Raw genomic sequence first — 72,089 nt, 5'->3', positions numbered from 1 at the left:
TACCGCTTTGCTCAGCCCCTCTTATAGCGTTGTTAGTTGCAGGTGAAGATTGGAGTTTGTTCCATGTTGGAACATGGATTTGTTGGGATATCACAATATCACTTATTTAATTAATGCATCTATATACTTGGTAATGGGTGGAAGGCTCAGCCTTATGCCTGGAGTTTTGTTCCACTCTTGTCGCCCTAGTTTCCGTCATGCCGATGTTATGTTCCTTGATTTAGCGTTCCTTACGCGGTTGGGTTGTAATGGGAACCCCTTGACAGTTCGCCTTGAATAAAACTCCTCCAGCAAGGCCCAACATTGGTTTTACCATTTGCCACCTAACCTTTTCTTTCCCTTGGGTCGGCCGGCTCAAGGGTCATCTTTATTTTAACCCCCCCCCCCAGGCCAGTGCTTCTCTAAGTGTTGGTCCAACTGAGAGATGTCCGGGGCTACCAGGGGCAACTCTAGGCTGGCCTACCCGACGTCTGGCTCATCCGGTGTGCCCTGAGAACGAGATATGTGCAGCTCCTATCGGGATTTGTCGGCACTTCTGGGTGGCTTTGCTAGTTTAGTTTTACCATTGTCGAGATGTCTTGTAACCGGGATTCCGAGTCTGATCGGGTTGTCTTGGGAGAAGGAATATCCTCCGTTGACCGTGAGAGCTTGTGATGGGCTAAGTTGGGACACCCTTGCAGGGTTTTGAACTTTCGAAAGTCGTGCCCGCGGTTATGGGTAGATGGGAATTTGTTAATGTCCGGTTGTAGAAAACTTGAAACTTAACTTAACAAAAATGCATCAACAGCGTTTGTAGCCGTGATGGTCTCTTTCTGGCGGAGTTCGGGAAGTGAACACGGTGTTGGAGTTATGCTCAAACGTAGGTTGTTCTAGGATCACTTCTTGATCATAGTTTCTCGACCGTGCCTTGCCTTCTCTCCTCGCTCTCATTTGCGTATGTTAGCCACCATATATGCTAGTGCTTGCTGCCACTCCACCTCATACCTTTTACCTACCCATAAGCATAAATAATCTTGATCGCGAGGGTGTGAGATTGCTGAGTCCCCGTGACTCACAGATTACTTCCAAAACCAGTTTGCAGGTGCCGATGAAACCGTGCAGGTGACGTAACCGAGCTCAAGGAGGAGCTCGACGAAGATCTCGTTCATTGTGTTGTTTCGTTTCCAGTTGATCAGTAGTGGAGCCCAGTTGGGGCGATTGGGGATCTGAAGCATTAGGTGTAGTCTTCTTTTATTTTGGTTTCGTAGTCGGACCTTGATTGTATCTGGATGATGTAATGTTATATTCAGGTATTGTGTGAAGTGGCAATTGTAAGCCAATTATGTATCCTTTTCCTTATTCATTACATGGGTTGTGTGAAGGTTACCTCTCTTGCGACATTTCTTACAATGTGGTTATGCCGCTAAGTCGTGCTTCGACACGTGGGAGATATAGCCGCATCATGGGCGTTAGAAGTTGGTATCAGAGCCTTCCCCGACCTTAGGAACCCCCTGCTTGATCGAATCGTTGGCGTTGTTGAGTCTAGAAAAATGTTTTGAGTCTTATAGGTTTATATATATATATCGGAGAGTAGAATTCTTTTTACTCCTTAGTCCCTTCGTCGCTCTGGTGAGGCATCCTGACGTAGAGTTTTGACTCTTCTCTTCTCAAATTTCACTAAAAAAATTTAGGATCATGCCGGTATCTTGGAATCGTTCCGATAGTTTTGTGACGAGAACATTATTCTTGGTGCCTCCTGACATTTAGGGGTTGTGGCAGTGTCCCGGGGAGTTGAGCTCCGAGGTGTTGTCGTCACAATTTTATCGTTGCAGTTCTGGAATACCTGATTTTCGCCGACATCAAAAATCTCTTTTATGCAATTGTTGGTGAGATAACCTCGACGCCACCCAGTACTGGGGCGGGAGTTCGGGAGTATTGCCATAACTCGTATAACGGATGCTTTTTGAAGGTTGAGGTAAATGATTTCCGAAGGTTTCTTGGTTATGTGTTGAAGGATGGATACAGGTGGATGTAGGATTTGCTAGTTTTGGGTGAGATATTATGCTTCCCTTGTATCCCCAACACCTAATTGCATAACCAGAAAGTTTCGGGAGTTTATAAGTGGGAATTCAAGTAGCTCCTAGGATATCTTTCCGACAGATGCATGATATGAGATTGGGGTTCGACGTCTAGTGGTCCGCCTATCCACGGCTGGTTTTACAGTGGCCTCATTGTGTCTTAAAGAGTCCTTGGCTATGCTGACTCGGGGACACTTCGTATGTCATGTGCACTGCCTTGTACATGATGGTGCTGTACGATCGAGCCCGTGTAGGCCCCGGCACGAAAACTTTAGACGAAACCTCTATCATATGTTTGTTCCGGCTTTTTCTGCAAGCCAATCCTTTGTTTTGTTTTGAGTTGTGGTATTCGAGTTGCTTCAAAGTCAAATGTTGATTCCATACCTTTCCGAACCGGTGTTCTCATATTCCTATGTGAGTACTAATCCTTCTTGATAATCGAGATTGTCATGTCAATCCTTTTCAACCAGCGCGCTTCTCGTCAAGTGGATCCGATCATTTCAACATTTGCAAGATCCAATCTCAGTTTTCGTCAACGGTGTTTGTTTCATCCATCCTAAATTGCTTTGTTTTCCCACCCTCCCACCCTTAGTCTTCAAGGATTCGGATTTCTTAATCAAGTATCCATTTTATTCATGGGAAGTCACTTCATTCTTTTCTTTCAATGTTTTTATCCGGTGATTCTCAGGAAGATTCTAATGGAGCTTCAAGTTCGGCACTCTTCACTCATTTTCTTCTCCGGTGGATCCAATTCAAGATTTTGGTGTTGATCATATCCCTTTTCCTCGTTTCAAATGCTTTCTCATGCCGGTGCAATTCTTAATCATCCTTTTCTCGCTACTCAATTGTTCCGGAGTGCTGAAGTTGTCTCGAAGATTTGTGTTTCCACTCTGCTTTCATTCAAGACCCGTCCAACGTATTTCAAGGTTGTTATCTCATTCAAGCCTTTTAATTCAACCGGTGCAATCTCTCTCTCTCTTTAAATCTTTTCAACAGTGTATCTTTTGAGTGGGCCCTAACCCACAGGTCTTTTCCCAGGATCTTACCTGACTCCTCTATTTTCCCAGAGCTACCCTGAAATTCATTTCAAAGTTTGACGTAAGAATGAGTTATCATCAGTCAAATGACTTCTCCAAGATCTTTCAAATTCTTTCATCGTTGGCTCAACCACTTCGCTTTTGATTCTCCCGGAGTGTCTAAACAATTCTCAGTGGTGGTTTTCATCATCTTTCTCAACATTTGAAGACCGAAGAAGAGTTCTCCTCCATATCTTGCTCCATTCCCTTCAAGATTAATGATTCTAGCTTGTTGCCATCCTCTCATAATTGTTTTGATTATGAGAATTATTTTCACCCATCCGAAGTAATTCAGGAGTCTTTTCAGTTTGATTCTCTGAAGGCAACCATTTCAGGTTTATTCATCCTTAGCTTTCAGCTATTGCTCTCCAAATCTTACCGGTGCATTGTCTAGATATCCTCTAATCAACTCGGGATCTCTTCGTTCATTTGTATCTAAATCCTAGCAAGCATCTTCGTTTATTTGCTAATCCTCTCCGGTGTTTCTACATCTTTTATTCGTTCATTTTTCAATTCTTACGGTGGTTCTTCCAAGATTCTTCTTCCTTCGTTTATTATATCAATTTATTCGATGTTCCAATCCTACTGGTGGCTCGCGGAAGACTTTCTCAAGTTGGCGCTATATCTATCTTAATTCTTTTTATGAGAATAAGAAGTATGCCAAATCCATTGCTTGTCATCAATTAAATTGGTGAAGGATACGCATAACATAATTCTTATTCTTGTTTCATCGAGTGAATTCAATTCCTTATTCCGGAGGTTCTTCAAATTCTCAGTTTCTATTGTTTCGTTTTTTCTTTCCCGGAGTTCCAAGTTTTCTCGGTTATATCATCGTAAAATCCATCTAATCATTGCAAGGATTCACCTTGTGTTTTCAACTTCTCTTTTCTTTCATGTGATCATCCTTTTGTTTACCAGAGTTCTTCATGGAGGCTCTACATGATTTTTCATAAAGGATTTAATTCCTTCTCCAAGTTTCCATCGAGATTATTTTTAGAGGAGCTCATGGAGGTGGTATTATGTCATTCTTGATAATTTGAGTTCATGTTTCATGATTCACATGTTGTTAAGAATGAGGTATTTTAAATCTGTCAACCTCTTCGTTGGAGTTATCTTGTGTCATGTTTCACCTAAAGCCTTCCCTAATGAGTGTTGCTATTTATGGTGCTCATAAATGACCCAAGTTCTTCATCTATCCTCCCGATGAAATAAGTTTCTCGTCTTCTTGTTTATATCAATCCAATCTATTGTTTTCGTTAGTGGCAGAATTTCACCTCATAGTTTTGAGATGTTTTCCATAAGCCCACAACAAGCTTACTCTTTTCATTGTTGGTTTTCCAACAACTACGTTCGACCCTTCTCCTAAAGATGCTTTTCAAGCTCATTAGAGGTAGAAGATGTTGTTTTCTTCTTTGTTACTTTCAAACCGTTCTATCTTTTTCTCCGGAGGCATTGTGATGTTGCTCTCTTCAACCCATCTTCTTGTTTTATCAGGATCGTGTTCTTTTCATGCTTATTCACTTAACTGGAGTGTTGTGTCTATTATTACTCTTCTAACCGGAGTCGCATCCAAGTGCTTTCATTTTTCCAAGTTCATATTCTATGCCTTCCATTTCCAACCGGAGTGTTATTGTAATTGATCCTTATCATCCCTTGTACATCTCGTTTCAACCGGAGAACTTGCATGTACTTCTTGTCCATTGCAACCTTTTTCTTATGCTTTTCAACCTACAAGGTTCTCGTGATGTTCCTTGTTACTTTTTCTAAGGAAGTGTTTTCAACTTCGTTCATCTTCGTTGTATTTTTTTCTTTCAATTTGTTCAACCTCGCAAGGTTCTTTGGTTTCAAGAGTTTGTCAAAGAAGCAACTTAGTTTTACCTCTCGTCTTCCTCTTCCTTTTTCCCTCCGGTGCCATCCTAGATCTCGGGACGAGATCCTCTCGTAGTGGTGGAGTGTTGTAACGCCCCAACGCCGGAGCTTCATGTGCCTTCCATGTTTTCCGGGTTTCGTCGTATGATTTGTTTGGTCCGTTGCATTTCATCTTTGCATCATGTGCATTGCATCATGTCATCATGCCATCATGTCATTTCTTTTCTTACCTCAACTAAATAAATGGCATGGATCTTTGATCCATTTAAATCGAGGGAAGGGTGACTTCTCTTTATAACATATCCTCCTGATAGTAGGGAGCTATATTAAAATATTTCTTTATTTTGAAATTCACCATAACACACTTGCAATGTAAACTCTCATGTCTTTTCTGCTTCAAGTTTGGCCCCAAACTTTGCCCATATTTTTCTTTCATCGCTTTCCCGATCTCCACAAAATTCCGAACATTTTTGGACTCTCCAAAAATGTTTTTTCTAATTCAAACCTATTTCAATCTCATTCAAATGTGTTTGAATGCAATCCTTACAAACGGTGCCAAATGCTTTTTCTCGGAACGAACTCATTTTTATGAGTCCGGGAAATTTAACCTCATGCCCAAATTCTTCCTCTAACCTTCTCTTCTATCTTTTCCTTTCTCTAAATTTCTTTGTTTAAAAAGAAAGGTAATAGGGGAGAGGGAGAAGAGAGTCCAGCCCAGCTGGGCCTCTCACCGGCCTAACCTGCCTTCAACCAGCTAGGCCTCCTGGATGCACCTAGGCCCATTTGACCCTTGGCCCAGCCGTCCTAGCTAACCCTAGCCCTCCTCTCGATCTCCTTTTTCCCTCCCGCAGCGCCGCCAGGGAGCCCGACTTCCCCGTCTCCCTCGATCCCATCTTCCTCTCGCTCCCGTGTCCAAACCACCTGCGCCTCCCTCTCTCTTGCTCTCAGCGCCCTCTCCCTCGATCCCCTCCTTCCCTGCTTCGCTAGAGAGAGAAGCGAGGCACCACGCCCTGCCGTCCCCGTGCCGCTCCTTCCATCCCCGCATGCGTCAGGGAGACGCCGCCAAGCTCCACCCCTGCAGCTTCTCCTCCTCCGCTAGGAGCTTGCGGAGCCGGGCGGCCATTCCATCCACACGCCGTCGCCCCTCTGCTCTACCCCGCCTCACCACCGCCGTCATCCATGGCCGCTGCCGCTGCTGCACCTCATCGCCGGAGACCCATTCCTCTGCCGTGGCCTCCCTTCGCCAGTGCCGCGCCTCCGTCGCCCGGCAAGATCCGCCACCAGCCGTGCCAGCGAGCTTGCCGCTGTCGTCCGCCTCGTCGTGTTCCCCTCCACCTCCAGCCGCCAACCTCCGTCGTCTCCTTGGTCAAGTTGGCGCCAGGACCGACCCCAAAGTCTCTTCTACCGTCGTCATCAACCGTAGTTGCAGGTCCAGTAGACCCGTGCCAACCATGGCCCTCCTCGCGCCCCTGGTCCCTCTCCGACGGCCTTCCGTGGCTGCAACCACCTTTGCGGTCAATACCATCGAACCACGACTTCGCCTCCTGCTCGGCAAGTACCGCGTCGAACGCCAAGTACCAGGACGTCGAGGACCCGCCAAGTTCATCTACGTGCGTGTACGACTACACATCCGAGACATGTCTAGTACCTCCACGGGAGACCTGAACGTCTACGAACGATGCACGATGCCCAGAGCCCTCGGATCCATCAAGTTTGACTACCTTCGTGTGTACCACTACCGTCGCCCCGAAGACGTTGGAGTCATCAAGTAACTCTCCGAACGACCGTGAACGACTATCGTCGCAAGAACGGGACCGGAAAGTCCGAAGACCCCAAGTACCACGACACCGATGACATGAACATCTACGGAAAATTGTGCAACTAAGAACGTGATCGACTACCGCCGCCCAGATCACGAGTACCTCTACCGTCGTCATGTACCCCTACTTCCACTACGAACATCCCGAGAACGTCTACTTCCCCTACACCGCATCGAACTCGAACCCCTCCGATAACGCACGCTTCGAAGGTATAACCCCGAGACGACCGCCTGTGTAGGAATGCATATGTGATGTATGAGATGCTCATGCTTGCTCCGTGCTCGAATTGCTTGTTCACGTTGCCTCTCTTTTGCCTTGTCACCGTCGTCGACCCGTGGGAACCCAATAACCGGGATCACCCTACCATCTTTTGCACGCTCCCGCCACACTTTCTTTTGCACTGACGTCTCAATGAGTTGTCGGAACCGGAACATTGCCATGGCTCCATTTTGTTATTGTCGCCGTGGCACCCCTTTTGTTTTCCGCCACGATGACAAATGCCTCATATCTTATCGTGCCAACTTTTTCATAAATATTACATAAAACTTGCACATGTCATCCGCATCATGATAACAACTCCAAGAATGTGTAAATTTGTTGTTTGCATTAAATTGCTAATGCATATGGGGATTTACCGGAATTGTTGTTTGATGTTTCCGGCCCCATTTAAATTGCTTAGATTGTGTAGTTCACTTTTGCTTCATCTCTTGCCATGTTTAACAACATTTAATATTGTTGGGTACATAAACGAGAGAGAACTAATTAATTGATGTGGTGTTCCGTTAATATGCAACTCGTTGCATATTGAGCTCCACTTAATTTGTAGGTTTGTTTGTGCATTTTTGCCATGCCATGTATCATTAAACCGGACATGCATCATACTTGGTTGTGCATCATGCCATGCTTATGTGGTGGTTGTTTACTATGTTGTTTGCTTCTTTCCGCTGTTACTTCTTCGGGTTAGTTCCGATAATGTCACATTTGTGAGGATTCGTTCGACTACGTCCGTTTGTCTTCTTCATGGACTCGTTCTTCTTCCTTGCGGGATCTGAGATAAGATGACCATACCCTCGAAATCACTTCTATCTTTGGTTGCTAGTTGCTCGCTCTATTGCTATGCCTATGCCGCGATACCTACCGCATGCTTTCTCATGCCTCCCATATTGCTAAGCCAAGCCTCTAACCCACCCTGTCCTAGCAAACCGTTGTTTGGCTATGTTACCGCTTTGCTCAGCCCCTCTTATAGCGTTGTTAGTTGCAGGATAAGATTGGAGTTTGTTCCATGTTGGAACATGGATTTGTTGGGATATCACAATATCTCTTATTTAATTAATGCATCTATATACTTGGTAAAGGATGGAAGCCTCGGCCTTATGCCTGGTGTTTTGTTCCACTCTTGCCGCCCTAGTTTCCATCATACCGGTGTTATGTTCCTTGATTTAGCATTCCTTACGCTCTTGGGTTATAATGGGAACCCCTTGACAGTTCGCCTTGAATAAAACTCCTCCAGCAAGGCCCAACATTGGTTTTACCATTTGCCACCTTGCCTTTTCTTTCCCTTGGGTCGTCCGGCTCAAGGGTCATCTTTATTTTAACCCCCCTAGGCCAGTGCTTCTCTAAGTGTTGGTCCTACTGAGCGATGTCCGGGGCTACCAGGGGCAACTCTGGGCTGGCCTACCCGACGTCTGGCTCATCCGGTGTGCCCTGAGAACGAGATATGTGCAGCTCCTATCGGGATTTGTTGGCACTTCTGGGTGGCTTTGCTGGTTTAGTTTTACCATTGTCGAGATGTCTTGTAACCGGGATTCCGAGTCTGATCGGGTTGTCTTGGGAGAAGGAATATCCTTTGTTGACCATGAGATCTTGTGATGGGCTAAGTTGGGACACCCCTGCAGGGTTTTGAACTTTCAGAAGCCGTGCCCGCGGTTATGGGCACATGGGAATTTGTTAATGTCCGGTTGTAGAAAACCTGAAACTTAACTTAATTAAAATGCATCAACGGCGTTTGTAGCCGTGATGGTCTCTTTCCGACGGAGTTCGGGAAGTGAACACGGTGTTGGAGTTATGCTTGAACGTAGATTGTTCTAGGATCACTTCTTGATCATAGTTTCTCGACCGTGCCTTGCCTTCTCTCCTCGCTCTCATTTGCATATGTTAGCCACCATATATGCTAGTGCTTGCTGCCGCTCCACCTCATACCTTTTACCTACCCATAAGCTTAAATAGTCTTGATCGCGAGGGTGTGAGATTGCTGAGTCCCCGTGACTCACGGATTACTTCCAAAACCAGTTTGCAGGTGCCGATGAAACTGTGCACGTGACGCAACCGAGCTCAAGGAGGAGCTCGACGAAGATCTCGTTCATTGTGTTGTTTCGTTTCCAGTTGATCAGTAGTGGAGCCCAGTTGGGGCAATCGGGGATCTGTAGCATTAGGGATAGTCTTCTTTTATTTTGGTTCCATAGCCGGACCTTGATTGTATCTGGATGATGTAATGTTATATTCAGGTATTGTGTGAAGTGGCGATTGTAAGCCAACTATGTATCCTTTTCCTTATTCATTACATGGGTTGTGTGAAGATTACCTATCTTGTGACATTGCTTACAATGCGGTTATGCCTCTAAGTTGTGCTTTGACACATGGGAGATATAGCCGCATCGTGGGCGTTACAGATATGGGTAGCATGAGTTATTATTGTTGACATCACCCTTGAGGTGAATATGTTGGGAGGCAAAACAATTATCCCCTATCTTTCTATGTGTCTGGTTGAAACGTTTTGCTCATGTGTATGTGGCGAGTGTTAGCAATGATAGAAGACTATATGATGGTTGAGTATGTGGAGCTCTTACTTACACTCTATTGAATAAGTTGAATTACAATTGCTTGGTGACTGAGAACATAGGTTGTTGAGTTTCAAGAGAATTCATTGTTTGAACCTTAACATGTGAATTGGTTGCTACTATAACATGAGAAGTTTTATAACAAATAATTGATGTTATGATGCTAGGAAAAGTGATTGAAATTATCATTCATCAAACTTATGCACTTTGCTAGCATTCTCACTTCATAAATTATTTTTTCTATCATTTACCTACTCGAGGACGAGTAGGAATTAAGCTTGGGGATGCTGATAGGTCTCCAACATATCTATAATTTATGAAGTATTCATGCTGATATATTATCATTCTTGGATGTTTTACAATCATTTTATAGCAACTTTGCATCATTTTTTCGGACTAACCTATTGGCCCAATGCCCAGTGCCAGTTGTTGGTTTTTGCTTGTTTTTTACATTGCAGGAAATCAATATCAAACGGAGTCCAAACACCGCGAAACTTATCGTGGATTTTTTATGGACCAGAAGACCACCAATGGGCCAGAGCAGCACCTGGGGGTGCCCCGAGGGGGTACAACCCACCAGGGTGCACCCAGGTGGGTTGTGCCCACCTCGGTGGCCTCTCGCACCCCCTCTTTGCCCTATAAATTCCCAAATATTCTAAAAACCCTTGGGGTTAACCTAGACTAGAAGTTTTGCCACCGCACGCCTCTGTAGACACCGAAAACCAATCTAGACCCCCATTCCGGCACCCTGCCGGAGGGGGGAATCATCTCCGGTGGCCATCTTCATCATCCCGGCGGCCTCCATGATGAGGAGGGAGTAGTGCACCCTCGGGGCCGAGGGTTTGTACCAATAGCTATGTGTTTAATCTCTCTCTCTCTATCTCTCTCTCTCTCGTGTTCTTGAGATGTCATGATCTTGATGTATCGCAGGCTTTGTTAATATAGTCGGATCATATGGCATTTTCCCCTCTCTATCTTGTGATGAATTGATTTTTCCCTTTGAGATTTCGTTTTATCGGATTGAATACTTTTATGGATTTGAGAGCACTTGATATATGTCTTGCAAATGAATACTCGTGGTGAAAATGGGGTATTATTCTGATTCACTTGATATATATTTTGGCACTCAACTCGTGGATTCCCGAGGTGACATTGGGGTAATCTACGCATAGGGATTGATGCACGTTCTTGTCTTTGTTTCTCCAGTAGAAATCTTGGGGCACTCTTTGAAGCTCTTCGTGTTGGATTGAGTATTATGAATCTGAAATTATTTGGTGTTATTTTAGTACGAACTCTTGGATAGATCGATCGGAAAGAATAGCTTCGAGGTGGTTTCGTACCCTACAAACAATTTCTTCTTATGTTCTCCACTAGATAGGAACTTTGGAGTGATTCTTCATCGCACTTTGATGGGTGGTTATATGATCCAATTATATTAGCACTGTTGAGAGATTGCACTAGCGAAAGTACGAACGTTAGGCCTCATCTTCAAGCATTGCAATACCGTTTTGTGCCCGTTTACTATTTGCTACCTTGCTGTTTTTATTTATTCAGATTATAAAAATATATTTCTACCATCAATATTACACTTTTATCACCATCTCTTCGCCGAACTAGTGCACCTATACAATTTTCCATTGTATTGGCCATCTTGGGGACACAAGAGATTTCTTGTATTTGATTGAAGGGTTGTTTGAGAGAGACCATCTTCATCCTACGCCTCCCACGGATTGATAAACCTTAGGTCATTCACTTGAGGGAAAATTGCTACTGTCCTACAAAACTCTGGGCTTGGAGGCCCAACACGAGTCTACAAGAATAAAGTTGTGTAGTAGACATCAGGTCACTAAGGAACTGACACGTGTCCAACGGTCGGATTTCAAACTTTTCGAATGTTTCAGACTTGTGTTTCATCAAGTAGATATACTCATATCTTCTCAAATCATCTGTGAAGATCAGAAAATAATGATACCTGCCGCGAGCCTCAATATTCATCGGACCACATACATCAGTATGTATGATTTCCAACAAATCTTTTGCTCGCTCCATTGTTCCGGAGAACGGAGTCTTAGTCATCTTGCCCATGAGGCATGGTTCACAAGCATCAACTGATTCATAATCAAGTGATTCCAAAAGCCCATCATCATGGATTTTCTTCATGCGCTTTACACCAATATGACCTAAACGACATTGCCACAAATAAGTTGCACTATCATTATTAACTTTGCATCTTTTGGCTTCAATATTATGAAAATGTGTATCACCATGATCGAGATCCAACAAACCATTTTCATAGGGTGTATGACCATAGAAGGTTTTATTCATGTAAATAGAGCAACAATTTTTCTCTAACTTACATGAATAACCGTATTGCAATAAACATGATCCAATCATATTCATGCTCAACGCAAACACTCAATAACATTTATTTTAGGTTTAACACTAATCCCAAAAGTATAGGGAGTGTGCGATGATGATCATATCAATCTTGGAACCATTTCCAATACACATCGTCACTTCACCCTTAACTAGTCTTTGTTCATTCTGCAACTCCCGTTTCGAGTTACTATTCTTAGCAACTGAACTAGTATCAAATACTGAGGGGTTGCTATAAACACTAGTAAAGTACACATCAATAACATGTATATCAAATATACCTATGTTCACTTTGCCATCCTTCTTATCCGCCAATTACTTGGGGTAGTTCCGCTTCCAGTGACCAGTCCCTTTGTAGTAGAAGCACTCAGTTTCAGGCTTAGGTCCAGACTTAGGTTTTTCACTTGAGCAGCAACTTGCTTGCCGTTCTTCTTGAAGTTCCCCTTTCTTCCCTTTGTCCCTTTACTTGAAACTAGTGGTTTTGTTTACCATCAACACTTGATGCTTTTCTTGATTTCTACCTTCGTCGATTTCATCATCACGAAGAGCTTGGGAATCGTTTCCGTTATCCCTTGCATATTATAGTTCATCACGAAGTTCTACTAACTTGGTGATGGTGACTAGAGAATTCTGTCAATCACTATTTTATCTGGAAGATTAACTCCCACTTGATTCAAGCGATTGTAGTACCCAGACAATCTGAGCACATGCTCACTGCTTGATCTATTCTCCTCCATCTTTTAGCTATAGAACTTGTTGGAGACTTCATATCTCTCAACTCAGGTATTTGCTTGAAATATTAACTTCAACTCCTGGAACATATCATATGTTCCATGACGTTCAAAACGTCTTTGAAGTCCCGATTCTAAGCCGTTAAGCATGGTGCACTAAACTATCAAGTAGTCATCATATTGAGCTAGCCAAACGTTCATAACGTCTGCATCTGCTCCTGCAATAGGTCAGTTACCTAGCGGTGCATCAAGGACATATTTCTTCTGTGCAGCAATGAGGATAAACCTCAGATCACGGACCCAGTCCGCATCATTGCTACTATCATCTTTCAACTTAGTTTTCTCTAGGAACACATATAAAACATAGGGAAGCAATAACGCGAGCTATTGATCTACAACATAGATACAAATACTATCAGGACTAAGTTTATGATAAATTAAAGTTCAGTTAATCATATTACTTAAGAACTCCCACTTAGAAAGACATCCCTCTAATCTTCTAAGTGATCACGTGATCCAAATCAACTAAACCATAACCGATCATCACGTGAAATGGAGTAGTTTTCAATGGTGAACATCACTATGTTGATCATATCTACTATATGATTCACGCTCGACCTTTCGGTCTCAGTGTTCCGAGGCCATATCTGCATATGCTAGGCTCGTCAAGTTTAACCTGAGTATTCTGCGTGTGCAAAACTGGCTTGCACCCGTTGTAGATGGACGTAGAGCTTATCACACCCGATCATCACGTGGTGTCTGGGCACGACGAACTCTGGCAACAGTGTATACTCAGGGAGACCACTTTTATCTTGAAATTTAGTGAGAGATCATCTTATAATGCTACCGTCATAACTAAGGAAAGTAAGATGTATAAAAGATAAACATCACATGCAATCAAAATATGTGACATGATATAGCCATCATCATCATCTTGTGCCTTTGATCTCCATCTCCAAAGCATCGTCATAATTTCCATCGTCACCGGCATGACACCATGATCTCCATCATCTTGATATATATCAATGTGTCGTCACATGGTCGTCTCACCAACTATTGCTCTTGCAACTATTGCTATCGCATAGCGATAAAGTAAAGCAATTATTTGGCACTTGCATCTTATGCAATAAAGAGACAACCATAAGGCTTCTTCCAGTTGCCGATAACTTCAACAAAACATGATCATCTTATACAACAACTTATATCTCATCATGTCTTGACCATATCACATCACAACATGCCCTCAAAAATAAGTTAGACGTCCTCTACTTTGTTGTTGCAAGTTTTACGTGGCTGCTATGGGCTGAGCAAGAACCGTTCTTACCTACGCATCAAAACCACAACGATAGTTTGTTAAGTTGGTGTTGTTTTAACCTTCGCAAGGACCGGGCATAGCCACACTCGGTTCAACTAAAGTTGGAGAAACTGACACCCGCCAGCCACCTATGTGCAAAACACGTCGGTAGAACCAGTCTCGCGTAAGCGTACGCGTAATGTCGGTCCGGGCCGCTTCATCCAACAATACCACCGAACCAAAGTATGACATGCTGGTAAGCAGTATGACTTATATCACCCACAACTCACTTGTGTTCTACTCGTGCATATTACATCAACGCATAAAACCTGGCTCGGATGCCACTGTTGGGGAACGTAGTAATTTCAAAAAATTTCCTATGGACCCGCAAGATCATGGTGATGCATAGCAACGAGAGGGGAGAGTGTTGTCTACGTACCCTCGTAGACCGAAAGCGGAAGCGTTAGCACAACACGGTTGATGTAGTCATACGTCTTCACGATCCGACCGATCAAGTACCGAACATACGGCACCTACGAGTTCAGCACACGTTCAGCCCGATGACGTCCCTCGAACTCCGATCCAGCCGAGTGTTGAGGGAGAGTTTCATCAGCACGACGGAGTGGTGACGATGTTGGTGTTCTACCGACACAGGGCTTCGCCTAAGCACCGCTATAGTATTACCAAGGTGGACTATGGTGGAGAGGGGCACCGCACACGGCTAAGAGATCAATGATCAATTGTTGTGTCTATGGGGTACCCCCTTGCCCCCGTATATAAAGGAGCAAGGGGGGGGGGGTGCGGCCGGCCATAGGAGGAGGCACGCCGGAGGAGTCCTACTCCCACCGGGAGTAGGACTCCCCTCCTTTTTCCTAGTTGGATTAGGACTTGGGGGGAAGGAGGAGAGAGGGGAAAGGAAAGGGGGGGGGCACCGCCCCCCTCCTTGTCCAATTAGGACTTGGGGGGGAGGGGCGCACGGCTGCCCCTTGGCCGACTCTCTTCTTCCTCCACTTGGGCCCATAAGGCCCAATAGCCTCCGGGGGGTTCCGGTAACCCCTCCGGTACTCCGGTAAAATCACTATTTCAGCCGGAACACTTCCGATATCCAAACATAGGCTTCCAATATATCAATCTTCATGTCTCGACCATTTCGAGACTCCTCGTCATGTCTGTGATCACATCCAGGACTCCGAACAACCTTCGGTACATCAAAACACATAAACTCATAATAAAACTGTCATCGTAACGTTAAGCGTGCGGACCCTACGGGTTCGAGAACTATGTAGACATGACCGAGACACGTCTCCGGTCAATAACCAATAGCGGAACCTGGATGCTCATATTGGCTCCTACATATTCTACGAAGATCTTTATCGGTCAGACCGCATAACAACATACGTTGTTCCCTTTGTCATCGTTATGTTTACTTGCCCGAGATTCGATCGTCGGTATCTCAATACCTAGTTCAATCTCGTTACCGGCAAGTCTCTTTACTCGTTACATAATACATCATCCCACAACTAACTCATTAGTTGCAATGCTTGCAAGGCTTATAGTGATGTGCATTACCGAGTGGGCCCAGAGATACCTCTCCGACAATCGGAGTGACAAATCCTAATCTCGAAATACGCCAACCCAACAAGTACCTTCAGAGACACCTGTAGAGCACCTTTATAATCACCCAGTTACGTTGTGACATTTGGTGGCACACAAAGTGTTCCTCCGGTAAATGGGAGTTGCATAATCTCATAGTCATAGGAACATGTATAAGTCATGAAGAAAGCAATAGCAACATACTAAACGATCGTGTGCTAAGCTAATGGAATGGGTCAAGTCAATCACATGATTCTCCTAATGATGTGATCTCATTAATCAAATGACAACTCTTTGTCTATGGTTAGGAAACTTAACCATCTCTGATCAATGAGCTAGTCAAGTAGAGGCATACTAGTGACATACTGTTTCTCTATGTATTCACACATGTATTATGTTTCCGGTTAATACAATTCTAGCATGAATAACAAACATTTATCATGATATAAGGAAATAAATAATAACTTTATTATTGCCTCTAGGGCATATTTCCTTCAGTGGCCACATCGTGGCTCTTCTGACTTGCACTCCGAGTCTCCTGGGTGTCTTCTGGTCCAAGAAAAATCATCGCGAAAGTTTTATTCCATTTGGATTCTGTTTGGTATTCCTTTTCTGCGAAACTCTAAAACAAGGAAAAACAGGAACTGGCACTGAGCTCTAGGTTAATTGGTTAGTCCCCAAAATCATATAAAATAGCATATTAATGCATATAAAACATCCTAAACAGATAATATAATAGCATGGAACAATCAAAAATTATAGAGATGTTGGAGACGTATCATTTATCCCTAGTATCCACTATGTTCTGAGATTGATGTTGCTATGACTTTGCTATGTAAATGCTTGTCACTAAGGCCCGACTGCCATGATTTTAGATCTGAACCCTTTATGATTTCGCAAATATATTTGCGTTCTTGATCCTATCTTGCAAGTTGTATGCACCTATTTGAAAGTGCTAGTTATCGATTAGAGGGGGGGGGGGGTGAATAGGTGATTTTTATGGAAGTCTTCAAAAACATGAAGTCTTTGAAGACAAACAATAGAAATGAACCTATTGATATGCAGCGAAAGGTAGACTACACTAGACAAGCCATAGTCAAGATTGCAATGAAGTGAAAGCATGAAGATTATGAGCAACTAGGTAGTAAGGATCTGGATGGAAGACAATATGAAGCCAAACAGTAAACAGTCTTCACACAGTGAAGTCAATCAAATCATACATGCAAACAATGACTTCATGAAGACAAACTGTAAAGTAAAGGAAAGTCAAGGATAGAACCAGTTGCTCGATGAACACAAGGATTTGGTAGACCAGTTCTAGTTCCTGTGATAACTGTACGTCTGGTTAGGGAGGCTGAGATTCAACTTAGAAGACCGCGTCTTCACCTTATTCCCCTTGAGCTAAGGACACCCAGTCCTCGCCCAATCACTCTGGTAAGTCTTCAAGGTAGACTTCCAAACCTTCACAGACTTTGTTCACCGGAAATCCACAATGACTCTTGGATGCTCAGAACACGACACCTAACCGGCTGGAGGATTCACAGTCCTCAAGTGTAACAAGTCTTCATGTCACACAGACATAAAGACTTCAGTGAGGCCTAACACTCTTTGGCTTTGGGTGTTTATGGCTTTTTTCTTGCAAGGATCTCTCTCTCAAATGCTTCGGAGGTGGGTTGCTCTCAAACGACAAAAGCTGTGCACTAACTCTGAGCAGCCACCAATTTATGGTGTAGGGGGTGGGCTATTTATAGCCAGGAGGCAATCCAATCTGATTTGTTTGAAATGACCTTGGGTCACTAAGGAACTAACACATGTCCAACGGTCAGATTTCAAATACGCGGGACAGCTTGACTTGGGCTACAAGTAAAGCTGACTCATCCAACTCTGGATAAGATTTGCTCTCATTGTCTTTGCTCGAAGACATAGGATTTGGTTGAGCATCACATCAGTCACTCTGACTTTGTTCACTTGGACCACACTTAACAGTACGGTGGTTTCTATCACTCAACATAGAAGAAACAAAAACTATGAAACAACTATGTCTTCGCACTCCATAGTCTTCACGTGAATGTCTTCTCATGTCATAATCTTCACCGTGAATATGTTCACAGACCACCATTGTCTTCAATGTCTTCACACATTTTTAGCGGTCATCTCTGGTAGGTAAACCGAATCAATATGGGACTACTACCTGTGTTATCCTGCAATTCTCACAAACACATTAGTCCCTCAACCAAGTTTGTCGTCAATACTCCAAAACCAACTAGGCTGGGCACTAGATGCACTTACAATCTCCCCCTTTTTGGTGATTGATGACAAACTGATTGAAGTTTTCAACGGGGATAAAAGTATGTGAAAATTAAGGATTAAGGGATTGTCTTCATAAGCAGTAAAAGGCTCCCCCTGAAGATGTGCATATAAGTAATTTGCTTTTGAATGCAAATGCACGTGGCAGGTTTTACTTTGTGGAGATCCTCTTCAACTTATGAAGACAATTCATCATGCATATAAAGAGATAACGAAGATAATGACATGCATAATGAAAAATGGACGTCTGCGGAATGACTTCATGCGGAATTTATCATCGCATCACAAGGTAGTAGAAAAAGTAGCAGACGACCATCAAGTTTAAGTGTTACAACTCAAAGAACCAAATCTTTCAAAATACGAGAGTTGTAAAGACTTAGCAAAAATAATGCAACCACCCATAAGGACCTGCTTGAAGACTATCAACTCATAAGATTCTCCCCCTTTTGTAAGTAATGACCAAAAAGGTTTGAAGACATAGAGTATATACTCGTTCCCATCAGGAGTAGACGATGGAGCAGGGTCGACGTTGGAGTTTGGAGGTGCAGACGGGCCTGATGCAGTGCTGAGATGCAGTGCAACCATGGTTGGTGAAGTGGCGTCGTCTTCTTCATCGACGACTCTCGCAACAACAGTTGCAGCCGAAGATGAATAGTCAGATTCTTCAATAGACGGAGTGCGACGCCAACTTGCATTCGGTGGAGGCCTGCAGTCAAACTTGAAACTCTCGGTGAAGCCGTCTTTGCGAAGATCATCTTCAGAGCAGAGCATTGTGAGGCTCTTCCAGGACCGCCTATAGGCTTCATGGGCAACAAACGAGTTCTTGGTGGCAAAGTTTCGAATGCGATTGACATGCACCAAGATACTCTGCATCTGACGCTTTAGCCATTCATGATGCTTATCCTGCTTCTCATGCAAGGCCACAAGAAGCTCTCGGTCATTGAGTACATGAGAATGCTTCCGAGGCCTTTGGGAAACCGTACTTGTAGTGGCTTCGGTGTTGGCATGATGTAGCACTCTCATATTTCCAGCCAGAGGATAAGTAGGGGTTACAGCATTGGGGACATGAATTCCTTCAATGGGCTGCGAGAAACTTTGATGTTCAACATTGCGAAGATGGAGTGGCTCCTTGGCAGGCTCAGGGTAGATGGCTTCAACTGACATATTGTAACGCCCTCGATGCGGCTATAGCTCCTACGTGTCGAGGCACGACTTAGAGACATAACCGCATTGAAAGCAATGTCGCAAGTTAGGCAATCTTCACAACATCCCATGTAATATAGATAATAAAGGGGAGATACATAGTTAGCTTACACTCGCCACGTCAATCAAAGTACATAAATAGCATTACAACATTCAAACACTCATGGCCCGACTACGGCGCCAAAATAAAAGAACAACCCAACATGCGACACGGTCCCGATCACCCCAACTGGGCACCACTACTGATCATCAGGGAAAGACACGTAGTATCGTTGAGAGTCCTCGTCGAACTCCCACTTGAGCTCAAGCGCGTCATCTGGAGCGGAATCATCAGGCCCTGCATCTGGTTTGGAAGTAATCTGTGAGCCATAGGGACTCAGCAATCTCGCACCCTCGCGATCAAGACTATTTAAGCTTAATAGGTAAGGCAAGGAAAATATGTGGAGCTACAGCAAGCGACTAGCATATATGGTGGCTATCCTATTCGCAAAAGAGAGCGAGAAGAGGAGGCAAAGCGCGAGCGAGTAACTAGAGGGCATCCTGCGGCAAGCATTACTCCAACACCGTGTTCACTTCCCGGACTCCGCCGAGAAGAGACCATCACGGTAACTCACACAGTTGATTCATTTTAATTAAGTTAAGGTTCAAGTTATCTACAACCGGACATTAACAAATTCCCATCTACCCATAACCGCGGGCACGTCTTTCGAAAGTTCAAATCCCTGCAGGGGAGTCCCAACTTAGCCCATGACAAGCTCTCACGGTCAACGAAGGAATAGACCTCCTCCCGAGACGTCCCGACCAGACTCGGTATCCCAGTTCTTCAAGACACTTCGACCAGTTAAAACAAATCCAGAAACACCGCCCGAATGTGCCGACAAATCCCGATAGGAGCTGCACATATCTCGTTCTCAGGGCACAATCAGATAAGCAATCCGTACAACTAAAACCAGCCCTCGAGTTTCCCCGAGGTGGAGCTGCAAGGGGCTCTAGGTTGGACCAACACTCAGAGGAGCACTGACCCGGGGGGGTTTAAAATAAGATGACCCTCGGGCTCCGGAAACCCAAGGGAAAAAGAGGCTAGGTGGAAAATGGTAAAACCAAGGTTGGGCATTGCTGGAAAAGCTTTAATCAAGGCGAACTATCAAGGGGTTCCCATTATAACCCAACCGCGTAAGGAACGCAACAATTCGGGAACATAACATCGATATGACGGAAACTAGGGCGGCAAGAGTGGAACAAAACACTAGGCGAGAGGCCGAGCCTTCCACCCTTTACCAATTATATAGATGCATTAAGATAACATGGCAATATAATGATATCCCAACAAGTAAATAGTGTTCCAACAAGGAACGGTCTCCAATCTTCACCTGCAACTAGCAACGCTATAAGAGGGGCTGAGCAAAGCGGTAACATAGCCAATCAACGGTTTGCTAGGACATGGTGGGTTAGAGGTTTGACATGGAAATTTGGGAGGCATGATAAGCAAGTGGTAGGCATCGTAGCATAGGCATAGCAAAAGAGCGAGCATCTAGCATAGCAAAGATAGTAGTGATTTCGAGGGTATGATCATCTTGCCTGCAAAGTTGTCAGAGTTGACTGGATCCTCGAAAGCAAACTCAACAGGCTCCTCGTTAGCGAACTCATCTCCCAGCTCTACCCAAACAAGAAAAACAAACAACAAGGACACAATCAACCATGGGCAAACTCAAACAACATGATGCAAAGATGGTATGCTATGCGGGATGCGATATGTGATGCATATGCAAGATTTGACAAGAAATGAAAGAACCTGGCCTCAACATGGAAATCCAACTGTGCCACTGCAAAGGTGAGATGAAATCGCTTGAAAACGATATAAAGATCACCGGAATCGGAGTTACGGTTTGGAAATAACAAGCAATTCAAATATGGCCACGTTCTGCGATTTACAGCAAGTAGCCACCTAAATGCAACAAGATGAACATGCTACAGCACCCAATCATGGCAACAAAATACATGGCAGAGATCCATTCATGATGCTTAACAAAAGACTAGCACTGAGCTACGCCCAAATCATCCATTAATAGGTTCAAACAAGCATGGCAAAAATGCATTTGGAAAACAGATCTCAGACTTAGTGAAATTAACACTAGTCTGGAATTACAGATCAGATAGCACTCTTTGGAGCATGAAAACAAATGCTACAGGACCTGAACATGGCAAAGTAAAGCATGGCATGGAGCTACTCAAAGAGCTTAACAAAAGTCCCTTAGTGACCTTGAGACAAAAGGGATCATAAAATACATTTGCAAGCATGTGAACATGGCAAAAACATAATCAGTTCTCAGACTTAGTGAAAACTGGAGCATGCTGAAACAGATATCAAGTAGGCATGTTTGCGAGCTCGATGCACTCACTACAGAGCATGTCATGACAATCTAAGCATACACACATCAAGAATACACAAAATACAAGCTAGACATGGCAAGAACAATAACATAGCATGCACGGATCAACTACAACATCCTCGGCAAAATCGCTAACAAGTAGATAATCTGCCCAGATTCACGAAATGGCAAAAGTAGAGCTCGATTGACTCAAGCTAGGGTGCTCCATAAGTGAAAACAAAGACATGGATGGATACAGCACTACAAGATTAACAAAACATCCTTACTGATCATCCTCAAAAGAGGCACGGATCACTAGGAAACAACATGAACATATGGCAAAATGAGATAAACAGTCCAAGGACTTAGTGGAAATGCTAAGTCCCTGAAATCAGCATTAACGAATGCTCCACTTTGCAAGCTTGCGCTAGTCACCACACACATCACAAAAATACATGGGTTGCACCTCTGGAAATATGGCAAAACATATAACAAAACTCATGAAGAGCTCAGGGGCATAACATGCACACATTAATCATGGCAAAAAAATGACAAATATCTAAATGGAGCAGCAGATCTGACAATTATCTCAAATAGCATTCTTCCAACATCATTTCGGGCATCAAGATGAACTCAAATGAAAATGATGCAATGAGATGAAATGATGTGCTCTCTGAGACGAACATTTTGATATGCTATATGCCCAAAACGGAGCTACGGATGCGGAGATACAACATGATGAACATAGCCAAAATAACTAGGGACTTAGGGAAAAAGAGAGAGGTCAACCCCTAGGGTTTACTGTAGCGGTTCAGATCTGGATCGCGGCGCGGAAGCCTAGGTTTGCCAGAAACAGAGGTCGTCGGAGCGGGGATGACGGCGGCAAGGCGCTCCCGGGCCGGATCTCGCCGGATCCGGCCGGCGGGGAGCCGGAGTGGCGGCGGGGAAGGTGCGGCCGGCCGGTGGGGAGCACGGCGAGGCACCGGCGAAGAAGAGGCGGCGAGGCTCGCCGAGGTGGCAAGGAGTCGACGGGTGGCAGCGCGCGGCGGCCGGTGGCGTCCGGCGCCGGAGACGGCGAAGGAGGCGGCGGGCGCTCGGGTGCGCGGGCGCGGGCGGCGGCTCGGTGCACCGGGCCGCGGGGGCCTTGCCTGGGCTTCCCGGGCCGGCGTGGTGAGAGAAGGCGGCGACGAGTGGCGGCTTGCCACGTGGCGGCGGCGGCGCGGGTCGGACAATGTCCGGCCCGGCGATTTTCTGTCCGGCGGCGGCGGATGGAATGGATCTAGGGTTAGGGGAGAGTGGAACCGCGAATTTCGGAGGGGGGGTGTATATATAGGCATAAAGGGAGCTAGGAGAGTCCAAATGAGGTGCAGTTTTCGGCCACGCGATCGTGATCGAACGCTCTAGATGATGGGGAGGGTTTTGGTGGGTTTTGGGGCCAACTTGGAGGGGTGTTGGGCTGCAACACACATGAGGCCTTTTCGGTCCCTCGGTTAACCGTTGGAGCATCAAACGAAGTCCAAATGGTACGAAACTTGACAGGCGGTCTACCGGTAGTAAACCAAGGCCGCTTGGCAAGTCTCGGTCCAATCCGGAAATGTTTAATCCCCACACACGAAAGAAAGGTAGAAATGACCACCGGAGGAGAACGAAGCGCCGAAATGCAAAACGGACAACGGGGAAAATGCTCGAATGCATGAGACGAACACGTATGCAAATGCAATGCACATGATGACATGATATGAGATTCATGACAACGATAACAACACACGGAGACAAAAACCCAAACCCAAGAAAATAAAATAACTTAACGCCGGAAACAGCAAGAGTTGGATTACAAATTGGGAAAATCATATCCGGGGTGTTACACATATCAACCTCAGACAGAAAACCGACATGGTTATACGCTGAGGGCTAATAGTCAATGGTAGAGTGGAGCTTAATCAAGCGCATCACCCATGGAGCATAGAACTTCAGGCCAAACAGATCAATCCCAGAAGCAGCAAGTTGTCTAATGAAGAAATCCTGGGTGTTGAATCTGATGCCATTGATGATATAGAATACCAAAGTCTTCATGGCTCCTTCAAGTTTGGCTTCAGAAGAGTTTCCCTTGATCGGCCATAGAGTGCGCCTTAGAATGTGGTATACTGTGCGTGGCAAGTACTCGAGGTCCTTCACAAAGAATTCCTTTGGGTATTCAACATCTTGAGGCAATGGCTTCATCATACCGAGCATCTGACTCATATTTGGTTCGGGCCTCTAAAAGATACTCTATAGTTCCTCTCTATGATGCTGATAACCAGGCTCGTATAACTCACCTAGAGTGGTCAGGGAAGTAAGCTCGATAATGTCTTGAGCTTTGGCTTCATGATGTACATCACCTGACATCCACTCAAGGACCCATGTCTTCGGATCCCAATTGTAGCCGCGAATATGAAGTGTGGCATAGAACTGCAGCAGAAGCTCTTCATTCCAGTGCTCTTTGTCTGTCACAAACGGCAGAAGACCAACATCCTTAAAGTAGTCAAGTGCTTCTATAAGACAGGTCAGCAAAGCAATAGCTTCACAATCCATACGCATGTGTGGAAAGATTTGCTCTTGATTGTATAGAATGCAGGAGTATTAGCTTCGCTGCTGATGGCTCCAAAATCGATCGAATGAGATCTTTGGCTGCGTGTAGGGATTCTTGGCACTATCAAAGAAGGTGTTATGTGCTCTAAAGCTATGCACACTGAAAGAAACCAGTGTAGTTACAGCACCTGGAAGCCTTGGCAGCCGTGGCTTGGGCTTCTGAACTTGAGGCCTCTGCTCCACATGATAGTCATATTGTGTTCCAGGAGCAGTGGGAGGAACCATAATGGGCCATTTTACTGTGACAAGATGTCCACAATCAAAGGCCTGTGCCATGATGTGAGGCCTTGGAGGTGGAACAATGACTTCAACATCCACATGAGCTTCAGGCTCCACATTGTCTTCAGCCATGACTATGTCATTGGCTTCAGTGGCGTTGTTTGTGGAAGCCTCAGTGTTTTCAACCTCCGTTTGTTCAATAACAGGAGGGTCGGTCACAATCACATTCTCCTCATTAGCAGGGGGTGTGTCAACTCTTTCTTCTTCATTATTTTCATCGGCTGATGCAGCCGGAATATCTTCAGCGACTTTAGCTTCAGTCTCAGAGACATTCATAGTAGGGGTGGCTTCAGGAAACACTTGTTGTGCAACTTAGCTTTGTTGCACTTCCCCTTTTGGAATGCTCGTCATGGTGACCTGTGGCCTAGGGCCTTTGCGAAGCCTACGATATGCAGGCGACGCCTTTGGTGAGGGGGTGGTCTGAACCATGTAGTTGTCATCGTCAAGTACCGGAGTGGTGACTTGAGGAGTTGGTGTTCTTGGTGTCTCATCATGTACTGGGGTGTCTTGCTGAGGGTGCTTGGCCCATGAGTCATCCTGAGCAATTGGCGTCAAAGGACAACCAATGCTGATAAGTTCACTGTTTGTAAGAACAGGCGATGATATCGACTGGGGCTGGAGCTGAGGAAGGACTACATCATCATCATCAACATTGTCTTTATGACCAATGTCTTCAGCTGCGTTGGGGTCAGCAGCTGGAACTTCTTCACTTGCATGAGCCTCTGTGGAAGCAGGCTCATGGATCACAAGACGACGCTCTTGGTTGGTCGAGGCAGGAGGAGCAATAGAGATGGGTTCAATATTGAGGGGTTCTTGGGCTGCAGCACGCTCTTTCTTTGAGGACTTTAAAGCCTTTGTCTTCAACTTCTTCTTGGAGGTAGCATCATTAGATGCATCTTTGTGCTTCCACTTCCTGGCTTTGGCTTCAGTTTCCCTTGTTTTCTTCAGCTCAGAAGCTGTTGAGGTGACCTTAGGCTTCGAGCCTATCATACTGGCAGAGAAGACAATGCGAGGTTCTTCCTGCCTAGGTGCTTCAGTTTGGGCTTTAGTGGACTTCTTCTTTGGTTTGGCAGTATGGGTCGATGCTAGGACGCCCAAGAGCCTTTCGCTTCTCAGATTCATTGTGGGCTTGAACACGCTTCTGCGCATAATACTTCATGCGCTCACGAGAGCCTTTGGCTTCTTCCCTCTTCTTGTGAAACTCGGCCTTGAGGTCATGCAACATCTTCTTGAAGATCTGCACATCAGCCACACTAAGCTTGGCCATATTCTTCTTGAAATGAGCCTTCTCATAATCAATCTTGTTCTTGAGTTCAACAATTTTCTGAGCCAGGGCCAACTCATTAGCAATGGCTCCGTGAAATGTGATGCTTATGTCCATAGGCAGTTGAAGATCGTCAATATTGATGCTTTGGTCATCGAACCACTCATCGATGAAGTTGTTTAGAATGTCAACATCAAAGAGGGGCAGATCGTTGAAGATCTCCACCTCTTGCTTGCTCTTGATAAGCATCTCTAGAGCATCATCACCAAGATCTTCATCACTTGACAGATTAATGGTGTATTCCTCATTGCGCAGAACAGCAACAGGAGTCAGTTCATGCCCATAAATTTTCTCGGGCTTCATGGTTTTCTTGGACTTCTCGGCCTTCTTGGAGACACGAGACAAATCTTCAGACTACACACTGGTTTCAGGAGGTGCAGTGGTCAACAGCTTCACAGTCGAAGCTTTTGGTGTGGCAGAGGGCTTCGAAGCTTTTGACCTCTTTTTCTTTTGCTTCGGTGGAGCAGACGTATCTTCGGAGTCTGCATCATCAGCTGATTGCTCCACAGTGGCCCTCTGAGCAGCAATGTGGGAGAGAAGCCCATCCAAGCCAGTGAATGTGCCGATGACATTCGGATTGGCATCACGAGTGCCATCCTGTCTTGGAGCAGATGGACCAGGATTGAATTTGAGTCCAAGATCTTTCTTATTCTTCACAGGTGACTCCTTTGCAAATTGGTAGTTGCGTTTAAACAGATTGTCATCATGACACCATAATAATGATGATGGGTTGGCATTCTCAGGCTTTGGTCCACGGACCATGCATGGGGTAGAAGCCTTGAGCAATGGCTTCAGGCTTCGACTTTGGCTGCAGATTCCTGTACAGAATATCTCCCCATGGGTGCTTGATAGTATTCTTCTCTGCATATTCAGGGGTTACGAAGTTATACTTGAACCATTGCTCATCACAATATCTTCCAATCCATTGGATTCGGGTCTTGCGCTGACTGTAACTTTCCTCAGGATCTAACTTGTACAATTCATACAAATCCGGAGGCAGATCTAGAGCTGTGTTGCCTCTGCGCTACCTGCCACCTTTCCTAGCAGACTTTTCTGTGGCCATGATATTCATGCAGACAGGCTTCAGTACAGTGAAAGTCTTTCGTATACTGGTCAGACAAGAACTGGCTTCAGGGGAGTGAATATGATGCTTTGAACTCTGCAAATGAATGCAGACTATGAGAACCAAGGGATTCTCTCACGGACATGTACCTGTGACAGCATTAGAGGTGCGAGGGAAGGGGAAGAGGTCATATGCATTCTTAGAAGATTTTGAAGATAAATCAGTCTGAAGACATTGACCTCATAGAGCGAAGGTATTCACTTATTTGAAGAGAGTTGGTTCCAGATTGTACAAATCCATGAATAAGTACAAGTGAGGAATCTAACTAGTTATGAAGCATAAGTGAATACCCTTAGCATAATATGAGATGCAGATAAAGATAGATCCAGATTTGGAAGTGTAGAAACCATTTTTAGGTCGAAGAGGATAGATTCGACGGATCAAAGAGACAGAAAAAAAGTGAGATTTAATTACCCCTGACGAACTGCTAGACGAGGCAGAATTGGAAGCTGAGCAGTTCAATCTACTGCGCCCTAACTTGGCGGTGGAAGACACCTACGGCGGCGACGGAGAGGACGAGGTTTGGGGCTGGCGTGACGACGGCGTCGAAGAAGTTGCGGCAGCTAAGCACTTCGTCTCCGGCGTCGACGCGAGCTAGCAGAGGCGCTAGGGTTTGAGCGAGGTGGCGAGGTGGAAGAAGAGATAATGACTGCGCGGGGTGTGTATTTATAAGGAAAGGGACTACACAACATAATTACGCAGGTGCCCCTGGCGGTTCACATTTGAAGGACACGTGGCTTGCATGCAACTTATTGGAAGTTGTTCCATGTTCCCACGCATGCCTGGATTGTTGGGTGGTCGTTCCGGCTTCTCCGGTATTCAGGCAAAAGGGATATGGCATTAAAACAGATTTAAATGTTTGTCTCTGTGTCTTCTGCTGAGGACTCAGAGAAGACATTTGACAGGTTTCAACAGAGTGCATATGACTTAGATAGATAGAGTTTGAGGTAGAAGCATAGAAGGGGGGTTAGGGTCCGATCACACTCACTTAGATCAGAGAAATTCAAGTGTGAAGACATAGCTATAAGTGAATGCTGTAGAGGACAGAACATGCATATATATATACACACACATCTGGGCTATTCTGTTACCCTTCTTGAATTAACGTGGTTTGCCGGTTGGACTGACGTAGTTTTCCTCTTGAACTGATCTTCCTGCGTGTACGACGGGCGAAAACAGGGGATGCAACGTGGAGCTTTCGGGCGTTCTCCAGCGCGATGCCGCGGGCTATTCGTTGCTAGAGGAGACATGTAATGGGTTCCGCACGTGCGCGCGCTCACCTGATCGTGTTTTGTGATCTGTAGTCACCGGAGGTGACGGCATGGGTATTTGGCGGCGGACGTGTTCTGGGTGTTGGTGTTTACGGTGGTGTTTGTAGGCCTCAATTTACGTGCTGTTTGTTGTTTTGGATGTGAGAATTATCGGTATGTTAAAGTTTTTGGATATTAATTTCATTTGTAATTTCTGATTACATGTTTTGGTGTTCTTGGTCGTTTTCCATGTCCGCCATGTAAATGTGTTCTTCTTTTTCTGTTGTTTTACTTTTGATTTGGTGTTGCAGGGAGAGATATGAGAATTGTATGAAAAGATTTGCGTTGTCAATTTTGCTTCTTTTGAGTTGTTTCTACCCTGGATTCCCATGTTATTTAGTCATTGGCGGAGGTGGTGTATGGCGACTGACTGTAGGTTCTGATTTTTCTTGTAATCTGGTCAAACTGTGTAATTAAGTTGCGTGTTTTTCAGTATTTGTTTGAATTGCTGCCGTATGTGTAGTTGGACTGCTGCGTGTCAAAGTTGTCTTACTGTGCGTTGACATCGGAACTGGCTGCCTACCGATACTTCTGCACCTTGATTATAAAGCCCGTGCCCTCTGTCACTTTCATTTCTACCAGCTGCAAGCAAAGAATAGCGAGATGGATCTTGAGTTGGGAGAGGTCACAGAGGAGGAGGGGGATGCCGTCGATGTGAGGGCTGCAGTAGCGGAGCAGAGGAGGAGGAGGAGGCGCAGGCACAGGCAGATGGCACGACGTGCTGCCGAGGAGGAACTGGAGGTAGAGTTCAACAGAAGCCTTGCGCGCGAGGTGATGGATACTTGCAACTCCAATGAATTGGAGCTTCTTTTCCAAGAGGGCAGGGGAAGGAACCATATTTAGATCATCAGTTGGGCTAGGGTGAGAGCAGCCACGGCTCCACATCCATCCACCAGGGCCAAATGGCGTCGTTTCTTTGATCGTTATGACTGAAGTATATGTTTTTAAGATTTTTGTTGTGAGGGAGCAGATGTTTGAATGACTAAATGAATTGAACTATTTTATCTCTGAATGTGTTGTTTTATCTGCATATGTTTTGACATGTGCACTTTTGAACTGCTTGTTTGTCAAAAGTTGAACTGATTTGCGGTCAAATGTTGCATGGCTTGTATAATAACTATTTCCTACCAGCTGGCTACCCACCTGCCTATTTATTATTTTTATAATCTGCGAGTCTCCCTGGCTATAAATTCTATCCATCTATGTGTGGTGTGTGGCTCAGTCTCCCCGTCCTTTTCTTCCTTCTTCCAGAAGTAGATCTAGGTTCCTCCCTCTTCTCTTCATTGTTTTCTTCCCTGTTCCTATGTGTTCCATGGAGGATTGTTCATGCGAATGCCTGGCAAAGATGGCGCGCATAGCTGACGGCTGTGTGTACGAATCTAGTTTGGAGCTCACTCAGACTCAGCGTCGTGGGAAACTTTCTTGTCTGTTGTACTGCAACCATGGGTTTCGTGCGTCATATGTTTGTTTCCTGACGGTTGGTGACTTGAAGGAATCATGGGTATGTGTTTCTATTCGTTTTGTTTTCTACTTTTTTGTAGGTCTCTTTTTGAATCCCATGGACTGGATCTATAGTTTAGTGTTATGAATAGTTTGTCTATATTTTTTATTTGGTTTTGTCAGGATTTAACAATAGGGATTTCTGTTTGTATTTGTTCATTACTAAACAGTTTTTTTATCCATTTTTGTATAATCCTTGATCTGTTTTTTGTCAGATGTTTTTACTGTAGGTGTGTTGTATGTATATTTCTTCAGTTTAGTCAGTTCACATGACTAGTCAGTTATGTGTTATTGTTTTGGTTCAGATTTTTTCTTTTGAGTTTGTTATGCAAACCGTTCATATATATATGTGTAAAAATCCAGTTATGTCAGATGTTCACTTTTGTTTTGTACTCCCATGCCCATTTGCAAAAAATGTCACCCAGGATCAGGATTGTTGCTCCTAGTTCCGGTGTTCTGAAGATGGAGACTTCAGACAAAAATGGGTATCATTTGATGGAAGTTGCCTACCACATCGATTTTGATGGTTGCATCAGCCTAACTACTTGGTGGAAGGAGTTTGTGGCAGAGTCTGGATTTGAGGATGGTGATGCGGTTATGGTTATGTTCTCCAGGGAAGATGACTCTCTGACATTCAGAATTTATGTGCTGTAGGTTTAAATGTGGCAAATGACGCCAGTTTGTGAGATTTGTGTGTGGTTGATTATGTTGCAGTATATTTTTCTTTAAAACTTCTGCATGTGAGATGGTTGAATTCTATTGTATTATCAAATGGTTTGGAACAACTTATGTAATGGTTTTCCTATCTGTTTTGCTCAAATATAACTGCTTTATTTATATATTCTTTATATTAGTACTGGAACAATTCTATAGTTGAACTGATGGGCATCCTTTGTTTTGACTGGTATATTTTCATGTACATAGCTCGCAGAAGGAACTATACGCTGATGATGTTTGTAGAACCCCTTTTTTGGGTTCGAGATTGCTGAACTTACATTCTGTTAATGATAGTACTGAACTATTTTAGGTTGTCAATTACCAATCAAATTTATTTGTTGTATAACATTTTTTCTTACTTTTTAGATGAATTTTGGACCACATTTTTTACAGTTAAATAATGATATTTCTAGTATTTTTTACAATTAGAAGATTTTTATCTTTGCTGCATAGTATTTTTTTACTTGAACCTTATGAATTGTAGTAGTTTAACTTTTTATTATTTTGCTTCTGAAATTTTTATTTATAATTTTCTATGTTTAATTTTCCAAAAAATATATGTATTTCTATTTTTTAGTTCTTACAATTAAGATGTGTTTGAACTTTTTACATTATTTGTTTTTGAACTTATTTCTTGTGAGGTTTTTTTTAAAATATCTGCATTTTTTTGTCGTGTGTGATCGGCTGGAATTTTGTAATGGGGCGAAGTACTGTGTTGGGCCATCTGGCTGAGTCGTTGTTTTCGGCCCAGATAGCTCGTCCGTGCGGCTGTGCAGCGCGGCGTGCGCGTGCGCTATGGGTTTAGTCCCACCTCGCTAGTCGAGGGGGCTCTAGACCTGTTTATAAGCGCAGCCGAGGCTCACCAGTCGAACTCCTCTGAAAACTTACCAGAGCGCTTATACATGACGCTCGCTCTCTCTCTCTCTTGACCTGTGGGCCCTGATCGGTGGGCCGTACGTTGTGCGGACTACTAGGGATTCGCCTATGGGCTCGAGTTCAAGTATCCAGCAGCATCAGGGCCTGCGCCTGTCCTTGGGCGGTCAATTTTCTTCTTCTTTTTTGTTGTTTGAATCTAGTACTTGACTCCACCAGTAAATTGGACTGATACTTTTATGATCCTTGGGCGTCATTTTTTTTCTTTTTTTATTGTTGTTTGAATCTAGTACTTGACTCTACCAGTAACTTGGACTGATACTTTATGATCCTTGGGCGGTCAATTTTTCCTTTTTTTGTTGTTGTTTGAATCTCGTACTTGACTCCACCAGTAACTTGGACTAATACTTTTTTGTTCTAGTTCTTGTGAGTTTTGTTCTAGGAACGAGCCGTAACATGACTTGCCCCCGCACCGAACTGCACCAAAGTGCATAGTTGTACTGACACATCTTCCTTGTATGGACTTGCCCCCATTATCTATGTTTTACGGGGTGCGTGGGTGCGTGTGGGGGGGGGACAGAATAACCGCACTGCCCCTCGGTGCATAGTTGTACTGACACATCTTCCTTGTATGGACTTGCCCCCATTATCTATCTTAGGGGTGTGTGGGTGCGTGTGGGGGGGGACAGAATAACCGCACTGTGCCTGTCAAACGAGTGCACTGCTGCGTTAGTGCGAGGCCGAGCCGGGGGGAGGGGGGTCGGGACCCCCTCCCCCATCCTGGCGAGGCCGAGCCAGGAACGAGCCGTAGTAGGCGACGACGCGGCGTGCCGCGGCGTCGCATGCGTAGGCGAGTCCGTAACATGACTTTCCCCCATTATCTATCTTAGGGGTGTGTGGGTGCGTGTGGGGGAGGGGGAGGAGAAATAGAATAACCGCACTGTCCCTCGGTGCATAGTTGTACTGACACATCTTCCTTGTATGGACTTGCCCCCATTATCTATCTTAGGGGTGTGTGGGTGCGTCTGGGGGGGGGACAGAATAACCGCACTGCCCCTCGGTGCATAGTTGTACTGACGCATCTTCCTTGTATGGACTTGCCCCATTATCTATCTTAGGGGTGTGTGGGTGCGCGTGGGGGGGGGATAGAATAACCGCATTGCGCCTGTCAAACGAGCGCACTGCCGCATTAGCGCGAGGCCGAGCCGAGGGGGAGGGGGATCGGGACCCCCCTCATCCCGACGAGGCCGAGCCAGGAACGAGCCGTAGCAGGCGACAACGCGGCGTGCCGCGGCATCACATGCGGAGGCGAGTCCGTAAGATGACTTGCCCCCATTATCTATCTTAGGGGTGTGTGGGTGCGTGTGGGGGGGACAGAATAACCGCACTGCCCCTCGGTGCATAGTTGTACTGACACATCTTCCTTGTATGGACTTGCCCCCATTATCTATCTTTTAGGGGGTGTGTGGGTGCGTGTGGGGGGGGAACAGAATAACCACACTGCGCCTGTCAAACGAGCGCACTGCCGCGTTAGCGCGAGGCCGAGCCGGCGGGGGGGGGGGGGGGGGTCGGGACCCCCTCCCCCATCCCGGCGAGGCCGAGCCAGGAACGAGCCATAGCAGGCGACGACGCGGCGTGCCGCAGCGTCGCATGCGGAGGCGAGTCCATAACATGACTTGCCCCCATTATGTATCTTAGAGGTGTGTGGGTGCATGTGTGTGTGTGGGGGGGGGATAGAATAACTGCACTGCCCCTCGGTGCATAGTTGTACTGATACATCTTCCTTGTATGGACTTGCCCCCATTATCTATCTTTTAGGGTGTGTGTGGGTGCGTGTGGGGGAAAACAGAATAACCGCATTGCGCGTGTCAAACGAGTGCACTGCCGCGTTAGCGCGAGGCCGAGGCGGGGGGGGGGGGGGGGTCGGGACCCCCCTCCCCCATCCCGGCATGGCCGAGCCAGGAACGAGCCGTAGCAGGCGACGACACGGCGTGCCACGGCGTCGCATGCGGAGGCGAGTCCGTAACATGGCTTGCCCCCGCACCGTATCGCACCGAGGGGCATAGTTGTATTGACACATCATCCTTGTATGGACTTGCTCCCGCATCGCACCGCACCGAGGGGCATAGTAGTACTGACACATCTTCGTAACATGACTTGTTCCCCGCACCACACCGCACCGCACCGAGGGGCATAGTAGTACATGATTTGCCCCCCTTATCTTATCTTTAACTTTTTGGTGAAAAACCAGCACTGTTATGAATTATTATTTCATTTGTACTTTTTGATAATTTTTATTGTATTGTTGTGAGTTATTATTTGTACTTTAGCTGTTTGTTTTCTCCCGCTATATTAATTTTTTATTGTATTTATTTTTTTATTGTATTTATTTTTTGCTATTATCTTTGTTAACTGCCCAGAGATAGTGGGCTTCGCCATGGTTCTGGGCTTTAGCCGTCGGTTTACTCCCACTCACCTTTTAACCTCCACTCTCCCCCGTTCCGCTCCGCTCCCCTCTCCAAATAGATTCTTTCTTCGTCCCCCTCTTCTGGCAGAGAAGTTGCTTCTCCTATTTCGCCATGGGAGCGTCGGCCGGTGGGTTGAACCCCAGGGGTGGAGGTCTGGGTGCTCTGTTTGCTCCTTTTGGTCTGCGATTGACTTCCCTTGCGTCCTCTTATGCATAGATTTTCCCTCTATTTCTTAGCTCTTGCTCTCTTGCTTTTTCAGGCTGGATTCGCTAGGGTTCCTTTTCTCTTGAACGAGCGGTTGGTGACAGTGATACTCCATTCCGTGGCGGATTTTGTGTTTGCTTGTAAGAGTTTTGCTTTGTATGGCGTGCTTCGTTTCTGAAATAGGTCAGAGCCCTAATTTTGGTTCATGTGTCTTGCAGATCTGGTTCGGCAGATTTTAGGTCTGTAGATCTCAATGGGTACATCATCCAGTCCGGACAAGTTGAATGCAGGTGATTTTCCTTGTAATTTGGATGATGTTTTAATAGATCTGGTTTTTAGGTTGTATAGGTGTGGTCGTATCGACTTTATAAGTTGTATGTATTTTTAGCTGTTAAATTTGCCCTGGATTGTGTGGTGTGTATAGTTTTGGCGGTTGATGTGACCTGCAGACATGTTGTAGTACCGATCACCATCTGTAGTTTGAACTGTTGTCTTGGCATTTGAATAGGTTGTAGTAGTCAGTGAAGAACTGGTATGATGTTGAAAGAGTTTTCATTCTGAAGTTTGTTGCGCCAGTGGTGGGTTCATATTGTTTTATTGGGTGCACTTGTAGTGTTCATATAGTTGAACTGATTACTTGTTCATGTACTTTTTTGCTAATTATGATGTTGTTGCAGATGTTGGAGTGCCGGTGCCTCCTGATTCTGAAAAATCAGAACACTTTCAAGATCTTGTGAATGTTATTTTTGAGACACCAAATCCGCTAGAAGAACTTGCGGATGTTGCTGGTGTTTCCCTTATATTTGCTCTTTTTTTATCAGCCTTGAATACATAAATATGCTTAGCTACATCAATTGTTCCTTTTTGTTTGTGTCTGATGCTATGCGCTTTATTTATCTTGTCTCTGCAATGTTAATTTTGTTTTGATTTTATATGTGCATGCTTATGTTTGTTGGTTTATGCAGTTAATGACAGCCATGGTGCTGCTGAGGACATTGCTGATGTTGTCAAAAATATTAATGATGGAATGTATTCTCTTAACGTTCATGATGTTGATGGCATCTTGCAGTTGTCTGTTACTCAGTCACAGAGTGTTGATGGCACTGAGCCTGTTACTCAGGCTGAGGATGTTCCTATGCAGTTACAGCTCGAGGATGAAAGGATAAGAAAGAAGAAGTGTGATTTCCAGAGGAGAAAGCCTGTGTTCAACAAAGTGATCAAGATGTTGCTCAAGCTCCTGAAGGTGTAGGTGATGAAGGTGGTGACGCGGCCTTTTCAACTGTTGATGCTGGATCTCATGGAAGTGACATGCCTATGAAGACAAACCTAATGCAAACTCGTTTGACGCAAGTGTTTACTCGTGATGCAGTTAATGAGAAGAAAGCTGATTTTAAGAGGAAGATGTCAGATCAAAATCCTGATGGCACACAGAGGCGTAGCCCACGTGTGAAAGATGGTTCCCAACCTAGTAATAGCAAAGCTGATGGGGATAGTGTTGCTGTGAAGATTAGTCCAAGCAAACTTGGTGGCTCCCCTGTTCGTCATAGTCCACGGGTTTTGACAAATAAGAAGCCTTCTTCTTCTCCTCTTCGAGAGCGCTCTTTGTTGAAAGAAAATAATAAGCGTAAAGTTCATCCCGCGAAGGTGAACAAAGGTGTGAAGAAGCGTGCTCGTGTCGAAGCCGAAGATGTTGTATCTGAAGAAGATGATATCGAAGTTGATTCTGAAGATGAATTTGTAGTAGTATGTCTTTTGTACTGTATGTGACTGACTAGTTGTACTTGCAATGATTTAATTGTGTTTGGGCTGGTATGCTGGCCAGGCGTGGCTAGTCATTGTTTGCATCAATCGAGGGTGGTACTGATGTTGTTTCAATAGTTGAACTTGTGCAATCTTTTATTTTTTCTACTTGCCATAATATGCTTGTTTTGTTTTCTATATTCATTTATTTAAGGTGTGGCTTCTTTATTTTCATTTACAGCCTGTTAGCGTTATGAGTCCGGTCAAGCCGGTGGGACGGAATGCCGTAAAAGTTGCCTTGGATGAAGGTGACCAACGGAAATTGAACTTGACTGTGCGATGTTCGTTGGGAGAGGTTGAAGCTTGTGCTAAATTGCTTGAGAGTCGGCATGTGGCTAGGGTTCGTGCAGCTGGTTTTGGTTCTATCTTCAATTGGAGGGTGAAGTCTAACATTTCCCGCCCTCTGATGGGAGTTTTGTACCCGAGGATAGATCCTGATATGATGACTCTCGACATGGGTGAGGCTAATAAGAAGCTTCACATCACTAGCGATGGTATACAACAATTATTTGGGTTCCCTCGTGGTGGTCGTTCTCCACGAAGGCCTCAGAGGATGGATATGACGACGCTCTGATGAAGTTAAGATCGGAGCTTGACATTAGCAGGAACATAGATATCAAGAAAAAGGATTTGATGGATAAGCTCAAGGTACTCGTCAAGGATCCTAGCAAAGATGACCTTGCTCTGAAAGTGTTCTTCATTATTGTGTTTATGAAGGTTGTGTTGCCTGGTGCCACCCCGCGTGTTTCCAGAGAGGCAGCAATGTTTGAGGGTCTCATCTTTGAGGACATGGCTAATATGGATTATTGTCAGCTGATGGTTGACGAGCTTAGAAGGGCTGTTGTCAGGTACCAAGTTGGTGTTACCCTTGGGAAGGCAATCACAGGCTGTGCTATAGGGCCTGTACTAATGTACCTTGACTGCCTTATCCGTGGCAAGACCGCGGAGCCTGACATGCGAGTCCCCCACATATGTTTCATGGATCCTGTCAAGCTTTCTGATCTGGTTGATGTAGATTTGATAAAAAAGGCAATGCAGATCCAAAGACTTGGGTGTTTGGGAAGCTTCCGGTGAGTTTTATTTGTTTCATGTCTTGGAGACCTTTTTTTATTTTAGGTATAGCTATTTTTGCTAGAGTGAACATGTGCCCCGCAGAATTACCTGTTTAGATTTTTGTCATTTCTTAAGCTTTGTGAGGTTTAGGTATGATTTTTAGTACTGTTTTTTCATGTGTGGTTGAACTGAATATCTTTGTTCAACCGTCCTGTTGGTAAATACTAAGAAATTGGCCCTAACAGTTAAAGATTGATAGTGCTGTTGATTTAAATCTGTTAATATCATGTTTTATTTTTCCGTGTGTTGCATTGATTAATTAACTATTTTCCCTTTGTTTGCAGTGGAAAACTCAAGAGGAGGTTGTCTTTTTCTGAGTGTATAAACGGCCAGTCCTGGAGATGCGGTCATCTCAGATTCCCAAGTCTTCATCTCTGCACGATGAGTTGACAGGTGGCCGTGGTGTTGAGGGTGCTGGTTATGTCCCCCCTGGCCCTAGTAATGCTAGTACTTCACAGAGGCAGGGTTTTGGTATTGATGTTGTTGTTTCTGCGTTGGAGCGCGCTGAGCATATTTTAAGTAATGTGTGTTCTGAGCTGCAAAAGGTACCAACAACAGTTGAGCGTCTGAGCTGTATCAATGGTATCCTTCCTAAAGGTCATCAATTTAACGCTGAGGAAGCAGTGGACTATATTGAGATGGAGAGAATTTTTATTGGTGATATGCGTGATGGTGATGCTGATCTAGTTCAGAGCTCGGTTCGTCTGTTGAACAACATGAAGCGTTTCAAAACTATGCAAGACTCTCACTGCAAGCCATATGAAGAAAGTGCAAAAGTTGTTATCAGGCAGATTGAGCAGGATGAGGCTGTTGCCACCGATAGCAGGGCCGGTGATGGTACTGAGGCTAATGTTCCTGATCACGAAACGAACGATGTTGGCTTGGAGCACCCTGTTGTTGATGTGAGGCTGTCCTTGGTGTTTGTATGTTTTTACTATGTTGTTCTGCTGTCAGTATTGTAGTTGAACTTCCTGATCTTCATCTGTTTATTAATTTTTCTTCCATGCAGATTGAGCAGGATGAGGCTGCTGCCACCGACAGCAGGGCTGATGATGGTACTGAGGTTAATGTTTCTGATCACCATACGAATGATGTTGGCTTGGAGCACCCTTTTGTTGATGTGAGTTAGTCCTCGGTGTTTGTATGTTTTTACTATGTTGTTCTGCTGTCAGTATTGTAGTTGAACTTCCTGATCTTTATCTGTTTATTAATTTTTTTGTTTTGATGCAGGAGACCAGTCATAATGTTGACGCTCCTGTTGACCATGGAGTTAATGATCCATCGACTGATAAGTGCAAGGTTATTTTTGTTTTTAATGTGTTTATTCATATTTCTTGAATTTTCATGCGCACCAATGTACCTTGCTTGTTCATTTTTCTATTCCACACCGTTAAGGGTTTTGCAGGGATACCTACCTTTTTTGTTATTGTGGTTTAATTCCTTGTGTTTTATTGTTGCTAATAATAGCATTGTTTTTTTGGTTCATTACATATGAAATCAAGGTCCTGTTGTTGGCGACGAGCCTTGTTCGCCCGTTGGTGATGTTGCTTTGAATGTTAGCAACAACAAGATCGATGATGTTTCTGTGAATGCTTCTAAGGTTTTGTTTTTCTGTGCACCTCTCGCTAGCTTATTTTTGATTGTTAGTTTTGCTCATATTATTGACTTTTTCTGAATTTTTATTTCTTCAGATGACTGATGTTGAGCGTGAGGCTGTCGTTAGTGGTGGAGATGCTGCTCATGGTGTTCCATTGAGTAGTGGGCGCGATGTTGGTGCCAAAGTTGCTGATGAGGATGTTGGTGCTGCTAACATAATTGATGCCAAACTGTCTGGGAATGTTGGGAATGAAAATCTTTCTGATTTTGAAGATTTGCCGCCGGAAAATTTCCCGCCTGGAGGGCTTGATTACGGTGATGCATTGCAAGATGCTTCTAGCGTGGAGGAGGTGCCATTCGAGGATGACGATTTACTTCTGGCCCCTTGACGCAGGAGGCGCTCGTGTTGTCCCAGGATTTTCTTTCCACAGACCCTAAAAGTGCAGCGATATTGGTGTCCTCTCAAGATGTGCCATCGTCAAACCCTGAAACTGGAGGCATATTGGTCTCATCACAGGAACTACCGTCGTCGTCAAACACTGATAGTGCAGGTAAGGACTTGTAAATGAGGCGTACTTCTCAATTTTGGCATTTGGACATGTTCACTTGTAGTGCTTGAACTTATTATTTTTCTTCTTTTTCTGCAAGCAGAAAGTGGAAATGTTGTTAAGGTTTATATGCTTTTCTTTGCTGTTACGAGGTTTCGCACGAACCGTACGAAATGGTTAGTTTGGGATTTTTCCCGTACCATTTTTGTCTCCTTTTCTTTCTCTCATATGAGAATGGTTGTTGTTGCAGTAGTTTTAATTCATGTAATCTTTTGTGTTTTTCTAGTCACAAGCCGATGTTTCAAAATAAAGAATGTGATGCCAGTGTTGGTTCTATTGCTAAAGCGTTTGTCCCCACTGGCATGCTCAACTCAGACAGTGCTGCCGTTGTTTTATATTCTCTATGTCAGAAGTACTGAGACACTGACAAGTTGATAGTTCCCAGATGGGTGACGGTCAGTATTTTGCTTTTGTAGATAGGATGATAAGTTGTTTTGCCAATTTTCTAACTGTTGTTGTTCTTTTTGTACAACAGACCAAGATCTATGATGGAAATATTGATTCCAATCTGCTAAATTGGTTCACGAGATCGTGCGCTGATGGTTTTGACCAAGTAGGTGAACTTGTACTTTTTGTACTCATGAACTAGAACTGTCCTGTTTTCTTGCAAGTTTGGGAGGTGGTGGAATGAACTTGAGCAGCCTGCTTTTAGCCCTGCACTTATGAATGATGTGTGCTTCTTTTTTTTGAAGCTGAACTTATTGTCGCAAGGAAATTGAACTAATATGTTTGTTGCAATTTTAACTAGAGTAGCATATATTTTTTTGTAGTGTTTTGCTTACTGAGAGATCAAGATAGGCAATCAGAGGGGGGGTGAATGATTGCGCGGAAGCAAATTATAACTTTTCCAAAATTTAAAACCCTGAAACTCTAATCTGTTCGAGATGGTAAAACAGTTGTATATCAAGATATGCTGAACCAAAAAATACATATGAGTACTCCAATTAAAGCTACGGAAATTATCTAATCAACACAACAAGATTCAGCTTAAACGGATTTACCAATCAAAAGTTATGATCAAAACAGTAACAGCTGATAGAAAACTGCGAAAATCAATCTAGATCTAATTTCGAGAACTAGCAAGAAAGATAGATTAATCGCACCACAAACTTCCCTTGATCTCGTGAAAAAAAACTGCAGCAAAGTATTAGAGAGATCTAACACGGAGATTTCACCGAGATTAGAGAAGCCCAGAGATGACACCGCCAAAGATCACTTTATTGCCACGATGTCGATCGGTTACAGAAAATGCGTGTCAGCATCCAAGAACTCTCAAATAAATCTAGGCTAAAGATCTGAGTTCCTCTCCTGAGACGCACCCGAAAACCTAGCCTACGCCCCTCTATTTAAAGAGCTAAACAGCACCCTAAAAATAGAGCCCATCTCTGAAACGAAACAGACGGCAGAATCGTGCGTGAGCCTGGCCGCTCACGTCGTTGTTGCATGGGCCACGCTGGGCCTGCTCCTCCTGGCCTCTAGCCTATGTACGCTCAGCTGCAGACATGCAACGAGCAATGTCTGCTCTTGCGCGTGAGCCTGGCTGACCGCCTCCATCGCGCACGCCGCCTTCCATCGATCCGCACGCCTGCCACATGGGCCGCCCACGCTGGACTGGGCCGCACCCGCTCGACTCGCCCGATCGACCTATTGCCACTGCCGTGCGCGCAAACACATGTGCACGCCTTACACCTCGTGACGTCTTCAGTACCGTACCGTACATCTCCGGTACAAGCCATGTACGACAAACCGGTGCCCTCCTGGATCATCGTATTCTCCACTTTCACTATTCCTTCGCACAAACGCCCCGCATGACCATGATCCCCCGGACTTCAGCTTCTCTGAGCTTCGTCCCTCGATCCTGTCATCGACCACGTTTGTCCAGCTCTGGCAACACCTGAAAGTGAACTCAACAAATAACCAGTATGAGCACAAGTCCACGACTTGACTCAGGGTAAGTTTCACACAACTCACACCATATTTTCACACAAGTAGCTAATGGATCAGCACACCATTAGCAAAGTATTCAGCCCAATATAAGATACCAATAACCGCACAAGTATCCATATCATCCAGAGTATCCAAATCAATGTCTACTAAGCACTTGCCAATGTTGCACATCACACATGACTTCACACTTACTCAATTAGAACTTATGATTATCTTATTTTTTGTTTGTACTTCTGAATTTCAATTTTCTTCTTTTATTTTATTGTTTGGAGGCTGAATTTTTTGTTTCATTATGATTTGTTAAATTCATTTTTCCTTTGCGATTTTTTTGTCAGCTTCTCTTCCCTACTTTTGATCCGCCGTCCATTGCGGCTACCATGAAGCCTAGCGAAGTATCCGGGCATTGGTGCTTGATTATTATGAATTTGAGGTTCCGTCGTTTTGAGTGTCTTGATTCACTGCGTGATGAAACCTGGAGTGATGCAGTTAGATTCTTAAGGACTATGACAGATAACATAGAGAAGCTTTGGAGGGAGTCTAGCGTAGACAGGGTGAAACCGTTCTCTCTAGCGCATATTGATGGTTTCTCTTGCGAGTTTGTGCGGGTGCCACAACAGAAAAACACGTGAGTATCCGTTTTTAATGAGTTTTTGTTAGTTGTTTTTGTTGCTGGGAGGGTGGTGTTACTGTGTTTTCGGATTTGTGATTTACCCATTTGTTTTTTCTTTTGTTAAGATGCATGATTGTGGATTCTTTATGCTACAAAGCTGCAAGACCTATCATTGCCAGGAGGATGGTGTGATTGAAGTGTTAGATTATAGCCACGAAGACATTCTTGACATTAAGAAGACTTTTCTGTATACCTGTGCAACTAGCGATGTGTTTGATGTTGACTTCCGTGGTTTGTTTGGCATCGAACCCTCTACGTAATGCATGACCTTTTGTAATTTTTTACAGCTTGTACTTCTTTGATTGGTACTGTCATGAATTACGTATTTGAACTTTACCCTTGATGCGGTCTTTTATTTTTTTATTTTTGCATGTGAGTGGCTGGATCTTAATGAGCATGACTACAGGATCTTTGGCAGCCAGTTCTCGGAGCTCGAGCGCGTATCTATTGATCTTAGCCAGTGGCGTTCTCCAGAAAAGACAGGTCTGGTGTTATTAAGGGGTGGTTGGGAGCTCTGAAAGGTTCTACGGCTGCTTGTGCAGAGAGCCCCTCTACACCCAAGAATCCCATTGTGGAATTGATAGACATCGATGATGATGCGTTTGACAAGATTGCTGGCATGGGAAGAGTCACCAGGAGCGCTGCTGCTACCAAGGGTTTATCCCCACTTGCTAGAATAGTGGCCCGTAGAGCTGGTGGTGCTAGGAAGGATCCTGCTTTGGATTCTGGCAATGTTACAAGCACGAAGCGTGCACCCAGAGCTCCTATAAAGTTTTGCTCCCTTGTGCAGCAGCTTCACCCTCATAGATTCCCTCACCTGGATAAGGCTCGCAAGTTGTATAATTTGTTGCTTAGCGATGAAGCATGTGAGAAGTATGCCGAGTGAGTATCTCTCATTATGTTTCCTCATCTTTTCCTCTGTTGTTTGTAACTGCTAGATAGATATGACCTGAACTGTTACTTTTTATACAACTTGAACTGCTATGAATGCCTTATCTTGCTTCCCCTGCTTTTTGTTCTTGTCCGTGCTGGAGCAATACATTCTCAATGATACCTCAGCCCGATGATAGCGTAACCAGCTTCACTGGGAAACACATCTGGGAAGTTTTTGCACCTGGGCAAATGATGGAGGGTGATGTAATGGACTTCCTTATTGATGATTGGAAGAAAGATCTCGATAGAAATGTTGATTTTGCGTGTGGGAAAAGGGTATTGCTGAGTCCATATTTCATCACGGTAATCAATCAGATCGTTTGTTTCTCTCAAACAAGACTGCCTATTGTTTTACGAGTTTTAACAATACTTTGCTTGTTGATCCTTTCCACCTGTCTATTTCTTTTCTGGGCTTTTTGCAGGTTGTGCTTGACTGCAAGTTTTACGGTGCTATAAATAAACCGTTTAATGTCGAGAGTGCAGCGAGAGATTTCAAGAGCTATGTCAAAGAAAAGGAAGACTTGCTCACTGCCGACCTTGTGAGTTCTACTAGCTGATTTTTGGTTTTAATTGTTTGTTTATCATGCTGTTTTTTATTTTGAATATTTAACATCTCTTTTTTGGTCATTTGTTTTTAGATCATGGTGCCTCTATTCAAGCCTATGGTTTTAGGAAAGGATAAAAAAGTGAACCACTTTTCCTTATATGTCATGAATCGGTACCGAAGTAGCATCGACATCCTTGACTCTTTACCTTATCCAAAGAAGCATTGTCCTTCAAAGAACACCTATCATAAAGACTACGAGAAGATTGTGAGTGACATTTATTATCTGTACTGGATTAATTTTTCCGCATCTTTGTTTCTGCTTTTTTGAGACCTGAAAATGTGTGGTTTCTTTTCTTTTTTACAGATCTCCAGGATGGTCCAAGTAATGAAGGCTTTTTATGGTGATGCTCAGTACAATGCGAGCAAGCAGCCCAAATGGGAGCTTTTTGCAAAGAAACCAACGTTTGTGAAGGTTCCACTTCAAGGGGCGAATGAATGTGGCCATTATACTCTGAAGTATGCGGAATGCTATGATGGTGAAAAGATCGTTGGGAACATTCAAGATAATGATGTGGGTTCTAGTTGAGCTTTTCACTTTTCTGTGTTTGGCTTATTGTGTATTCTTCTTTTTTAATGTGTCATGATTTTTAATAATTTGTTTTAATGTTTTGTAGCCTCGTATTGTTGATTGGAATGCTGAGGATCTTTATAGAGTTGTGTTCAACCGGAATAACCAGCTTCTGATGACTGAGCTTCCCAAGGAGTTTCAGCCTTTGGTTCCTGATGCATAGAAGAAATGGTCATCATTTGCGTAGTGAAATGGATAGTTGTGTGATATATCTCTTGAAAGCATTGTAGGCTTTGATTGTAGTGTTTGGATGTCTAGTCAAGTATTATGTAATTACTGGTATATTTTGTGTTGTGTTTAAGTGTGGCACAATGTTTAACAATGTAAACTAGTTGAACTGAAAACACCTTTTCCCAAGTTCATTACGAGTTGTTGCTGGAAAAGTGAGATTTATTTGGTTTTCATCTGCCCCAACCTAGTTTGGACCTTTATAGTTTCTGTACCCTCTTTTCTTGTACTTATAGTATAGCTATGTTAGTACTGAATTGTAATGTCGTTCAGCGTAAGGCTTTTAATATTTGGTGTCACGATAGCACTTGTGGATCTAGCATCAGTGGAGTGACGCTTCCTTGTTATGTAGAACTGATTTCATATAATGTATTAGAACCGAAGTTTTTTTTTGTGATTGAAATTATTTACGACCAAGTTGCTACGTCATCTCTAGCCAGATTTTATTCAAGTATAAGAAATTTAGGAAGATTTGAGAGCCAAATTTTTGTTTGAACTTCTTGAATTGTAGTAGTTGAACTTCATAGTAAAATTTAAATACTGGTTTAAATTAGCTACATTTAAATATGTCTCCGGGGGGACCTATTTTGTAGGCTGTGGTTCTTCTCAAGGCAATGTTTTGTATGATCATAGTACTTGCCTTACAGACTAAGTTGTACTGACATTTCAGTTGTACTATTAGTGTTATTATTGAGTGTGTCAATGTTTTATGGAATGTGAACTGAAGCTTCCCGTTCCTTTTTATATTTTGTAGAATGAATGTACCGTTTGTTCAAGTGTACCAGAACTCTCAGTCCTAGCATGCTAGTGGCTTGGAATATGTACTGATTGTTATTTGCTTTTACTGTTGTAGTACTCGTAAATTTCTAACTACTATTAGCACGATGCTGTTAGTAGTCCTCGGCTGAAACTTAGTCTTTTTAGTGTTCTTCTGAAACTAAAAACTGATTTCTTAGTGTGATAGTACTACCGTAAATGTCTAAGCTGTACTGAGCGTCCAATTCTACTATTTTGCTGTTGTCCTTAGTTAGTCTTCCACTGTTTTTGTTTTTTGTGTGAAAATATCCATGTATGATTTTTGTTTCTGCATGACTAGTTTCTACTTCAACTTCAAATGATGGATGAACAAAAATAGGAAGCTAGCAAACTTGTTGACTGACATAAGCAAACGATGTACATGATAGACATAGGCAAACTTGTTCAAACCTCGACAGACATAACATAAGGTAGCTGGTTCAACATAACAAAAGCAAACAACAAATCTGAAACAACAATATTAAGGACAGGAAGAAGTGCGAGCAACATGAATGCAGACTTTCATGCATCTTCATCCCGCGAAGTTGTAGTGGTAGTAGGGGTCAGCCTCCTGCTCTTTTGAAATATCCCAACCTGTCACGATGTTGTCGATTGTCTTCCATGACTTGTACGTGGCGTACGCATCTATTGCTGCGTACATGATGAGATTGTCTGGCAGCGGGCTGGTCCCCCACAGTTGGTGTTCTCCCTTGTCCATCTTCTTCTTCATGCCGTTGTAGAATGGGTGGATTACGCCGCCTACAACATCGACCAAGGAGTCGTAGTATTTGCTGGTCTTTGGATCTTTCCACTTGCGCTGTATGTCAATGAAGTTGTTGGGGTTGATCTCCAAACCAGACTTGTTCAGCATCCGCTTGTCGCCTCCAATGCTGAAACCGACAAATGTGTACAATTTCTCCTCCTGCAGGAAGTCTTTGAGGCGCTTGGGACTGCAAGGGGGGAGACACACATTTAAAGATTAGTCTTCTTTTTTGAAGATTTAATTCTTCTGCTTTTTGGTTTTGAAAGTGATAATCCATGAGGTAGATGCTTATATAGTATAAGGCATGGATGAATGTAGTCCAGAAACTACTACACATAGTCCTGAAATTAAATTCAACTACATGATGTTATTTTTCTTTTTTGCTATCTTCAGTGCTTCACCAAATGCTTCACCAGATTCAAGAATCATTTTACCAGATTCAATGATGTATGTGCTGCTTGATTCAAGTTTAGTTTTCTTTTTTGTTGAATAAAAGACCTATACCAGTGCTTGATACATCTTTGTGCATCAGTTCTATATCAAGTTCAGAAATTAATTTGAGAAACATGTGCATGAAGATATGGACCTATACCACTTCAACAAACATCTTTAAATACATCAATTCTATAAACTATACTAGTGCATCAAGATCAGATCTATGCTAGCACATCAAGTTCAGAAATTAATTTGGTGCATCAAGTTCAGAATTCTATAAACATTTTTTCAGATGCTAATCTGGTGAAACAATCCACTTCACAGTTTTAGAAATGCATGTAAGTTGAGAAACATGTACTTATGCATACATTTCACAAAGTATAGTAGTTCATCTAGTTGGGAAACTAGTTTAATGAAGTTTTTAGTGAGTAGTACTAGTACAACAGATGAATGAACAGTAGTATGGGTTACCATTTTGTGGCTGCTGCGATGTGGTACACCAAGCAGAGTTCCTCGACGCACAACTGCAGGACTGCCACCATCTGTGGAGGTTCATCATCCCTGGTGAACTCCACATCAACTCTGATGAAGCTCGGATACAAGCCGCCGCCCTTCATCCTGAGCCTGCTCATCACCTCGTCGGCCTTGTCTGGTTCGCTGGTGTAGACGATCTCCCGCGTCTGCTTGCCGCGGAGCTCAACCCTGTGAGGGTTCTCGTGCACTCGCGCTTCTCACCAGGGACGTGAATGTCGACGAGGTTGATATTCTTGTCCGATGGTTCGCCATGATGACGCTTGGCGGATGGTTCCTCCGCCATCGCCTTCCTGCGGCGACTGTGGGTTTGGGAGAGAGAAGTTTGTGGTTTGTGTGCAGTGGAGATTGAAGCGGCAATGATGGTTTTTGGGAATGAGGCAGAGATGGAAGACAATGGGGTGCTTTGAAGGTGGGTCGACGGGGATGTGTGGGAGGTGGTTCGTCGGGGGGCATGGGTGTGATGGTCGTGGGGGTGCCCGTTTGCAGTCCCTTGTGGCAACTGCTCAGTGGGTGGCGCGGGTGGTGGCCTGGAAGAAGCAACCATCCAATTCAAATGGTTTTACTGCTGCACCGACTTGTCTTGTCAAGATGTACTTATGACCTGCTAAATCCCACTTGCATGTCTCAGGGGTGGTGATGACAGCATTTTGGACTGTTTAGGTGACGTATGCTTTGTGATGTTTTTCCGTGAGGATGTTAAGTCTTGTTTTTCCACTGAAGTCTTATAGACTAGTTTATCTGAAGACATTTTTCAGTGCCCTGGGAGTTGTTGCTCAAAACTGGTACTTATTTTATTTTCATTTGTACTTACCTAAGTTAGGGCTTTATAGTTTTTGTATTCTCATTTTAGTGCACTTATGGTTTAGTGCTGTGTGAACTGAAATGTAATTTCATACAACGTGCGGTTTTGAAATTTGGTGTCGTAGTGGTGTGAGTGGCCTGACTGATCCTGCTTTTTTAGTACTGATGTCATATGTATGTTTGAACTAAGTTTTTTTTTGTTTTTTGGGTGGTTTGTGGGATTGAGATTGTTTTATGACCAGATCGTTCGTTGAGGTGTGTACAGATTTTATATAAATTAGAAATTTAGCAGAATTGACAAATAAATTCTATTTGAACTTCTTTTATTTTAGTAGTTGAACTTGTCAGATTTTATGTAAATAAGAAATTTAGCATAATTGACAAACATTATATGTTTTGAACTTTTTGCATTTTAGTAGTTGAACTTGTCAGATTTTATATAAATAAGAAATTTAGCATAGTTGACAAACATTATATGTTTGAACTTTTTGCATTTTAGTAGTTGAACTTGTCAGATTTTATATAAATAAGAAATTTAGCATAATTGACAAACATTATATGTTTGAACTTTTTGCATTTTAGTAGTTGAACTTGAAAGTAATATTTAATTCAGTTTTTTAAATTATGTACATTTAACAGATAGGCTATTAAGTTCTCTTCTTTTTAGAGGTTCATTGTTTTTGTATCATATTTTCTCCCTTTTTTATCATCCGTGGTGCAGAGCTAAAATTATTTTTATTTTTATTTTTTGTATTCAAAGTTATTTCCTATGAACTAGTATTTGAATTTATATATTTTCAGTTTCGTACATTTTTCTTGTAGTTTATATTTCTTTGCCTCGCCCTCTGGTTTGTTTAACTGGGCTTACTTGGTGTGGTGTTTGTAAACGATGCAGGCTATTAGGCCATTTTCCGGCCCAGATAGCTCGTCCGCGTGGCTGTGCAGTGCGGCGTGCGCATGCGCTCTGCGTTTAGTCCCACCTCGCTAGTCGAGGGGGCTCCGGACCTGTTTATAAGCGCAGCCGAGGCTCACTGGTCGAACTCCTCTGAATACTTACCTCAACGCTTATACATGGCGCTCGCTCTCTCTCTTGACCTGTGGGCCCTGATCGGTGGGCCCTGCGTTGAGCGGATTACTAGGGATTCTCCTATGGGCTCGAGTTCAAGTATCCAGCAGCGTCAGGGCTTGCGCCTGACCTTGGGCAGTCAGTTTTTTCTTTTTTTGTTTGTTTGAATCTAGTACTTGACTCCAGCAGTAACTTGGACTGAAACTTTTTGTTCTAGTTCTTGTCAGTTTTGTGTAAGTGTAATCTAAGATGTACTTGCGTGTAGACTAAGTTGTACACATAGTCCATTCATAGTAGCGCTTACGGACTGATGCTTCTATGTACTTTTTATTGAAGTAAGTATGTACTGCCCGGTCAATTGTACTAGTACTGTCATTCTTAATCTGCAAGCGACCAACATAAGTGTGTGCTGATGCTTCTTAACTTTTTCTGTTTGTAGTACATGTTAATTTTCTAGCAGCTACATATGAATGAGAACACTACATGAAGTACTAAGAATTTTTGCTTCAACTTTTGAAGTGTTGTTAAGCAACTCAAATTGAGCTGATTGATCTCAACGTTATGTTTTCTATACAATACTGAATCGAAACTAGACATAGAACAACGTTGTGTGATTAGTTGCATCATAACTGGTACTTTAGAGCAGCCACAAAGTTCCATTCAAAAGCTACTTTTGAATTTGAAATGATGGATTAACAGCATACGAAGCTACCAAACTTATATAATGACATAAGCAAAACATTGTACTTGATGACATAAATAAACTTGTTCAACCATGACAAGCACGACATAATCATACTGGTTCAACCCAACAAGAGCAAACTACTAATTTGAAACAACAAGATAAAAGGCAAGCACCAGCGGAAGGAAAACGAAGGCAGGCTCTGATGTATCTTCATCCCTAAAAGGGGCAATAGGGGTGGTCGTAGAATTTCGCAGCCTCCCGCTCTTTTGCAAATTCTGAACCATCTGTGATGTAGTCGATCATGCTCCATGCCTTGTACGTGGCGTATGCATCTACTCCTGCGTACTCGATGAGGTTGTCTGGCAGCGGGCTGGTCCCCCACAGTTTGTAGTCTTCCTGTGTGTTGATGTTCTTCTTCATGCCTCTGTAGAATGGGTGGATGACGCTGGCTGCAACATCAGTCAAGGAGTCATAATCTTTTCCGGTGTATGGAACTCTCCACTCCGCTGAATGTCAATGAACTTTTTGGGGTTGATCTCCAAACCGGACAACTTCAGCTTCTCTTTGTCGCTTTCAATGCTGAAACTGGCAAATGTGAACAACTTCTTATGATGCAGCAACTCGTTCAGGCGCTTGGGCCTGCAAGGGGAGAGGCATTTTTTAAAATCAGCATTACTTTGATGTTTGAATTATTCATTTTTGTTTTTTACAAGTGATGAATCCATTAAGTAGATGTTTATGTAGCATAAATAATGGATGAATGTACTTCAAAAACTAGTAAACAAAGTTCTAAAATTAAATTAAGTACATCATGTTATTCTTCTTTTTTGGATTATACATAGTTTCAGTCAATGTTGTATGTTCTGCTTTGGTACTAGTTTAGTTTACTTTTGTTGAATAGGATAACACATAAACAGTGCTTCACCAAGTCCTTGGTTTATTTTCTTATGATAATAACATTAGATCAAATTCAGAAAATACTTCACTACATCAAGTTCAGAAACATCTTTTTAATACATCGAGTACATAAACTACACTATTGGATCAAGTTCAGAAACTACACTAGTCAATCAACTTCAGAAATTAATCTTCCGCAAGATTTTCCAAATAGTAATCCAGTGCATCAGGTTCAAAAATACATTTATAGTGTATCTACTTGAGAAAATGCAGTAGTTCATCCACTTTTCACAAACCACACTAGTACATCTAGTTGGGAAACAAGTCTGGTGAGATTTTTAGGATACAGTACTAATAAAACAGATAAACCAAACATGGCAAATGAGTAGGATGGCTCACCATTTTGTGGCCACTGTGATGTGGTACAGCAAGCAGAGGTCGTCGACGCACAACTGTAGGACTGCTGCCATCTGGGGAGGTTCATCTTCGTTGGTGTAGTGCACACCAACGCCGACGATCCTACAAAGCATGCCGACAAGCTTCCTCCAGAGCCTGGAGATCACCTCGTCAGCCTTGTCTGGTTCGTTGGTGCAGACAATCTCCAGCGTCTCCTTGCCATGGAGCTCAACCTCTCTGAGGGTTTTGGTGTACTCGCGCTTCTCGCCGGGGACGTGAACGTCGACGAGGTTGCTGCTCTTGTCTGACGGCTTGTCTTGATGACGCTTGGTGGACGGTTCCTCCACAATCGCCCTCCTCCGGCGGCTGTGGGCTTGTGAGAGAGAAGTTTGTGGTTTGTGTGCGGTGGAGATGGAAGGGCAATGGTTGTTTGTGGGGATGATGGAGATATGGAAGAGAATGGGGTTTTTTGCAGTGCTCGACGGGGATTTGTGGGAGGCGGTTCGTCGGGTGCGTGGGTGTAGTGGGTGTAGTGGCGTGGGGTCGCCGTTTGCAGTCCCTTGTGGCAACCGCTCAATGGGTGGCGTGGGTGGTGGCCTGGAAGAAGTAACCGTCCAAGTCCAATGGTTTTTACTGCTGCACTGACTAGTCTTGTCAAGCTGTACTTATGACCTGCTAAATCCCACTTGCACATCTCAAGGGTGGTGATGACGGCATTTTACTGTCACACTGATTCGTCTTTGTCAAGCTGTACTTATCAGCTGCTTATCCCACTTGCACTAGTCAGGGTTGGTGATGATGGAGGTCTGTACTCCTCTACTGTGGTACTTGGACTGGTGATTGAAGTGTAATTGAACTTACCAAATACCAGTGAGACTATGTGTGATGTTATTGTTTTTTTAAAACAATTTTTGTATTTTTTAAGGATTGTTTATATCAAGATAATCTCTGAGTATTTTTTATAGATATTTAGATTTTCTTCAGTAGAGAATGTATTATATTCGCATTTTTGTTTGATGTAATTATTTTTATGTATTGATGGTCTTTCTGAATTGGGACTAGCAGAAGCAGACATAGCTTTGTTTTTTCAAAACGATGTTTTTAGGTGTTCATGGGTGTGTTTGTTTTACTCTGCCTTTGTACTGACGACTGAGAATTATCAGTACTGATGTACTATAAGAGATTAAATTTTCCTTAAATTTTTTTTGCTGAGTTACTGTTCGACAGTAGTGTTTTTCGTCTGTACAAATGTATTTTGTGACTGCATTCAAAAGGATTATCAAATGGTTTACATAATAATGTGACTGCTCCAGCGGGCACAAATCACAAATTATATCAGTACTGATGTGTACTCTGCCTTTTTACTGACGACTGAGAACTATCAGTACTGATGTACTATAAGAGTTTAAATTTTCGTTGACATATTTTTGCTGCTGAGTTACTGGTCGACAGTAGCGTTTGTGTCAGATAAATCCAGATAAGTTTTTTCAAATGTATTTGTGACTGCATTCAAAAGGATTATCAAATGGTTTACATAATAATGTCACTGGTCCAGCGGGCACAAATCACAAATTATATCTTAACTATAGTACTGATCGAGAAATCGACGATAAAGCTATATAAGTTTTGGTAACGATAGTGTTTCTGAAATGTTTCCTCATTGTGTGCCGAGGCAACTGAAACCACTATGTATTGTTCAGTTGTTCAGCCTTGAGCTTCTCCTAACTGGCCCCGAATGTTGTGCCTTGCCCGCGCCCTTTCCTGGTTGAGCCTTGGTAGCTTCATCGTCAGTTTCAGTTTCCTCGTCCCTGACATTGTGATCTTCATTGACTTCGTCTGATTGGTCGTCATTCTCATCAAACTCTTCTTCTTCATCATCTTCATTTGATTTTTGGAACTCTGCACCTTGCCCTGTGTTTGTTCAGCGCCAATGACCTCCTTGCCCACTTTGCACGTGCGGGCATTATGCCCGTCAGTTCCCCCACACTTGCGGCAAGTGTAGCTGTTACGTGTGTTGTCTCCATTGGTAGAAACCTGGGTGGCTCCAATCTGCTTGTGCTTGTTGACAGTGCCATCTGTGCAGAGTAGGCATGTGCTGTTGTTATGGTTGCTCACGACGTTGCAGAATCTGCATGCCCTTATCCCGAGAGGTTTGCCATCCGGGCCAAATTCCACACGCTTGATGGGGCGTGGCGGCTTTTTGGCTGCTGCTTTCGCTGCTTGCATCTTGCTCTTCCTCCCCTTTGTGTTTGAGAATATGGTTGGTTTAATCACTCTTTCCCGCTGTTGGTGGTAGGATGTGCTGTTGTCATGTCGTTCACCTACAGCACCATCAAGCTCATGATCTCGCATGTGAGCTTGCTGGTGCTCTTGAGTGTGCACATGGGTAAGCTCTGGTTGCTGCTACTCCTCTTCCTCGTTGTCGAACGGGTCAACAGCTCCCAGATGATTCATTTCGGATAGCATTGTAGCCATATCCTTCTCAATGGCTTCATTGTCCATCACACCTCCATTTTCAGCAGAATGCATGGCGTCGAGTTCTTGTTCAAGTTTCTCCATGATGACCCGCGACCTCGCCATTTGCTCTTGGCTTCTCAAACTTTTTCTGTGCACCCTCATGTTGAGCGTCACCAGTGAGCTTTCAATGCAGTATTGGGATGCCTTGTTTGACGCTACTGTCCTCAAGTCATTTCTGTCAAATGTTGGCTGGATGTTCGGGCGTTTGGTGTATCTCCTGAGGATGTATTTCTCTGGAACGCTGGCAGCTTTAATTGTTTGCATCATGCACATGACATGCACGCAGAAAAGACCTGTATTGTTTTTGGAAGAGGTGCATGTTTTTTGTCATTTCATTCGAACAAAAACTTTGCAAATAAAGTAGTACAGTATGTAACATCTTTTTTTGTAGTCCTCACCCATGTGGTCCCATAGCCTGCACTTTCACTCATATGTTTCTCCCACGGGGTCTGCAACCACCTGGAACGCGTGCTGAGACCATGCAGACAGTTTTTGCGGGTTGTTGTAGCGCACGAGGTACTTTGTGGGCTCTTCCGTCTCTGTCGCCGTGAAGAGTGTGCTCAGTTTTAGCCTTTTTTTGATCTCGCTGTACACAGCTCACGAGTAAACCTTTGCCATCTGGGTGTCAAACCCATAGAAGGTCAGCGTGTTTTGTTCCTTCTGCACATGCAAGAATGATGACCAAATTGTTAGTTTTCTCGCAGCAAAAACTTGTCTAACTAATAAAGTTTTACTTTAGTAAGCATGTTTTTTGTCTCACGATAGGTGATAGAGCTATACCCTGTTACCCATTGTCTCTTGGTTCCCTGTCTGCCTCCTAGTTTTGATGCAGGAGTTTACCTGGCTGACAAACCAATGTAGGTTTTGTCTCTCACTTACAAAGTTCTTCTTGAGTACATAGTTCATGCTCTCACTTCGCTGGGTGTATGTCATTTTGGCGCAAAAAATTTCTTTGAAGTAGGCTGATATCCATTTCTCACGCTCGTTCCACATGGCCACCATCGTGGCATCATCATGGAGGTTGTACCTATCCATGAGTCCTTTCCAGGCATCCTCAAACTTAGTTAGCATGAGGGGCCAGTTGAGGATTGATGTGAATTCATCCTTAAAGTCTTCGTGCAGGTAGTACAGGTATGCGAGGTGTTCCCTGTACTTCTTCATAATGTGCCAGCGGCACAACTTGTGTACTGTGTTCTTGAAAACTTTTGGTATCGCCAAAGCCATTGCCGGGCACTGGTCTGGTAATGAGAAAAGAGATGTGGAGTGGTCAGCATATGGTGGTGCATATATACAAATAGAACTGACACTACATTTTTTACCGTGTTATTTTCCTTTTATTTTTTTTGGGGAAGGGGGGGGGGTGGTGGTTGTGGGTGGTTTTCGCGGTTGTACCTGTGAGGATGTATGTAGGAGCCTTCCCTCTCATGCACCTTAAAAACGTCTTTAACAGCCATCTGAATGATTCTGCATCCTCATCTCTTATCAGGGCGAAACCAAAGAATGTAGTCTGTAAGTGGTTGTTAGTAACGACAAACACACCAAGTGGCATATGGTACTTGTTGGTCTTATATGTGGTGTCAAATGTTATGCAGTCACCGAAGTCCTGATAGGCCCCTCGGTAGCTTGCATTCGCCCAGAATATGTTCTTAACTCTGTCGGACTCATCGAGTTGCATGTCACAGAAGAATTCCCTGTTTATAGCTTTCATCTCCCTAAAGAAGTTGACAGTCTTTAGGACATCATCCACATCATCCATCCTTGAATTCTTTGCTTTCCTGCATATTAAAAGTTCATTCAAAAATGCATGTTGAACTGGTGTCAGGTCATGCGTTGCGTAATATGTTTGTACTGACAGAGGAAAAAAGACATAGGCGGTTTATGGGAGGAGAACAAGTTTGTACTTTCAGGTTAATCAGGTCTTTGGCATTCATTTCGAGGAAGTAGCTACCAGGGTCATCACCGCCTAGTATGCTCATGATTTGCGCGTGTTCAATGCCTTTGAACTGCAGATACTTGACGTACTCCAAGATTGTTTTGTCAAAGTTTTTGTGGGAGTGCAAGAAGACAAGCATTTGCGGAGTGAGCTGTAGCCTGTGGTTGTGTTCCCAGACTATCTCTTTTACGACAAATGTTACATCCTTTTCCTTCTTCAGCCTCATTTTAGCCCCGCAGTTAGTCCTGGCTGTCATTTTGTCCCGCTGTCTATTTTCTTCAGACACCTTCGATTGATAGACTCCATAGCACGTGCAATAAAGGTAGGCTCTGGTCTTAAACTTGGAGCCTTCACTGACAACAAAACCCGTGTGCTTCGCATAGACGTTGTAGAAGTTCTTTGCTTCTTTAAAAGTTTCAAAGCACATCTCTAGCCTTGGCAGAACATAAGCTTCAATGGTAGGTGGCTGCACGCAACAGTGAGCAAACAAAAATGCAGTTATGAAAATGTTAGATGGCGTGGTCACAGTACCATGGTATGGACTGTGCTTGTATGTTTTTTTCTATATGGATACTTACATGTGTATAGCTCTGTGCTGCCTCCGGTGTTTGCTGTTCACCCTGGTGTATGGGCGCGGGTGGTGTCACCCTTGGCACATGCAGCAATGCATCTCTTGGAGGGAGCAATGTTGACGAAGATCTCTATCTCTCATTGTACGGCTGTCTCCCCTCAGATTCGTTGTGAGGTTGCTCCTATCTATATCGCTCATATCTTGTACTTTCGAACCTGCTAGAGCGGCCAAAATTTCTGTCTCTTTGGCCTGGTCTTCCCGTCGCAACCGCTTTTGCAGCACAGATGATTGATGTTGATGGAGCGACTGGTGGAAGCCTTGTTGCAACACATTCACGGCTTCCTGTCCTTGGCTTTCTGCATGCGTTAGGGAAGGAAAACATTTGTTGTTGGGGATATTGTTGGCCTTGTTGCAACCCACGAGTGACAAAGCTTGTATTCCCAGATATTGGTGTTTGCTACATAGAAGAACTTGTCCGTGCTTCTGATGATTCCGGTGTATCTTGAAATCTGCTTGTATTGTTAAAGTATCCAGGTGGTATTTCTGGTGTTACCCAACCAGGTGGTGCCCCATATCTGCTTGGCTCATCAAACGCTCGCTGCGTGTGCCGCCTTGCTCACTTCTGCAATGACATTCAGTAGTTTTGGGATTAATCTTTTCTGCATTTTTCTCGTATACATGCTATGGGTAACATGTCATGCACCTAAGGCATTGTACAAGTTGAGCATCGCTGGTTGTTATTTAAACTGTTGTTCTCTATTTTGTATCTGGTTTCGTTTTCACTCGAGCAGTATAACCGTACATGCTCAACACTAATGTATTGATGTACTATTTTTTAGCACTGCTTGTAAACTTAACATTGAACTTCAGAGATGTATGGATATGCATATATATAACGCTGATGCATGTCTTCTCTTTTGTTCATCTATAACTTATGCAACTACACTAGAAGTACTCCTAGTTTATGTATCATTGAACTTACTGTGTAACATGTGTATATTTTTTTCAACAACATTCTTTCACTAGTTCGAACTGACGCAACTACACGGCATGCACTATTAGAAATAACATCATACAACTTGTAGTGGCAGCTGAACCTTATATAAAGCCTAGTAGCTACTTGGACTGATGCATAAGTTTATGTTTTTTGGTTTTGAAGTGAAGATATCATATTAGAGGTACTGACAGTAACCTCGACATCCAAATTGCGCATCAAGTGGCAGGGGTGTAATGAACTGATCAGGCATTTGCAATGTACTATCAGGTTCTTCTTCATAGCAGGACTGATGAACTGATGTACTGACACAAACGTGGGAAGCAGACATTACCTCCAGTGGACTGACTTCTTCATCTTCTTCCTCTCGTGGTCGGCGTACTGGCATGTTCTTGGGAGGCGGCGCCATTGATGCAGCTCCTGCTTGTGGTGGACGTCTGGCGAAGAGGTCCGGGGAGGCAGCGTCTTGCGGGGATCACTGCCCCGGAGAAGGAGCCCCGGTGACGGAGGGAGGCAGGAGGCGGCGGATCACGGCCCCGTCGTTGGATCCGGCGACGGAGGGAGCCAGGAGACGGCGGATCATGGCCCTGTCGTTGGACCCGGCGACGGAGGGAGGTAGGAGACGGCGGATCACAGCCCTGTCATTGGATCCGGCGACGGAGGGAGCTAGGAGACGGCGGCGGATCCATCACCGGCCAGTCACGGTGCCGCGGGCTCCCTCGCTCCGGCTGCCGTCGTCGCTCGCTCGCCCACGACGGTTGCCTCCGGCGGAAGAAGGCGGGTTGGGTTTGGGCTGGGTCGGGGGGATTCTACGGTTGTCGGCGCGTCGCGCCTATATAGGGTGGGGGGTAACAGAATATTATTCTGTTACTAGTAACAGAATATTATTCTGTTACTAGTAACAGAATATTATTCTGTTACTAGTAACAGAATAGTCCAGCCCTATATATATATAGGGACAATTGCATTTTTACCCCTAGTTGGTTCCTACCCACGGGTTTTGCCCTTACTTTTCGAGCTTGCTCAGTTTTGCCCTTACTTTTTCTGTCGAGGTTCCTCATATGCCCTTTGACCGTTTGACCAAAACTTGGAAAATTTATAACTAATTCATATGAAATGAAAAAAATGCAAATAAGATATCAAAATTTTCAGATAAACATTACCTTTATGTGCATATCATTTGCATTCAGAACAAAAGCACCCTTTAAACTACCTGAGGTAATTAATGTTATTAACATTATTAAAAATAAAAAGGTATAAACAATATTTTTTTCATGAATAAAAGTTACATGAAAATGTAGGTGATGTTTTCTGAACATCCTGATATCTTATTTGCATTTTTTTGAGTTTGTATCAACTTGTTATGAAGTTTCCAAATAATGATCAAAGTCGTTAGAACATTCTTAACAAGATGATACGAACTCAGAAAAATGCAAATAAGATATCTGGATGTTTAGAAAACATCACCTACATTTGCATGTAATTTTTATTCATAAAAAAAATTGTTTATACCTTTTTATTTTTAATAATGTTAATAACATTAATTACCTCGGGTAGTTTAAAGGGTGCTTTTTTCCTGAATGCAAATGATATGCACATAATGGTAATGTTTATCTGAACATTTTGATATCTTATTTTCATTTTTCTGAGTTCATATGAATTAGTTATGAATTTTCAAAGTTTTGGTCAAACGGTCAAAGGGCATTCGAGGGACCACGACGGAAAAAGTAAGGGCAAAACTGTGCAAGCTCGAAAAGTAAGGGCAAAACCCGTGGGTAGGAACCAACTAGGGTTAAAAATGCAATTGTCCCATATATATATCAGTATAAGACCAATTCAACATTGCAAAGATAAACCATGAAGTCAAATCAATGTTGAAGACTAACCAAATGCAAAGACTATGCAATTATGACGCCAAATGAAAAAGATTCAAAAGATTTTGGTGGTGGCGTTACCCACCGTATAGGAAGTATTAGACCCGGACACGGTGCATAATTATCGTGGCGCTCTGAAGTAAAATTCCGCGTTAATGTATTCTCACTTAGAGTGTATGTCTTCATTGATTGAAGATATATGTTACTTCGTGTGTTGCACATCTAAGTCATCAACATGCATAAGCGTTAGGATGTGTGTGTACAATTACAGGACATTTGAGGATTCTAAGATATTTAGCTCACACCGCAACTTGCAAAACCTTTTCTCATCCAAGGGCTTTGTGAAGATATCTACCAATTGCTCTTCAGTGTTGACGTGAATGATATCAATATCTTCCTTCATGACATGATCTCTGAGAAAGTGATGACGGATTTGAATGTGCTTTGTCTTCAAGTGTTGAACTGGGTTGTTGGCAATCTTGATGGCGCTTTCATTGTCGCAGTAGAGTGACACTTGCTTCACGTGGATGCCATAGTCCTTGAGAGTTTGCTTCATCCATAGAAGCTGAGCGCAACAAGATCCAACAGCAATATATTCAGATTCAGCAGTGGAGAGGGATACACAGTTCTGCTTCTTTGAAGACCAACAGACAAGAGATCGTCCAAGAAAGTGACATGTGCCTGATGTGGACTTGCGATCAACCTTGTCACCAGCATAATCAACATCTGAGAATCCAACTAGATCAAACTCTGTAACATCCCAAATTTTTAATTTGGAATGTTATACATAGGTCATCATATGCATATCGTATTTTATTTGCATTTTGGGTTGATCCTAGAAATCCTAAGCAACTCAAGGACCCACGGAGAGAGTGGGGATTTCACTATTTTCATATTTGAATTCTTCTCATATTTGAAAAGAGGATCATCTTGGTTTTAATATTTTCTCTCCAATTTCCAATATAAAAATAAAAGAGAGGATATAATATGACTTCTCCAAAATGAAAGAAATATTGGAGGAAAAATTTTAAAATCAAATAAATATTTTATTTTGATTTTATTCGTGATTTATTTGAATTAGAAAAATATGCATTTTTTTCAAAAATTGCACTTTTAGGCCAGAAAAATGTTCCCTATGTTCTAAATATTTTATTTAGACGGTGAAAATTGTTTTTCGCATTTTTATTTATTATTTAGGATGTTTCCTTTTTGGCTGAATTTATAAAAAAACGTGTCGCCCTACTGGGCCAACGGCCCAGACGAGCCGGACCGGCATAGCACCCTGCACCGCCTCCCTCTCCGACTCGGGACGGAGTCCCGTGCCGCACCGCCGCCGCCGCCGTGTCCCGCCCAGACTCTGCACCGCTGCCAACCCTCCCCCAAGCTACCCGCAACCCCTCTTTATAAACCCCGTCACCGCCGCCCTCTCCCCCACATCACCAGCGCCGCCACCCGCGCCGCCGTGGCCGCCGCCCGTGTGCTGCCGCGGCCACTGCCCTGCCGCCTCGCCAGAATTCCGAGCCGCCGCCATTGACTTTGCCGCCACGTTTTTTTTTCGGTTTTAGGTATAAACCGTTCGGTTTTTTAGAACCCTAGATTGGTTTTTTTATTTTAGATCAGTTCCGTTTTCTCGGTTTTTCTTCGGTTAGGGTTATTTGGCGAACATTCGTTTGTTAGTTCGTTTTAACAAACGAATTCGTTCGCTAGTCTCTGTTAGCGAACATTCGTCCGATAGATTTTTCTTTTTATTTTATTTTCGGCCCTGATCTTCAAACCCTCGCAACTTTTTAACCGTTCGTCCAAATCCAGTGAAATCAACGCCAAAATCTTTGTCTCGAAGCCCTCTTTCCAGTTAATCAACATGAAAATGGTTTTGACAATTTAAAATTTGGATTCAAGCAGATTTGAATTAGAAGTTCTTTTGATCGTAGTTTTAGTTTCGTAGCTCCGATTTGATCGATTCTTTTTGCAAATGGAAGCTCTTCAGTTGAACTTTCAATTTGATCTTTCTCATCTGAGTTTTACCCTTGCATCTATGCTTGAGTGCTTATGTATTCTATTGTTTGTTTGCGATAGAATTTCCGGAGTGCGAAGTGTGCTACTACGAGTCTCTAGGGTTTGCAGATCGTCAGCAAGGCAAGTAACACTTTGATCATACTTCTTCATTACCCAGTTTTTATGCATTAGATACAATCCTCAAACATTGCATGAGTAGGGTCTTTTAACTTGTGGGTATTGGGAAGTAGATGATGAGGTAGAACCTATTACCCTTTTATTATCAAACCCTTGGGAGTTACTTCTACGTTATGCTTATATTGCTATGCTATGCTCGTAGACGTGGTTTGGTTTGAGTGATCCATGACAGATGTGAGATTGTTAATTAATGGTTAACTTAAGGTGGCTACTTAAATACACATCTGGGTGGATTGGTTGCGGGCACCTGGGGATATACCAGTGTTGTCCTTTGGTTCGCCACCCAGGCTCAAAGGGATCATAAGATTTTTCATGCTAGAAACTTTCGTGTGCAGCCACAAGCTATTATGGGATCTATCATAGTTGAGTATGATGCATGACCTCTTTCAATGGTAGGCTAGCAGATGTAGGGGAAAGTAGGTGTAACTGTCTACACGGAGAAAAGAGTTAATGGTTCTGAAAGACTGTGTCTCAGTCATCCGTTTCTCAAACACCATGTAGTGCGAGAAATCCAATGGAGGAGATCGAGTCTTGTGGGGAAAAGTGTGCAAACCTCTGCAGAGTGTACAAACTAATCATGGTTAGCCGTGTCCCCGGTTATGGACATCTTGAGTATCTGGTTCTTGGATTATCATGTTGATCTCATCACTCTAAATTAATTTGTTGGGTTGTTAACTACTGTTTAATTGGGATTGAGATGGGGTTACCATTCCCAATGTTTATCAACTACCATGATAGTTAAATAAAATATATTCCTTTGTTGTAGGGAAAAATTGGATTTTCGCAAAAACATTATAACCATAGAGCCTCCACCAGCCATATATGCATGTAGTGATAGCATTTACCTGTTCATTGCTCTATTGTGTTATCTTGCCAGCATATTCCATGTGCTGACCCGTTTCGGGCTACCACATATCATTTTGCAGACTTTTCAGACGAAGAGTAAGGTGCGCTAGGTCATTTGTCGTGCATTCAGCTATGCCGTTGGAGTTGATGGACTCGCTTTATCTTCCAAGTCTTCCGTTGTTAACATTTTTAGATGGCCTTAGGCCATATTATTGTAATAAGTTCTCTTGTGAGACATTCGATGTAATAAGTGTGTGATTGCACTCTGTTATAAAGTCTTCAAGTACTGTGTGTGTCAGCATTACCGATCCAGGGATGACACTTACGCACAGAGATTTGACCATATGAGGTCGGATCACGACAAGATGGTATCAGAGCACACGCTGATTGTAGGACACGACCACTAAGATAACCATAGGTCACTCTTCTCTACTCATTTCTGACTCCTCTCCATTTTCTACTCTATTGGATGGCGGACTCAAGGAACAAGTTTGCACAACCGGATGAAGACATACCTTTTGGGAGACACTTGAAGGAAGTCACTGTTCACACACGAACATGTCACCGTGTACCCTCGACGCCGGGGGTGATGCACCGCAGCTCACGTCGAAGGAGACCCGGCTGGAAGCGCGGTACGTAGGCAATCCAGCGGGCTTTTTTGAGGACCCAAAACCCCACATGCCTGGGAGGGACCCCGTCTGGACGCACGGCGGCTATGGGCTTCCCTAGGTTGACCTGACCGCCCCTAGGCCCTCGAGGTTCGCCGCCCTGCAACAAGATGAATAGACGAAGAATGAGGAAGAAGAAGAACAAGGGAGAGAGATAAAAGTAAGGTAAAAAGTGGTAGATGATTTGTTCGATTGTGTGTTGTTCAATCGGCCGTCACCCCTTACATATATATGAGGCGGGTGGACTTCCCATACAAGAAAAGGACTCAAATCACGTCCAAATCATCAAAAGTTACCCTAACTCGGACTACGAGGGCCGAAACTTCCGGTCTGGCCCAGAACTTCTGGCCTGAAATTATATCAAGTAGCCCTCTTGGACTGAATCTGCAGGTCTCATACTACTTCGGATGACGATGGTCCCAAAAGCAAAGTTGTAGATCTTGCAATGGAGAAAAACTCTTCAGTTGATCACTTTTTCATCCGAGGTCATCTTGATGTCGGAATCGGCCCCGCAAATCTGCAAACAATGTTAAAATTCCAGTTTTCGGGGCGCACCGCGTGCAAACTTTCGGTTTAGCCCGAAACCTCCCCGGAAGTTTTGCCCAGAACTTCCGGGGCAAACTTATGCAGCACATTGTTTTGGCTCTAACTTTTGCATACGAACTCCTATTTAGACGTTTTTATATCAAAATCGATTGTCTCGATGAGATGAAGACAATCCTTGTAGAAATATTTCTCATATGAGGCCATCTTGGGGGCGTAATCAGCCGAATAGTGTTCTGAATACAAAATCTGAGTACTTCAAACACAACTTCAGCCTTAGAGATGAGACCGGATGGCTATGGACCAAATATGAAAGTTTCTCCTTTTGACGATACAGAAATTTCTCACTTTGAGCACTTCTCCATTTAAGGCCATCTTAATTAAGTTCTTGGCCGTGTCAAAATCTGGTGTCAACAGTCAGTACGTACCTGAACATCGGAATACCAAGCTTCACTGGGACCTACACCGCCACTTACTAGAAGAGGAGCGTTGGATGATTCGAGTTCAAGTTTCAGGAAGGACATTCATGCCAGTTACTGAGCCCATAGAGTTTTCCTTTGATGCACCAACCTGGAGTATAGGAAAGAGCATGGCAGCCCACATCACCGTGGGACGCATCAGCGAAGTTTATCACAAGGAACTTAAGGAAACCATCTACAAGATATGTGGGCGCCGAGATGAGAAATGAGAGATGATCAGTACCAGGAGGGACAGGTCCATTGCAGCTTTCATCCAGGAGTTAAACTAGCACATTCGTCGCCAGGAGAACCAGATGTGCGCAAGCATGAAAGACCTAAAGAAGGTGATGACTAGGAACATGGAGCTAGAAGAGGAACTCAAGTCTACACGTGATGGATACGAGGAGGAAATCACAATACTAGTGGAGAAGAATGACGACCTGACGAGGAAGGTAGGAGTATTCATGGGAGACCCCGTGCCAGGAGGAGATGATGACCATCCTAAGGACTACATCATCATCAACGACACCGACTCCGACCCCGACAGTAGTGATGATGACTATGAAGACGAAGCTGGAGCGGATATCATAGAGTCTTCCACCGATCAAAATTTCTAGATGACCACCATATTATCAGTAGTATACCCCCATGTATATAGTAGTAGTCCGAGCACTTTTGTAACGATAGTTAGATCGTTTGTATGCCCTTGTTTGAATTGAGTGGTGTGATATGAATGTGTTTGTATCATGTGCATATGGGTAGTGCCTTCTCACTAGACCTCATTCTATTCTAATCTCTCCCCTCTAAAACCCATCAGATGCCTCCGAGACGTGACCCCTGGATTTGTCTTCCCACCGGAGCTCACTCAGTTGATCCAACAGCAGAATGCCTTGATGCAGCTACTAGTGCAGAACCAAGGCAACAACAAGAACAACCCACCGCTACCACCACCAGTTGACAACTTAGCCCGTTTTCTGAGGTTGCAACCGCCGGTGTTTTCCAGTAGCACTGAGATGATAGTTGCTGATGACTAGCTACGCAGGATTGGAAGGGAGTTGACCACCGCAGGTTGCACAGATGCTAAGAAGGTGCATTTTGCCACACATCAATTGGATGGACCTGCAACCTCATGTTGGGAGAATTACACAGCCACTTTTCCCATAGCCAATGTCACTTGGGAGCAGTTTCAGCAAGCATTCTACACTGGACATGTCTCAACTAGAGCTATGAGTATGAAGAAGCGTGAGTTTCGCAACTTATGCCAGGGAAATCGTACTGTGGGGCAGTATGTGGATGAGCTCAGTAAGTTAGCCCGCTATGCCCCAGATGATGTGGCCACAGATGCCGTGAAGCAGGAGAAGTTTATGGAAGGGCTGAATGATGAGATGAGTATGCAGTTAATGGTGGTAACAGTTAACAACTACCAGGAGTTGGTAGACAAGGCTCTTATGATTGAAGGGAAGCAGCAACAGATTGAGAGTCGCAAAAGGAAGTATGGACAAGGAAATTATAATTCAGGAGCTCAGCAGAAGCCTCGTTTAACCTTGAAGTCGGGAGGATATACCCATAACCATGGAGGACACACGCACAATGGAGGAAGTTTGCATAACCATAGTGGCTCCAAGAATAGAAACGGGAATGGAGCAGGTAGCAATCAGAACCGCTCTAACCCAGCCACACCCGCCAAGAAGGACCAAAGTCACATTACTTGTTTCAAGTGCAGGAAGACTGGACACTATGTCAATGAGTTTTCTGAAGCAAAGAATGGAAATGGCAACGGAAGCTCTGGGAAGAAGCCCAACCCTTTCAACAGGGACAAGTGAACCACGTGAACGTGGAGGAGGTTGAAGAGTAGCTAGATGCAGTTATAGGTAAGTTTTTGGTTAAGTCATTTACTGCAATCGTTCTTTTTGATACTGCTGCATCGCATTCATACATATCAAGGGGATTTGTGGATAAGTATAAGTTGCCCACTAAAGTTCTTAGGACACCTATGTTAGTAAGCTCGCCAGGAGCGTAGTATATGGCAAGCCAAGGATGTTTTCAGGTGCCATTGACCATAGGTAGGCATGTTTTCCCCTCAGACTTAATAATTCTGGAGTCGCAAGGATTGGATGTGATATTAGAAATGGATTGGCTATCGACGTATGGAGGAAATATCGATTGTGCTAGTAAGTCAATTCTGCTCACCACCCCGGAGGGAAAAATGATTAAGTACGTATCTAGGCATGCGCCTAGGAGGACCCAAGTAAATTCCCTCTCAGGAGTTCTTCAGGAGGAAGTACCTGTAGTGAAGGATTACCCAGATGTATTTCCAGAGGAACTACCAGGAATGCCGCCGGATCGAGACATTGAGTTTTTGATAGAGCTGCTGCCAAGCATCGGACCAATATCGAAGAGACCATACCGGATGCCCGCAAATGATCTGGAGGAGATTAAGAAGCAGATTAAGGAGTTATTGGAGGAAGGATACATTCAACGAAGTTCATCACCATGGGGAGCCCTAGTGCTCTTGGTTGAGAAGAAGGATGGATCTTTGAGAATGGTTGTTGATTATCATGCATTGAATGAATTAACAATCAAGAACAAGTACCCACTGCCGATGATCAATGATTTGTTCGACCAGCTGCTAGGAGCAAAAGTATTCTCCAAGATCAATCTGCGATCAGGATACCACCAGTTTAAGAGCCGAGAACAGGATATACCTGAGACAGCCTTCACCACAAGGTACGGGCTATATGAGTATACTGTTATGTCATTTGGGTTGACTAATGCCCCGGCCTATTTCATGAGTATGATGAATAAGGTGTTCATGGAGTTTTTGGATAAGTTTGTAGTGGTGTTCATTGATGATATTTTGGTATACTCGAAGAATGAAGAGGAACACAAGAAGCATTTGTGTTTAGTTCTCGAGAAGCTCAAGGAACATCAGTTGTATGCTAAGTTCGGCAAATGTGAGTTTTGGTTGAAGGAAGCTGGATTCCTTGGACATGTTATATCGGGAGAAGGTATAGCAGTAGACCCCACCAAGGTTCAGTTAGTCACCGATTGGCTAGCACCCACCTCAGTAGGAGAGATCTGTAGTTTTCTGGGACTCGCGGGATACTATCGGAGATTCAATGAGAATTTTTCCAAGATTGCGAAGCCTATGGCGAAGTTGTTGAAGAAGGACACCAAGTTCAAATGGACGGATGAATGTGATGCAAGTTTTCATGAGTTGAAGATACGTTTGGTTCCAGCCCCAGTGCTGATTCTGCCGGATATACGTAAGGATTTCCAAGTGTATTGCGACACTTCTCGCTTAGGACTTGAGGGTGTACTTATGCAAGACGGAAGAGTGGTTTCATACGCCTCACGTCAGCCTCGACCGCATGAGTTGAATTATGCCACGCATGATTTGGAGTTAGCAGTTGTAGTTGATGCATTCAAGACTTGGAGACACTTTCTTATTGGAAATCGATGTGATGTGTACACGGATCATAAGAGTTTGAAGTACATTTTCACACAGAAGGAGCTGAATCTCAGGCAGAGGAGATGACTTGAAGTTGCACTATCATCCAGGCAAGGCCAATGTCGTAGCAGACAGTTTGAGCCGAAAGAGTTATGCCAATACCCCCGCAAGCGGAGGATTACCAAAGGAGTTAGCCGAAGATCTCAGGGAGCTTCGTTTGGAGATAGTCCCTAGAGGTTTTGTCGTAGCAATGGAGGTTCAGTCAACATTATTGGGAAATATTCGAGAAGCTCAGAAGGATGATAAGGAAATTGCTGAGATAGAGGAGAAGATGAGCAAAGGAAAAGGCAAGGGTTTTCGAGGGGATGAGCACGACACCTTATGGTTTGAGGACCGTGTTTATGTACCCAAATAATGCAGAGATCAGGAAGTTAATACTTCAGGAAGCTCATGACTCGCCATAATCAATACACCCCGAAAACACCAAGATGTATTTGAATTTGAAGGAGCGTTTCTGGTGGACTGGTATGAAGAAAGATATTGCTGAACATGTAGCCGTATGTGATGTATGTCAGAGAGTGAAGGCAGAACATCAGAAGCCAGCAGGATTACTGCAGCCTATGCCGATACCTGAATGGAAGTGGGACAAGCTTGGCATGGATTTCATCACCGGATTGCCCATGACCCGATCATGATATGATTCTATTTGGGTAGTAGTGGATCGTTTGACCAAAGTGGCTCACTGTATCCCAGTGAAAACTACCTATACAAGTGCAAAGTTGGCCAAGATATATATGACCAGGATCGTATGTCTGCATGGAGTTCCGAGGACCATCGTATCAGATAGAGGGACATAGTTTACTTCAAAGTTTTGGCATCAGTTGCCCCAGACTTTGGGTACCAGGCTAGAGTTTAGTACAACCTTTCATCCACAGACAGATGGGCAGACCGAGAGAGTCAATCAGATTCTAGAGGACATGTTGAGAGCTTGTGCGCTAGATTATGGATCTAGTTGGGATGATAATTTGCCTTACGCGGAGTTCTCATACAACAACAGCTACCACGCCAGTTTGAAGATGACACCTTTCGAAGCTTTGTATGGAAGGAGGTGCAGGACATCATTGATGTGGGATGAAGTTGGAGACTGTCAGTTGTTTGGACCAGATTTGATCAAAGAGTCAAAAGGGAAGGTTAAGTTGATTTGGGATAGACTAAAGGTAGCTCAGTCAGACAGAAGAGTTATGCAGAATGAAAATGCAAGGAAGTAGTCTATGAAATCGGAGATAGAGCATATGTTCGTGTGTCACCTCTTCTAGGAGTTCAACATTTTGGAGTTAAGGGAAAGTTAGCTCCAAGATTTGTAGGACCATACCGAGTTTTGGAACGTATGGGAGAGGTTGCCTACAAGTTGGAATTACCCGAAGGACTGTGAGGAGTTCATGATGTGTTTCACGTTTCCTAGTTGAAGAAATGTCATGCAGAGATGGCGGATACTCGTCTGAGAGATACAGTGCCCTTGGAAGCAATTCAGTTAGATAGTGATCTAACCTACGAGGAGAAACCTGTCAAGATTCTCAAGTTTGCCAGCCAAGTCACACGCAGCAAGATTATCAAGTTTTGTAAAGTTCAGTGGAGCCACCATACCGAGGATGAAGCCACCTCGGAGCGAGAGGATGATCTGCAGAAAGATCACCCACACCTATTTTCTAACCAACCCGAATCTCGAGGGCGAGATTCATCTTAAGGGGGGTAGGTTTGTAACATCCCAAATTTTCAATTTGGAATGTTATACATAGGTCATCATATGCATATCATATTTTATTTGCATTTTGGGTTGATCCTAGAAATCCTAAGCAACTCAAGGACCCACAGAGAGAGTGGGGATTTCACTATTTTCATATTTGAATTCTTCTCATATTTGAAAAGAGGATCATTTTGGTTTTAATATTTTTCTCTCCAAAATATTTCCAATATAAAAATAAAAGAGAGGAGATAGTATGACTTCTCCAAAATGAAAGAAATATTGGAGGAAAAATGTTAAAATCAAATAAATATTTTATTTTGATTTTTATTCGAGATTTATTTGAATTAGAAAAATATGCATTTTTTCTTCAAAAATTGCACTTTTAGGCCACAAAAATGTTCACTATGTTCTAAATATTTTATTTAGACGGTAAAAATTGTTTTTGGCATTTTTAGAATTTTTATTTATTTATTTAGGATGTTTCCTTTTCGACGGAATTTATAAAAAACGTGTCGCCTAACTGGGCCAACGGCCTAGACGAGCCGGGCCAGCCCAGCACCCCGCACCCCGCACCGCTTCCCGCTCTGACTCGGGACGGAGTCCCGAGCCGCACCGCCGCCGCCGTGTCCCGCCCGGACTCCGCACCGCCGCCAGCCCCTCTCCCAAGCCACCCGCACCCTCTCTTTATAAACCCCGTCGCCGGCCCCACATCGCCAGCCCCGCCACCCGCGCCGCTTGCCGCTGCCGCCGCCCGTGTGCTGCCGCCGCCGCTGCCCGCGCCGTTGCCCATGCCGCGCCACTGCCCCGCCGCGCCGACATCGCCGCCTCGTCGGAATTCCGAGCCGCCGCCGTTGACTTCGCTGCCACCGGGTTTTTTCGGTTTTAGGTATAAACCATTCGGTTTTTTAGAACCCTAGATTGGTTTTTTTATTTTAGATCGGTTCGGTTTTCTTGGTTTTTCTTCGGTTAGGGTTATTTGGCGAACATTCGTTCGTTAGTTTGTTTTAACAAACGAATTCGTTTGCTAGTCTCTGTTAGCGAATGTTCGTCCGATAGATTTTTCTATTTATTTTATTTTTGGCCAGGGACCTATCCGCGATTACTTTTATCGCAGATTAGCCCCTGATCTTCAAACCCTCGCAACTTTTTAACCGTTCGTTCAAATCCAGTGAAACCAACGCCAAAATCTTCACCTTGAAGCCCTCTTTCCAGTTAATCAACTTGAACATGGTTTTGACAATTTAAAATTCGGATTCAAGAAGATTTGAATTCAAAGTTCTTTTGATCATAGTTTCAGTTCTGTAGCTCCGATTTGATCAATTCTTTTTGCAAATCGAAGCTCTTCAGTTGAACTTTCAATTTGATCTTTCTCATCTGAGTTTTACCGTTACATCTATGCTTGAGTGCCTATGTATGCTATTGTTTGTTTGTGATAGAATTTCCGGAGTGCGAAGCATGCTACTACGAGTCTCTAGGGTTTGCAGATCGTCAGCAAGGCAAGTAACACTTTGATCATACTTCTTCATTACCCACTTTTTTTAATTAGATACAATCCTAAAAAATTGCATGAGTAGGATCTTTTAACTTGTGGGTATTGGGAAGTAGATGATGGGGTAGAACCTATTGCCCTTTTATTATCAAACCCTTGGGAGTTACTTCTACGTTATGCTTATATTGCTATGCTATGCTCGTAGACGTGGTTTGGTTTGAGTGATCCATGACAGATGTGAGATTGTTAATTAATGGTTAACTTAAGGTGGCTACTTAAATACACATCTGGGTGGATTGGTTGCAGGCACCTGGGGATATACCAATGTTGTCCTTTGGTTTGCTAGCCAGGCTCAAAGGGATCATAAGATGTTTCATGCTAGAAACTTTTGTGTGCAGCCACAAGCTATTATGGGATCTAGCATAGTTGAGTATGATGCATGACCTCTTTCAGTGGTAGGCTAGCAGATGTAGGGGAAAGTAGGTGTAACTGTCTACACGGAGTAAAGAGTTAATGCTTCTGAAAGACTGTGTCTCGGTCATCCGTTTCTCAAACACCATGTAGTGCAAGAAATCCAATGGAGGAGATCGAGTCTTGTGGGGAAAAGTGTGCGAACCTCTACAGTGTGTACAAACTAATCATGGTTAGCCGTGTCCCCAGTTATGGACATCTTGAGTATATGGTTCTTGGATTATCACGTTGATCTCATCACTCTAAATTAATTTGTTGGGTTGTTAACTACTGTTTAATTGGGATTGAGATGGGGTTACCATTCTCAATGTTTATCAACTACCATGATAGTTAAATAAAATATATTGCTTTATTGTAGGGAAAAATTGGATTTTCGCAAAAACATTATAACCATAGAGCCTCCACCAGCCATATATGCATGTAGTGATAGCATTTACCTATTCATTGCTCTATTGTGGCGCACCGAAGAGTAAGGTGCACTAGGTCATTTGTCATGCACTCAGGTATGCCGTTGGAGTTGATGGACTCGCTTTATCTTCCAAGTCTTCTGCTGTTATCATTTTTAGATGGCCTTAGGCCATATTATTGTAATAAGTTCTCTTGTGAGACATTTGATGTAATAAGTGTGTGATTGCACTATGTTATAAAGCCTTCAAGTACTGTGTGTGTCAGCATTACCGATCCAGGTATGACACTTATGCACAGAGATTTAACCATCTGAGGTCGGCTCGCTACAAACTCTGAGCCCTTTGGATACCATAATCCTAGTGTTGGGGTGTAAGCCAAATATCAAAGAATTTGCTTCACAACTATGTGATGCGATTCCTTTGGTGCCGCTTGGAATCGGGCACACATGCAAACACTAAGCTTTATATCTGGCCTAGATGCACATAAATAGAGTAAAGAGCCAATCATGGAGCGGTATACCTTTTGGTCAAACTCTTTACCATTGTCTTCAGGGCCTACATGACTTTTGGTTGGCATTGGCATCGTGTATCCTTTGCAGTCTTGCATTCCAAAGTTCTCCATGCAATCTTTGAGGTACTTCTCTTGTGATATCAAGATGCCGTTGCTCTGCTGACAGATTTGAAGACCGGGGAAGAACTTCAGCTCACCCATCATGGACATTTGATATTGCTCTCGCATCGTATGTCCAAACTCATCACTGTATTTCTTGTCAGTGCAGCCGAAGATAATGTCAGCCACATAGATTTGGCACACAAACAGTTCACCATCATATGTCTTCATGAAGAGTGTGGGATCCAGGGAACCAGGTCTGAAGCCTTTTCTCTTCAGGATGTCTTTGAGTGTGTCATACCAAGCGCGAGGGGCCTGTTTGAGGCCATACAGTGCCTTGTTGAGCTTGTATACCATGTCAGGATGCTTTGGGTCTTCAAAACCAGGTGGTTGAGCAACATATACTTCTTCTTCAATTTTGCCGTAGAGAAAGGCACTCTTTACATCCATTTGATACAGAAGGATGTTGTGATGGTTGGCATAGGCTAGCACTATGCGAATGGCTTTATGCCTAGCCACCGGAGCAAATGTTTCATCAAAGTTAATCCCTTCTACTTTAGTGTAACCTTGTGCAACTAGACAAGCACTACTAGGGAAAAGCCTATACACAGAATCTTACCAGCAGCGCGCTATAAAATCAGGCGCTGCTGCTAAGTAGCAGTAGCGCGGGCTGTGGAAACTCGCTACTGAAACAAGTTTATCAGTAGCGCGCGCACTCCAAGCAGCACTACTGCTAAAATTCCCACGACGCCGCCACGAGGCCAGTTATACCAGCAACGCATTAAAATAGACAACGCTACTGCTACGTAACATAGCAGCAGCGCATTCAGGCAATAATCTCTACTGCTAAATTAACTATAGATCTCACTAGCCTCATCCACAGATCACACTCACACACACTCACGGTCTCCTCGTCACCC

At 43.7% G+C, this 72,089-nt stretch overlaps 1 protein-coding gene across 1 annotated transcript; it reads right to left on the bottom strand.

Moving 5' to 3' along the window:
- Positions 1–45,355: 45,355 nt before the first annotated feature.
- LOC147985323 (uncharacterized) lies at positions 45,356–46,838 on the bottom strand. The gene is made up of 3 exons (XM_087541514.1): positions 46,764–46,838; positions 46,493–46,701; positions 45,356–45,773 (listed from the first exon to the last, which is right to left on the bottom strand). Exons 1-3 carry the CDS (start codon positions 46,836–46,838, stop codon positions 45,356–45,358), a joined length of 702 nt encoding a protein of 233 aa, XP_087397640.1.
- Positions 46,839–72,089: the final 25,251 nt, after the last annotated feature.

Source organism: Triticum urartu, chromosome 2A (genome assembly GCF_056163025.1).
Source record: "Triticum urartu cultivar PI428250 chromosome 2A, HENAU_Tu73, whole genome shotgun sequence".
Lineage (NCBI taxonomy): Eukaryota > Viridiplantae > Streptophyta > Magnoliopsida > Poales > Poaceae > Triticum > Triticum urartu.
This window is presented reverse-complemented; position numbering and strand designations above follow the sequence as displayed.

What these genes read in the sequence shown, in the direction of transcription:
- LOC147985323 (XM_087541514.1), bottom strand. Translation starts at nt 46,838, where the DNA reads ATGGCGGAGGAACCATCCGCCAAGCGTCATCATGGCGAACCATCGGAC. An exon ending in TCAACCTCGTCGACATTCAC is followed by an intron (nt 46,702 to 46,763) that starts GTCCCTGGTGAG and finishes CGCGGCAAGCAG; the next exon opens with ACGCGGGAGATCGTCTACAC. An exon ending in ATCGCAGCAGCCACAAAATG is followed by an intron (nt 45,774 to 46,492) that starts GTAACCCATACT and finishes CCCCCCTTGCAG; the next exon opens with TCCCAAGCGCCTCAAAGACT.